This window comes from Benincasa hispida, chromosome 1 (genome assembly GCF_027475165.1).
Source record: "Benincasa hispida cultivar pf3 chromosome 1, pf3_genome.v1.1, whole genome shotgun sequence".
NCBI classification, from domain to species: domain Eukaryota; kingdom Viridiplantae; phylum Streptophyta; class Magnoliopsida; order Cucurbitales; family Cucurbitaceae; genus Benincasa; species Benincasa hispida.
In genome coordinates, this window is record NC_143478.1 from 91041523 (window position 1) to 91113611 (window position 72089).

The window sequence follows — 72089 nt, forward strand, 5'->3', positions numbered from 1 at the left end:
TCCGCACATAAACACTATGAACATAATTATATTCATATTGAAATTCTAAATCCTATAAATTCTTTGATCCAAAGATTTCTCTATTCACAACATAACAATTCTGTCAATTACAATATGGACTCTGTTAAAAAAAAAAAAAAGATTTGGAAGAGAATAATGATAATTCATAGTAATAAGTTCTATTCAGAACATTCAGATATAACCCACATACCTAATCCACAATGAGAAGTACAGGTTCCCGCCTTCCCTCCAACTGTGTCTTCGAAAACTTATATAGAACACTAGTATTATCTCAGGCATCTTATATAGACAAGATGTTGTCAAGATATAAAATGTTAAATTCCAAAAAAGGAATGTTATATTTCAGGCATGGAATTCATTTGTCTAAAGAACAATGTCCTTAGACACCTCAAAAGGTTGAGGTTATGAAATGAATTCCCTATGCATCAACAGTTGGACGTTTGATGTATGCTATGTTCTGTACATGTCCCGATATATGCTATGCAGTTGGAATTGTCAGCAGGTTTCAGTCCAATCCTGGATATGATCATTGGACTGCTGTTAAAAACATCCTCAAGTATCTTCGGAGAACAAAGGACTATATGCTCAGATATGGTGCTAAGAATCTGATCTTTATTGGATACCCTGATTCTGACTTCCAGACCGATGTGAATTCGAGGAAATCAACTTTGGGGTCAATATTCACTCTAAATGGAAGAGTTATAGTATGGAGAAGTATAAAGCAAAGTTGTATTGTTGACTCCACCATGGAAGCAAAGTATGTAGCTGCATGCGAGACAACCAAGGAGACAATATGACTTAGAAAGTTCTTGACTGATTTGGAAGTGGTTCCAAATATGCACTTGTCAATCACCCTCTATTATGATAATAGTGGAGCAGTTGAAAATTCCAGAGAACCTAGAAGCCATAAGCGTGGAAAACATATCAAGCGCAAGTACCATCTCATCAAGAAGATAGTACACCGAGGAGATGTGACCATCACGCAGATAGCCTCATAAGACAACTTAGCTGATCCATTTACAAAGGCTCTCCCGACTAAAGTGTTCAAGGGTCACCTAGTGGGACTAAGATTATGAGATAGATAAATTTAGAGCAAGTGGGAGAAATATTGGGTATCTAATTGATGCCCTAGTTTATTGTATTTATTCTTTCATTACTCAATATTGTATATAATTGTATATATGTATATCCACAGAGTTTTTAGTCTAAGTGGGAGTTTGTTAGGTTATATGTCCTAAAACTCGCAATTTGTAATATTAAACATATTATATTTGAAATAAAGATGTTTCTGAGGTTTATTCAATAAATATGTTATTAAACATGTAAATTGCACTTGTAAAATCCTAAATCCAATAAAACTAAGATTCATGGCTATTACATGAGTACTTGAACTTTATGTGGAGACATAAAGATAGATCAAGTTCGAGTAAATAGCCAAAACGGTCTATAGTATACGAATAAGATTGAGTACTTTATTCTGGTAACACTATTGGTGCGGTCCACTTTGTATCTAGTACAAATGATGTGATCCTAAATCATTCATGCAGAGACATGTGACTGGTGGCATCCTATGCAAAGAGTTTGTATAAGACTGGACCAAGAAACAAGTCACCCTTACTTTATAAACGTTGTTTACTGTTCAAGACTGACTATTTCAAAGCGATGACCTAGGTAACTTGACCTTAATCCTGAGTTAACTATGAACTCCTATTTATTGGAGATTATCCTTAGATTTACATAGGTAAGAGTTGGCTCAACAACACCGACTCAATAAGCCTCTCATTTCAAGGATAAGACTGGGTAGATAGCTGAGGACATAGGGTGCAAGATGGAATTCACTTCTACCCATTTAAGGGATAGTAGAGAGGTTGTTCTCTTAAGTACTGATTCCAGATCTTGAACAATGAACCCTACCCTCTCATTGGCCCGAGAAGGATTTAGTTTGGTAATTGGATAACAAATTGTTCATTAGAGGATCAGTGGAACTTACGAACTTAAGGAGCATGATGTAATATCAGGGATAAAACAACTTTTTGACCTAAGCATTATTACGAACAACCTGTGAAGGGTCGACTTACTGATTATGGTTAAATCAATTGGACAGAAATATATCTACAGTGAGCGGAGTGCAACTACTACGTTTTAGTAGAGTGACCCGGTAGTTAACAAATGTTGATTAATTTGGTTTAAAGAGTTTAGCTGATTAATCTTGGATTTTTGGTGCTTGTGATCTGTAGGTCTATTAGGTCCCCCTACTGGCTTTCAAACGGATTAAACCTTAGAATAGAATGATGAGTAAATTTGAAGTGTTCAAATTCAAATTAAGGGAATTAGTGATTATATATGATATAATTTAATTAAACGAAATTGGAGAATTAGACAATATTTAAATTTGATTTAAATATTAATTACATGAATAAAGATTTATGTTAGGAATTGATGTTTAGTTAATTTAATATTTGATATTAAAATTAATTTATTTGAAAATTAATTGTTGCATTAATTTTGTAAAATTAATGTTTTTTTTCTATTAATATTAATTATAGAATTAATATTATGAATTTTCTGAATTAATTTTGAAAATTAAATTTAAAAATTCAAAAGTTAAATTGAATTTAATTTGGAATTCTTTTCTAATAATAAAATTCAACTAAGTGGAGATTTCCCACTTACAAACTCATCATTCCACCCAATTTCTCAAGGAGGTGGTGTCAACTCTTGTGAAAAGTAATGGCATGCTGAAGGAGAATAAAACTCAGCTCATTAAGATGAGATTAAGTGCATGCAAGAATTAGATTTTTCTGAAAAACTGAAACAAAAATTCTTCAAACTTTGAACAAAAGAACTAAACTTTTCCTCTCCAATTTTCCTTGAATCCAAGCTCATTTTGGATTCCACAATCCAATCTAAAGTCCTAGAGAATAGTAAGGAAGATCAAGTAGTGGTCTACAACAAATTGCAGAGGAAAATCAAGCTTAATTTGAAGATCAAAAAGTTCTTCAAAGGTTTGTTTCAAAACTCTCTTTTTCTTTGATGCACATGCTTACTTTGATGCTGAAATTGATGAATTAGGGTGCTTAATGATCTTGATTTCTTCAACTGATTGCATGCTAATTCCATCACATTATGTCGTAACGGCCCTTGTCAGAGTACTCAAAAGATCGGATCGTTACAGTTGGTATCAGATCCTAAGTTTTAGGTTCTATAGATTGACTTATGATGTAAGTCTTGGTTGTATCCCGTATGGCCCATTCACAGATCGTTCGTCCTCTCCAGATATGTTCTATCAATGAATGTTTTATGGAAGATGTGTTTAAAAGCATTCATGTTTAAGGTTTATGTACTGATTGACTTTTATTGCTAGTTTAATGACCTGAAAAAAGTTAGTGTGAGATGACTATTTTGTTTTGATATTATGGAAGGAAAGAAAAACTATTATGAGGCCATTTGACACTAGTTTATTTTATGGAAGGACCATTAAAAATGAACATATATTTCTATTCAAAGGCATTGAAACTTGATAAAACTATGAAGTATTATGAACTTATCACGGGAAAGAAAGAAATGGATGTATTTGATTAAGCCATAGAATAAAGTAGGCGAATTGAGAATTCACTGAGGAATAGTATTAAGTTTTGCATGAGAGAATAAAAGTGGTGGTGTTGTAAGAAACTTTATCACAAGGTGCATGTTCTTGTGTACGAGATCAAAGTTGCTTTATAAGATAAGAAAGAGGTGAAGAAAAGACTTTAGTTATGTTAAAGATGACTAGAATTTAGAGTCAAAATGTTTCAAGAGAAATTTGAATGGATTAATAGGTCATGATCACTTTCATGGAATCGAAGTTGGTGGATTGAGTAGGCTATGGTGTTTTAGTTGTTCATGTAACGTGCCTGAAAGGAAGAAGAATTACTAGATGGAGCATAAAACGATAATATGAGGAACTCGTTACAAGACCTAAATAAGATGAATTGGTCAAGGAAGGTCAAGATGGTTGAAGTTATAATTGGCTTTAAATGGGAGAAAACAAGTAGTTGGATTGAATTATTCTTAAGGTACTTGAATGTGAACCATGTTTTGTTACAATGAATAGGCCCAAGATTAATTAATGGACCCAAGATGAAGAAAAGGTATTTAGAGTTAAAAGCAATACAACTTGTGAAGGATACCTTGCTAAAGGTTGAATTTAAGAATTGGATTGTAAATAATGAAAGGGTTATAAATAGCCATATATTTGATACAGATAGATTTCACTAGGAAAGTGGAAAATGGCATATTGGATTTATTAGTCTTAAAAAAGATAAGACTAAGGTAAAATGAAAGTATTTGAGAAATATTTTGTTGTTTTTAGGAGGTAAGGGGAATTAATGTTTTGGGATTAAGGACATAGGTTTGGTTTAGTGTTCTAAGATAGGGTATTTTTGTTTACGAACCTCTGGAAATTGGTGTGAATAATCCTGTTACTATTTGGAACTTTGGATCTTAGTATTTGTTGGTTGAATGGATATATTACATAAGCTATTAGTCCTGAAACTCAGTTTTAGCATGATAATTTGATTAATCTAGACAATCACGCATTGGAAGAGTGCTTAGCAAGCTTCTTCATATTATAGTGGAGACGGAGAAAATAATGTTTTATGTGAAGATGTTTAGTAGCAATAGTTGCTAAAAGCTATGAAAATGAAAGAGTTAAGACTTTGTTAAAGAAAGGGTAAGTCGCTGAAAGGTATTAGCAAGGTTTAGAGGGTTTTTTTTTTTTTTTTTTTATTATTATTGTGGACACGAATACTTAGAACAAGGAATCAATGAAGCCATCAATTTGATTTTAAGGTGAAAAGTAGTCTAGCTTCAAGTAAGGAACGAGTTATACGAATGTTAATTAAGGTTGAGTAAATTAGATCTCCCAGAATGACCCCTAGCACTAAAGATGAAGTTGAGTTGAGAACAACTTCTATCTTTAAGTCTCCTCATAGAAGGACTCTAGCAGAGTTGAAATAGTCTAAGCCACTTGTATAGGAACCATTTAGCAAAGTGTTCTAATGTTTTTCTTAAGAGCACTTCGATTTTGTTCATTAAGAAAGAAAAATAGATTCAAGCGACTGTGTATCAACTGTTATGGATTGAATATGATAGTGTATCTCAGATGGTTAGGGGAAGTGCGGAACTGATTAGCCCCAAGTTGAAGAAGAAGATGGTCGTTTTAACTTTGTGATTTTGGAGGCATTGCTTATATAAAGGGAAAATATGCATGGGCCATGAAAATGGAGAAGCTTCTCTATCATGATCGATGAAGGTAGTTGGGACAAAAGATCAAGGTAAAAATTTAGTATGTAGAGATTAGTTTTTATTTAAAACTTTCGAGGAAGAAAATTTTTTAAGGAGGGAAGAATGTAATATCCCGATTTTTTAGATAATTTTCATTAATTATCTTGAAATATTTAAGCATTATTTTGATAAATTGGGATTAAAAATCTAATTTGGGAGGCAAGATAATTTATTTGAAAAGTATTTGTAAAGAATTGGAATTTTAATTTAATTTAAGAGAAAATTGAATTAATTTACCTAGGGAAAGTGTGATTTTAGATTCATTAATAATTTGAAATGATGTAATTTATCTCAACTATTGGATTGTATATTCCCTTTAATTTTGATAAGTTAATTGGAGAAGTTAATTGGTTTGAGATTAATTTGATAAGAGATTTGAAAATTTTGGATTATTCTGAAATTTCAATTCGAGGTAAGTGACTTTCTACAAGTTCGCTTTCGAACCAGTCGCCCGTCCTTATCACTTGGACTGTTTACTTTAGATTGCTTGGACTGCTTTCTTGAGACTGATTGGACTGATTATTCTAGACTGTTTTGACTGTTAATTTTTCTGACTTATTAAACGATATGATTTAATGATATTGACTGAATGAACTGTTTCGACCATGATGATATGTACAGTTGACCGATGATATACTAATAATTTTACTCCTGAGATAAATGACTGTAAATATAACACAAGAGTTATATGAAAACTGATGCATGCTAAGTTATAAGGTTTTTGTTAGTTTTTCTTATATGGGTAGGTATATATATATGACTGTATACATGGACATTTATGACTAATCGTGTACTTTCGGGTACACATTATAACTGATGCGGGTTCCTTCGGGTTCACGTTACGACTGATTCGTGTATCTTCGAGATACACATTATGACTGATGCGTGTTCCTTTGGGTTCATGTTACGACTGATTCGTGTACCTTCGATATACACACAATGACTGATGCCTGTTCCTTTGGGTTCATGTTACTATTGATTCGTGTACCTTCGAGATATATACACTATGGTTGATGTGTGTTCCCTCGAGTTCACGTTATGACTAATTTGTGTTTTTTCAGGATACACACTATGACTGATGTGTGTTCCTTCAAGATCACATTTATGATTGATATGTGACCCTTCAAGATCACCACGACTGATATGATAGGTGTACACCGATGCCTAGATAGACTAGTCAACAAGTTACCTAGAGGGCCCAGTAGCGAGTTACTTACTGAGTATTGTTATGCTCATCCTTTCTCCGTTATGTTATTTGGGAAATGACAGGAATCGATTGACGAGTGATAGACGGACCTGTGACAGAGCCATATGGGAACAAGAGAAACTACTTCCGTTCAGTCTATGTTTTTTTTTAGTCATTTGAATGTTTTGAAACTAGAATTTAATGTCAGACAGAAAATTTAATGTTTTTAATGTTTTTTTTTTTTTTTTTTGTAAATGGATTTAGTAGTCCCAATTAAATGTTTTTATTTATTTAATAAAATGATTTGAAATAGTCATCCCTGTTTTAATAATTTTTTGCTATTGCGGTCAAAATGCTTTGAATGTAAATGTGCATTATGTCGTAACGGACCTTATTAGAGTACTCGAAAAGTTGGATCGTTACACATAGAAAACGCATTTGAAATTTTGAGGTATGATATTTGAAAAATGAATCAAAACCTTCACACATTAGTTATTAATTTACATGAATAATGAGGTTATGAAGAATGACAGTTTATGCATACCTTGTGGATTTCTATCACAAACTCTTCAATGGTTTTTAATTTTTTTGTCAGAATGAATCTCAAAGCTTAAAGATTCAAATAGAATTTTGTAAAATCTAAAAGTAATAACTAAAGCTCGTTCAAAATTAGGACATATGTAGTATAATTTAACCTAGCATGAATTATAGGTTAAATTATATATTTTAGTTTCTAAATTTTGAGGTTTGTCTTATTTGGTCAGCAAACCTTCAAAATTATAAATTTAGTACTTAAATTTTTTAAGATTTTAAAATTCATTGATTTAATAGACACAAAATTGAAAGTTTATGGTTTTCTTAGATATAAAATTTAAACTTAAAGCCAAATTTAAAATTATATCTAATAAAGTAATTAATTTTTAAAATTTTTAAATTTGTTAAGTACCTATAAGACAAATCAAACTTAAAATTTTAGAGATTTATGAAAGTTTAGGAACCAAAAGATACAAACTTCAAAATCTCGAGACTATAAATTTGTAATTTAACTTGTTGAGGGTTGTCCAAGGGAAGACCGAAAACCCACAGGCGGGACTAAGCCCAAAAGACATCAGAAAAGAGCATAGGGGAGTGTACATCCCAAAAAAGAAATGTTAGCATCCCGGGGTTTGAGCCAAGCAATCGAGTCAATGTATACCAATCGAAAAATAAACGAGCTGAGGTTGAGTTGGCACTCTACAACCTCCAACATCGTAAACATTCCTGACATCCTTGTTGTCACACACAATTATAAGCATGCGTCAAAGGTTTGGCTTATAAATAGCCCCATTATTGAACCACCCTAAAGGAGAGGGTAAGTAATCTCCAAGAGAGACATGATCTTATTTTTTTTTATGCTTAACTAAATTAGCCATCTTAATACTAACTTAAATATCGAAGTGCCAAACTAATGAAAGCAGATCGGAGGTCAAGGCTACCAAACACATGAAACATAACGTAACCCTAACATATATACCACCCTCAAACTAATTATTAATCTTATATGATAAGAAAATAATAAATGGAAATTATTATATTTTTAAGCTTTTGAGTTTTAGAGGTGGTTGCAACTTGCAAGTCAACTAGATCCGCAGGGAAGACGTAATTTTACCGTTGTCTGTAGTCCACGTGCGGGCCAGCCAGTCAATTCTCCCAATGCTCTTTTACTTTTTTTTTTTTTTTTAATCTTTATAATAATTATTTATTTTCTTTTGTCAGAGTCTCTGTCTATCTTTTTTCCTTTTTGGGGAATATAATTTTGGTACTACCTGGCCACGTATATACCAACAGAATTTTTTTGCTTAATTATTTGAATTCTTGTTAAAAATAAGCCACATCGCTAATTCATCAATAATTAGTCAACCTTGTAGTACAGATCATAAATAAAATGCATTAACTTGTACTAAATCATCGTGAGTTAGAACTGTTTTAACTTTTAAATACAATTAGGAACTTAATACATTATTGAAACATTCCTTTTTGTCCATAAAAAGTAAACCCCCTCAAAGTAATTTACCTTTTTATAGTCTAACATCCAAAAATAAAAAGATAAACATAAGATTTTGAGTTTACAAATTTTGATATTTCTAATAAAAAAAAATACGGTTAATTTCTTGAGTTTACTATGGTTTATTTTCACTTTTTTTAAAAAAATAATTTTGAGTTTATTTCATTGTCATCACTTGTTATTAATTATATTTTTTTTCAAGATAATAATGTATGATCACACCTTATTTCATCAACTCAATATGATTAACCCACTAAAACTTTATCATATGTGGTTGATCTCATTGAGTTTTGTTTAAGTTTATCAGATGAGACATTTAAAACTCGTCGTATGACCTAGCCAAATAGTCAATACTACCTTTACCAACTTAACATACAATATAAAATCATCAATTAGCTTATATGCAAAATTAGGGTTGAGATCATTAAGACCATGAAATTGATCAATTCTTATTAATTAAGCATGTGACATTCAAATTAGATGCTATAGCTAAATGTGACATTCGAGTAAAATGGTAAGCTCAAGAGATCATTTAATAGGCCATGAAGTCTGGTGTGGTCCATTAATTATCTTGTTACATGATCGAGTTAGACTTGAAAATAGTCATACATATTTTAATGATGTGTAAATTGAAAAGACTATACATTCCATCATTGATATGAAACGATTGTTAGTATATCACTATATATATATATATAGATATAACACCGTCTCCCATTGTTAAGTTGATGTAACATATATAAGATAAGAAGTGAGTAGAAGTGAATGGGTTGTTTTTGTGAGAGATCAAGGGTGATTAGTGTAATGAAAGAACAAAATTAAGGTGGGATTAAGTTTAGATAAAGAAAAGTATGGGAATGAAAGGATGGGTCAATGGCGGTTACTTTTTGGTCAGAAGAAGAGAGAGAATAGGAAGTGAGGTGGATTTTTGGGTTAGGGTTGAACAGATCGTTGAGTTTGTCTTGATATTCGGCGACTCTGTTGTGGGCCCCATTCCCATCTGCCCACACCGCCATCCCTTCCCCATATTTCATTTTCTAAATTATACCAACTTTTAAATACTATTTTTCGCTTAATCCATCTTTCATTTATTTTACTTTTTTTACTTTTAAAAAATGACCATTATGATCTTTTTTTATTTAATTTTTATGAAACAAAATAATATAATTTATTACTAATTCTATTGAGTGTGTAGGTATATACATATATATTTGTAGGATCTCAAAGTTCATATTGATTTTAATTTGAGTGCATTTCAAGCAATCTACCATGTTCTTCTACTATACCTGACAAGTTATTTTTTTACTAAATTTCCAACCAACCATCCTTGAATATATATATATATATATTTAAAAAAACTGGTCTTTTAATACTTCTTAAAAATGACAAAATTTATTTGGTGGGCATGCATGATATATATTTGAGATTTAAATGTCTCAGAATCTTTTGTAAAAAGCAAAAAGAAATCTTACATATTTATACAAATTTACTTAACAATGAAAATTATGTATTTATTTCGTAGAATTAAAATTAATTGTTCATATGAATAGTAAATGCCACACTTTATTACTTGGGTTTAAGAGGTTGTCAATTTGGTTCCTCACACTCAAAATAATAATAATAATTAACATTATTGCTAGTTAGAAGGTTTAAACCATTCAATAACTAATAAACGGGGGATTTTCAAAAACAGAAAAATAATTAAAATTATTTAAACAAAATAATAAAATTTAATCTTATTTGATAGAGATTGATAGAAGTTTATCAATATCTATTAGTAATAGAAATCGAAGGAAGTCAATCTTTGATACTATATGATAGACGCTAATAAAAGCATATCAATATTTTTTCTTTTTTGCTATTTTTTAAAAATAGATTAATATTTTTCTATTTGTGAAATTTTTTCTACACTCTATATGTTTAATAATTAACCAAAAAAAGAAGAAAACAACAAAAATAAAAAAGCTCTTTCAGTTGGTTTTGGTGGGACAATAGAAACCCACACCCCTATGAGATATTTCTAATTCAATAATACTTACTTCTGTCGTGGTATTAAAAATCCATTTCACTCCTCAGATCCTAATAAATTTACAATTCTATATCACAAACATAACTCAATTATTTAAGACATTATTTTTTTAAGAATTGAAGGTTCGAATCATCAGCATTTGTGTTTTTACTTTAGTAATAATCATTATTACTTAAATGTAAATTAAAAAACAAAAAATTTATGTTATAAACATAAATATCATATAATAACTATCTTATAAAATTAGTCGAGATGTTTTCAAAAGATATTATTAAAAGATATTATTAAAGGAGCATTCAAATGTCCACAAAAAAGAAAAAAAGCATCATAAATATGATATTTAAAAAACATGGACATGGGAATTCCATCAAAATAGGGGAAGGAAAGGGTATTTTAGGCATAGAAGAAAAAGAAGGGGGGGTTGGTTGTCAAAAATCTCCATGTGTATGGATGTGGAAAACCCCTCTCATCACTGTCTTTCTTGCCCTTACTCCCTACAGTGGAAGAGGGTTTACCAGAGAGACTCACTATTATGATCACTCATCACTTTTACCCAAAAACAAATGGCTCTGTTTATAGTTTTTTCACTTCTTCCTTCTTCTGTCCTTCAATCCACCTTGGCCCTCCTCTGTTTACAGCTCATTTTCTTCTTCTTCCTTCCCCCATTATTCTTTTCCCAATTTTAATAGCACACTCTTTCTTCCTTCAACTCTCCTCATTTTCCTTAGTTTTGAGCTCCAAATCTTCACTTTATTCATTCATTCATCTTCTGGGTCTTTCTCTTTTTTCATATACTACTTCCCCATCTCTCTAGTTTTTAGTCTGCTTGTATACAGATTATGATCTTCTTGCTTGCTTTTTATTGGGTTTCATTTTATGACTTACCCACATAGAGTTCTACTTTTTTTTCCTTTTTTTTTTTTTTTTTTTTTTTTTTTTTTTGATTTGTGTATGTTGAATTTTGATCGAGCTTTGTCTGCCACTAGTTTCTGTTATTGACTGTTGGAATTCACTCTCTTTTTCCGCTAAGTTTGGAGCTACAATTCAATGAATCCTGTACGAATTTGTAGTTTGTTCTTCCTTCTATACTTCGTTGTTCTTCTTCAAGATCATTCTCTCTGTTCTTCTTATTCCACGCCCTTGAATTGTACGGACACAACCCGTTTATGCACCTCGTTTCTGGCCTTTAAGCCTCAGCCAAATCAGACTCTTTCTGTGATCCAGAGTATGTTCGACGTATTGCCTGAAGATGTAACCGTCGAAGGGAATGGTCAGGACTATGTGTTCATCAGGAAGAACTGCTCCTGTGCTTCTGGGCTGAAGAAATATATAACCAACACCACTTTTACCATCAAATCCAATCGCGGCCGTGTATATGATATAGTCATGGAAGCGTATGATGGGCTTGCGCTGCTGCCCAACACAACCCGAATGGCGAGGAACGGCGCTGTTGTGTCTTTGAGACTGTTCTGTGCCTGTTCAAGTGGGTTGTGGAACTATTTGATGAGCTATGTGATGAGAGATGGTGACACCATAGAGTCTTTGGCTAGCCGATTTGGGGTTAGTATGGATAGCATTGAGTCGGTGAATGGAATTGACAATCCTAGCAATGTTACTGTGGGTGCTTTGTATTATATTCCCTTGAATTCGGGTTAGTGGTTCTTTTCTGATTGCAATTTTATTGTGTCATGATTCTACGGATGATCGCCATTGTTCTTTTAATCATTTAACTGGTAAATTTTGTAGTGCCTGGCGATCCTTATCCGTTGAAGACAGACATTTCTCCTGCTCCTACTCCAGCTCCTTCTTATACTCTGAACAATTTCTCAGGTGGGTATGAACAACTTTGACACTTAACATTCAGACAATATATACTCTCTTGTTGCATACTTTTATGAAAATGTTCATAAAGTCAACGAGTAGTTGATGTAGTTGTGTCTGATAACAATATTGAGATAGATGGTTGTTTGTTTTTGAGTCAAGTCAAATCTACACATGTAAGGCAACCCAGTTTGAAACTGACGATTGTATCTAGTGATCCTTCAGAAATGAAATTTTAGTTAGGAGGTCGAAACTCGGTTTAAACTTCACACTATTTGGGAGGAAGAGTTGTAATTCTTCTAGATCCTTTAGGTTGTCTGTTTCCAGATTTACATTGTTTGCTGCTGCTTAGTTTTTAAATTTCATCACTACTATGGAAGCCTTCCCCTCAAGGATTAACCTTATAGTCCTTGCCTTCTGAGTTCTAATTACTGCTTACTTTTGTTATGATCTTAAGAAAAATTGTAACTTTATTGCGTTATGAATTGCAGATAATAATGCTCAGAACCCCAAGCGTCATCCTCCATATATATGGATTGTTGGAAGTTTGGGAATTATTCTTGTTCTTATTTTGGTCGGCATAGTAGGTTATGCTTGCTTCAGGTGGCTGAAATGCTTTTCTAGATCAAGGACTAGCCGGTCCAAAGATCCCGGTGGCAAGGTTTCCCACAAGTTCCATATTCTTGGGAAGTCAAGTTTCTGCTGTGCTTCAGGAAGATATATTTGCTGCAGTTCAGCAGATTGGAAGCAAGCCAACGGGGAATCTACCGACAACCAGAGAGCAATTCCAAAAGGTACAACTGTTCAGTACTTGGCCTTATTTTTCCCGCTCAGTTGCCCATAAATGATGAGCATTCTTGGCTTAGTTTGTCCACTTGGGTTCATTGGAGGAGCCCACTAACATCTACTGGGACAGTAATATTTTGCTTAGTTTTAAAATGAAATTGCCTATTGACCAGTGTGGTGAAAACCCGGTCAACTAACATCATGATAGTTGCCAATTTCTTCCTCTGGCTCTTCCATTTTCATTATGTGGTTTTGCATGCCAGTTACCCCTCCAATATTCACGTTGTACCATAGCTTGCAGAAGTTTCTGTTGAATCATAGCTCCCAGATTCATGTTGTACTAATTGTTCTCTACACACTTTGACGTTAGAGCTGATGAATTATGAACCATAGCCTATGGTACAAATGGGACTAACTAAGATCCAAACTCAATAATTGCATTCATTCTTTTTGTTAGTTTTGAGCTTGCAACTCTTAGTCTAGACTCGGTCATATACTTTTGGGTGTTATGTTTTGCCAGGCTAGTTCTTTTGAAGATTGAAATTCACCAATATCTAGAAGCACGGTTAATAGCATAAGCAGCAATTCATTATACTTCAGATGCCTTCAACCTCAGTTTGCTAAATTATTCAAGAAATGTCTAACTATTACTTGAATTTTCTTTCATGTAGCTATCGAGAGTAATGTATTTGATGTAGACAAACCTATGGTTTTTTCATGCGAAGAAATTTTTTCCTCGACTGATAGTTTCTCTGATTCAAGTCTACTTGGCCATGGAACTTATGGTTCAGTGTACTATGGCATCCTGCGTGACCAGGTTTGTGGTCATCTACCTTGACATGTTCAAGAGATTTTATTGGATTAAGGATATCAGTTTTGTTGACTGCCCTAACTCAATGAATCTGATGTTTTAGGAAGTTGCTATAAAAAGAATGACTGCTACAAAAACTAAAGAGTTTATGGCAGAGATGAAAGTCCTCTGCAAGGTTCATCATGCTAACCTGGTAATCATCTATTTTCATAAATACTGATGTATTTATTTGCCCAAGCAAAAGCATACAATTTGAAACCATGACTTCTGTTTGGTTTAACTTTTTCAAGGTAGAATTGATTGGTTATGCAGCCAGTGAGGAGGAGCTGTTTCTTATTTATGAATATGCTCAAAAAGGTCCACTTAAAAGCCATTTACATGATCCTCTGAACAAGGGTAAGACTACATTTTTACTCCATTAATCAAATCATTTGCCAAAACTTGTATTTTTTTGGTCAACTTCGCTAATTCTTAAGATATTGCAAGACAATCTGTTTACTTTAAATGAAAAAGTTCGGAAGCTTGTTTTGTCTATGCTACCTGGCTACATAGAATTATAGATTAACATTGTAAGCTTAGGAAGTCAGATGTTTACGAGGTAAATTGAGCCCTGGATAGAAAAATGTTGCTTGTTGTCTGAACGACTGTATTCAGAGCAATGCCTCATGTATATTGAACAATGTTGCTTTCTATTCATGTTGGTTTTCTAATTACAGGTCATACACCACTATCTTGGATTATGAGACTCCAAATTGCTTTGGATGCTGCGAGAGGTCTCGAATACATTCATGAGCATACTAAAACTCATTATGTCCATAGAGATATCAAGACGAGCAACATCTTACTTGATGGTTCTTTTAGAGCAAAGGTGATGTTTAAAGCATCCTACTAGTTCTGCCTGTTTAATTAGGCAAAGTACCTTCCACTGAAATCCTCCTCCCCTTCCATGCTTAGATTTCTGACTTTGGGTTGGCCAAACTTGTTGGCAAAACAAATGAGGGTGAAGCTACAGTTACCAAAGTTGTTGGTACATACGGTTATTTGGCTCCTGAGTAAGTAATGAGAGTTCGATGGCTGAATATTTTTCAACAATTTCTTTTGAACTGTTTTTCTCTAACCCTCACTCATTCTAGATATTTGAGTAACGGTCTTGCGACAACCAAAAGTGATGTGTATGCTTATGGTGTCGTTCTTTTTGAGCTTATATCTGGAAAGGAGGCAATTATACGAACTGAGGGAACAACTATGAAAAATCCTGAAAGACGTTCACTAGCATCCATTGTAAGTTCTATCATGCTGAAAATGTGCAACTTTGGAGAATTTATGTTATTTCTCAAACAAAAATACACATTTCTTGCCTTATGTTGGGCTTTTTGAGCTAATTATCCTTATAGTTCTTGTATATTTCAGTTTTCTTAAGAAATATGGCCATTTGGTGCTAACTTTTTGATACTTACCGTGTGTCTGACATAATGCAGATGTTAGCCGTTCTTCGGAATGCACCTGATTCTATGAATATGGCAAGTCTGAAAGATCAAGTTGATCCGAGTATGATGGATTTGTATCCTCATGACTGTCTATTTAAGGTACATAATTTACCTTTTCCATCCTATTCTAGGTTTAGGACGGCTTCTGGAAAAGCTTATCAGAAAGTGTGTTTTGACACTTCAGGTAGGATTTTGAGTTTTTAAAACTCCTGATTGAATATTAGAAATGACAAACAAAAAGAACCATAAGTCTACATTCAAGGGAACATAGCATACGATGGTTACTGAGTGCTTCTGTTAGTGGAAATCAACGAAAATTGAACATTCGGACATGTTTCTCAACATTTGTCCTAGGAAATGTTTTTGAAAATGGTCTACAACAATACATACATATTTAAAAGTATAACAAACATGTCCAGTCTCTTTTCTTGTAGTAATATCAAAAAGCTCTTTCATGCTGTTATTGATTTGAAATTTTGTGATTTTGTTACTTGTTTTCTGATAGGTGGCCATGTTGGCAAAGCAGTGTGTGGATGAGGATTCAATCTTACGACCTGACATGAAGCAAGTCGTAATATCCTTATCACAGATCCTACTCTCTTCGATCGAGTGGGAAGCGACTCTAGCCGGTAACAGTCAAGTTTTTAGTGGTCTTGTCCAAGGAAGATAGTTGTGAAACTACATGGGCTCAACCATCATTCTGCCATATGCCATCTACTATTTTGTCCATTGAACCTCTCCTGATTCGTCTTCTCTAATTGTCTAGCAGCAGCAGCAGTAGCAGCCGCCACCCCTCGAATGCATTCAGTAAAGTCAATGTCTTTAAGCGGTAATTGTTCCATATTGTTGCACTGTCAATTTTTGCCTACGATCTTCGCATCCTCCGTTGCCTATTTCCCGGGATAGGGCTAAGTTGGAGCTTTTTTGAGCTTTCCTAGTACAAGTAAAGAACACTTATGTTGAATAATCTCCCTCTGGCTTTCTGAAGAGCCACAAATGCATCCAATGCACATAATTGCATTTATTATCATTGAGATGATTTATTTGAATGTTTGTCATAACTCATCAGGAGTCAATGCAATGCAGAAAGGCTGCTATATAATGTGAAGTGTGGTAGAGAAAATATTCAATGTACATTACTTCTCTTATTTTGGATGTGCACTAAATAAAAAAGAAAAGCCAGGTTGGAAGGTAATGAAAGAATAATGTATAAACATGGTTTCCAACTCAGAGAAAGACAAAGGAATTATGCTTCTCTTTAGAAACATCATATCCCCATGCCCCACATTCAACATGTCTTTTTCTCCCCAGGTTGGTCTTTTATGAGAAAGAGTGAAGTGATAGAAAAATGTTAAAAGAATATATTAAGGTGTTAGTTATGAAAAATGGTCAGAAATATAAAATTTTCATCTTTCAAAACTAACACCATTTTTAAAAATTCGTTGAAATAGTTTTTCTCAGTGCATCTTGACTGAGATTGACCACCAAAATTTGTATAAAAAGTTAACATTTTCAACTTATATTCAAACTAACGATTCTTTTGGACTCACTACAACAAATTGATTATTTAGTGACAAACTTTTAGCAGCGTGTGCAATTTTTGTCACTAAGAGTCGATTTTTAGTGACGCCTTATAAAAACATTACAAAAAGTTCTATTAGTGATGCATCATAAATCAACACAACTAAAAGAATTAGTAACGTATCTATCCGCACCACTAAATATTGAATACTTTTAGTATGATGTCACTATATATATATATAATTTCATACAAAAGTTAAAATGTTAGGTTTTTTTCTCCTCCTTTCTTCCTCCCCAATTATTTTCCTCTTCCATTTTCCACCCCCACTCTTTTCACTCCTCATTCTCTCGCTCTTTCCCTCTCTCTTCACTCAACCTCACTACCGGTGAAGAGAAGAAGCTTCACTGTGAACAAACGGACGCGAAAGGACTTTGGCGGCTATTGCACTGTGAACGGACGGACGTGAATGGACCCCAATGACCCTCTCTCCACAGAACTCCAACAGCTCGAATGGGCGAATGGAAATGAACAGAATCTCACTGCTGCACACGTTTTGGACAGAATGCTGACAAATATGAACAGAACGCCACCAAACAGAATGGAACTCTCGTTAACGCGAACAGAACAAGAGAACCCATTTATCTTTTTAGGTGTTTTTGTGTGAAATTTCTATCCATCAGTACATATTTAACCTCGAATTCTAAACTCACACAACTTTTCAACAATTTCCACCTTTGACAAACCATAAGCCACTTATTTTCAGAGAACCCACTCATTTTTAGGTGATTTTTTGTGTGAAATTTTCATCCATTAGTATATATTTTCTTATTATCGATAGCCAATAAATTTCTCATCAATTTCTAAACGACTTAACAGGTTAACTTCTAAATTCAAGAACATATGAATTTACTTTTTTAGATTAAGACTTTTTAATTTCTTTATGATAAATGCTTCTTGTATGTAGAAGAAAAATGATGAAGATTTGAGAATCTTTGTACAAAATTCCTAAAATTGAAATTAAGTTTAAGAATTTATGGATATTTTTCAATCATTCTTTATTCTTCCATGGAAAATAGAAAAATTGGTAAAGTTAAGTTTAAGCATTAGGAGTTATTAAATCTACTTTCGTTTTCCAACCCTTTTTCTTTTTAAAATGTATTTATTAGTTCTCCTTTTTCTTTTTTGTTTTTTGGTGTTAAATGCACAAGAAGCCATAATTGAAGAAATCTTAAGAAGGTTGATAAGTCAAGAAGTTACATCAACACAGAAAGAAGTTCAGAACAATCTAATGACAACGAACAGGTAATTTTTACAAGTCAAGTAGGTGTTTTGCTTGAAATTCTAGTTTGATAAGAAGTGTTGGATTAGATTAGTTTATGCAAACTTAGTATAATTGAATTGCTATGACTATTTTGTAGTTATAGTAGTCGTAGATTAATTTTTAGTACATTATTGCTCAAGGTTTTTCTATCGTTTGAGCTCTTGATATAAATGTTTGATAGTATTGAATTTTCAATGTCTAGTTACTTCCATAATTTTTTTTCTTGATAACATGTTCATGGAAAGGTATAGGAGCAGTTTGGTGTTTGTTTTAGAACATGGTTGTGCTTTTGACCATCTCCCCCAAATCATATTTGAATACTCATTTTGATTAGTCCCTTTAGTATGATTTAAGAAGTCATTACTTAAGTTTTTGGTTTGTTTGAGTTACTTTGACGGTAATTATTCCTATACCCTTTTGAAAGGAGCTTCCATAATTTGTTTTCTTGGCAATGTGTTCATGGCCATGTGTTGAATATGTGTTTTGCTTCTATATTATCGAAATTTCTTAAATTTTAAAGGTATATGAATAGTTTGGTGTTTGTTTTAAGACATAGTTGTATTTTTTTATTTCCTCCCCCCAAATTGTATTTAGGATGCTCACTTTGATTGGTAATGACTTGGGGAAGGTCCTAGATTTAGAGAAGTGGTGGAAGGTCCTACATTCTAGAAGGAACAGATATAAGGTAATGATTTGGGAAGAGTTTAGGAAAGCATTCGAAGATAAATACTATCTTAGCTCGTTTAGAGAAGCAAAGAGGAATGAGTTTTTGAAGCTGGTTCAGGCTGGATGACAGTAGCTGAATATGAGATGAAGTATACCAAGTTATCTCAGTATGCGTCCATTATTATTGCTGAAGAGAAAGACAGGTGTAAGAGATTTGAGAATGGCCTGAGGAAAGAGATTTGTACCCTAGTAACCTCCACAACTAACTGGATGGACTTTTTCTAGTTAGTTGAGACGGAGATAAGAGTTGAAAAGAGTTCAACAAAAGAAGAACAGGTATAGGAAGATAGAAAAGAACGACAAAAGTTTACTCCCGAGGTATTAGGGAGGCAGAATTTCAAGCCCCGTTTTAGTGGGCAATCGACCACTAGAGGTAGTGGAGTTGGGAGCCAGCAGAGATTGAGCATGAGGAAGTCTAGTGGGCCAGCTCGTTCAGCTGGAGGATCGAAGACAAGACGCGCTGGTGAGTCTATTGCTAGTTCTGCCAGGAAACCCTCGTGTCCGAGTTGTGGTAAGAACCACTTAGGGCCATGCTATAGTGGAAACAATGTGTGTTACCATAGTAGTCAGATTGATCATTTTTAGAGGGAATGCCCTCAGTTAGTTCATGAGACATATGCCGAGCAAAGAGCGACCTCTTAGAAAGTTAATTAACCTAGAGCAGTCGAGGTTGGTGGATAGGGTACTAATGGAGCCAAACAAAAGGGAGTAGTTGATTGACCACGACAACAAGGTAGAGTTTATACTGTGATTGACCAGGAGTCTGAAAAGGCTCCAGATGTTGTAACTGGTGTGGCTATGTGACCACCCTACATATGTATTGTTAGATCCCAACGATACTCATGCATTTGTTTCTATCATGTTTGCATTACATGTTAATAGGATGCTAGAGGTCATGCCTGATGAGTTATTTATTTCTACTCCTGGTGGTGAGATATTAGTAGTAAATGAATTTATGAAGTAGTGATTGAGGGACAAAACATGTTGATTGATTTACTTCCTTTAGAATTGCTTGAGCTTGATGTTATACTAGGCATGGATTTTCTAAGTAAATATCATACTTCTGTTAACTACTATAAAAAGGAGGTAGTGTTCAGGAGACCTGGGGAAATTGAGATGGTATTTACAGGGAACTGAAGAGTTATTCCTAGTAACCTAATTTTAGCAGTTAAGGCTAGGAAGATATTGAGTAAAGGATGTATGGCCTACCCGACCCATGTAACTGTTTCACAAGACAAGAAGTTGGGACCAAAGGATGTTTTAGTGGTGCATGAGTTTATTGATGTATTCCCTGAGGAACTGACAAGCTTACCACTTGACAGAAGTGGAGTTTAAGATTGATTTACTTCTAGATACAACCCCTATTTCATAAGCCTTTTATAGGATGATTGTCACACCCCCCTCCCAGACTACTCTCTTAGCCTAGGCAAGGACATGACTGCAATAGTTATCAACCCTTTTATGACACTTACTGTCTATTAAAACTTTTAAATAATATGATAATAACATGCAATCTCAAACACAACGGCTGCCACTAAGGTCAAATAAACATTAACCATTAAACAAAAAACATTTACAGAGATTACAAGTTTCATATGTCCCAACTCCCAAACTTAGTTCCTACATGAAACAACTACAACATGTGTACAAGTATTTACAGTAACCACCTAGCTGACGGGTTACTAGAACTTCTGACTTTAAATGGCAGAGCAGATGCAGAGCTATCTTCGGAGGATTTGACTACTACCTGGGGAAAGAAAACATTTGAAAAATGGAGTGAGCTACTAGCCCAGTGAGTGACTTAAGAAAGAAAATATGTTCTCATGCATTAGTCTCAATAAAGAGATCATACTGAAACATAAGTCTTTATAGTAACTTTGTACTGAAATATAAACTTTCCAAGCATTAAACATGTAAAGTTGTTTTCATCATAAAACATTAAATTGATCCTTAGTGGAGAGTAACCTTGCTATGGTTAAATCCCAATGTCATTTCCTTAGTCAAGAGAGAACCCTTTTGCTCAGTTCTTCGACGTCGAACTACCTACGTGCACGTGGTTATAACTAAGTATCGTCATGCCTTAGGTACTATTACTCAGATACCTTCTCAGTGTCCTTCAGTATCGAGCTGCTTGGATACCTTCTTTGTGTCCTTCAATATCGAGCTTGAAGTAATATTAGTCATACTGAGGCTTATTCTTTAAAGCATGTAAAGCTAAACACATAGAAACATGTTTTTAAAGGCTCTAACGCATGCTTTGTGCATATGAATACACATAAATAGTTTTACAGCATACTTTCTTACATGGCATGCTTTTGGAAAACATAAACTCATAGTTTGCTTGGAAAAACTACTTTGTAAACTAGCTGGCATGAGATAATCTTTCTTAAAATCATGGATTCTTAAAACATTATAAATACTTAGTCACTTACAACTTTAGGGCTACTCCTTAAAGGTTGATATACTTCTAGCAATAGTGTCAATCCTATGGATACAACAACATATATTTAGCTACTAGTTATGGTCTCCTTTTTTAGACTAACTCTTAATTAAACTTGCATTTAGCCTTCCTCTAGAAGACCTTCACTCAAACACATACCTGGCTATTGGTCAAGTACTTAGAAATTTCCTTGAGATTTTGGCTCTTGCTATGCGGGCAACACACCTCACAACGCATTCCCACTATGCAACCAACACTTGCTCAAAGTGTTCCTTCAGCCGCACATGGTTATTAACAAAGGCATCTATGTGTCCAAGACTTCAATGCAAGCCTCTTAAGCCCAAACAGAAGGTTAAACACATAGGGGTGTTCCACACTTAGTCTGTCAGAGCACCTACTGTGAGCTGCCAACTTACTCGATCCAAGTAGCTGCCTGCTTCTTCATAAAATTCCAGATTCGAGTTACTACGAACTACTTCATTAATAACTCAAATTCTAGAGCTCATCTCAAGAAATTTCCTTCTACACACTTGTTTAGAATTGTCTTATAAAGCTTATCTTAAAATTTCAGCTTCAAACTCTTCGTGGTTCGTCCTAGAGCCTAAATTCTTCATCAACGGTTCGAATTCACCGGTGAACTGAACCTCTTGTCACTTTCTTCCTTCTCCGGCCTTATTCCGGTGAGATCTTCTTCTGGAAATACTGCCTTTGAAACTAGACTCACAAAGCTTTTCAATCACACCAAGAGTTTTCAATTTTCACAGAGGAAGTGTTCAAACTAACCTTTTGAAGTTCATCCTCCCTTTTATACTGCCTCCCACCATTTATCATAAATACTTAGCATGACACCTCCAGCTCAAGTGGAATTAATTTCGGAGCTTAGGACAGCTCGTGACCCTAATCAGTCATTTAAGATTGATTACTTCACAATTATCAATGCATGCTTCTGAAGAAAATCATATATGAGATTTTCATGAGCAGCGGAACAAGATTATTCCAAATCACAATCATAAATGAACAATACATTTATAGTTGACTTCAAACAAGCAGTTATACAATTCATACAAAAATTATAGCATGAAAAACTACAAATGCTCAAAGGGAAAACTATACGAACATTTGCAGATGCGTCTCCACACTCTGTTGCACATGACCGCTCAAAAAACAGCAACCTCAAACGCTCGATCTACACGATTGCAACACAGCAGCATGAACACCGTGCTCGTCCTCAACGATTTCCTCGGCCACGAACTCCTCAGCAACACGAACAGCCTCCACAGCACTACAAACGGCCTCCAGAAAACCTCGACGGGTCGAGTTGAGTCTGACACCACCAACAAGGCTACATTGGTATTCTCGGTGTGAGAATACAGAGGGTGGGCTTTGTTCGGACTTGGTATGAGGCAGACACCGATCGTGTACACGACTAGGCAAGTGGAAGATTGCGGAGATCTATCGTATAGGTCGATGCCCAATCGTTTAGATAAAGCTATGCGATCGTCTAGCAAAAGCTATGTGATCGCTTAGCTCGGTCTGTCGCCTACAGACTCTACACGATCGTTTACTTAGGGCAAGCGATCGTCTAACAAAACTATGCGATCGTTTAGTAAATACTGGATGATTGTTTAGCTCGCCACTACACAATCATTTAGCTCGCCTAGTCTTCGTTTAGTAAATCCGTATTTACTTGACGACTACAGTGAGTTTCTTTTGCGCGAGAGAGAAAACTCAAAAAACTTTTTAGCGTTTGTAAAACTTCTTTTTCAAAATAGGAAAACCACTTTCCTTTTAAAACTCACGATTACCATGAATCCAATAACCACCCACTCATATGGTTATTTAAAAGAAAAAGAATTAATTATCCAATAATTAATATTATTATAAATATAAATGATAACCAACTTTATACTATATTTATAACCTATAGTTTTAATATTTCATCTCATGAAACATATAAACCATAGTTCTTTTTCTTTTCCATGATACTTAATGTAAATCTCATTTACATAAATCCTCCACTAGATGTATCTCATACATCACGATTATATCATATATAATCAAAATACCTCTTGTCAATTTGAATATTTCTTATCAACACCAAGAACTGATCCTCAACTAAATCCATTAAGCTACCAAGGGGACCTTATGGACCTGTAACTCGAAGCTCCAACGGTATGTGAATAACTGACTAAACTCTTTAGTCATAGGATCAACCATCTATTAACTGCCAGGCACTCCACTAAAGACTAACAGCTGAACTCTCCTTACCATAGATATATTATGTGTCCATCTTAACCAATCAGCAGTATGACAACCCTTTATAGATCGCTCGTAAGTACAGCTAGGCCAATAACCGTTATGCTCCTATAGTTACATCTGTCTCCTTAAGTACCACTGATCTCTCTAATGAACATAAGTCATAGTTCTACTATGACTGAGTCTTCTCTTCCAAAGAGAAGTTGTGGCCACTATGTTCAAGCCCCGGAATCAGCCCTTAAGGGAGCAATCTCTCTACTTATCCCTACTTCGGGAAAGGATTGAATTCCATCTTGTGGATTGAGTTTTTAGCTCCCAGATTAGACAAGTCCCCAAAAAGGTAGGCATGTTGAGTTGGAAATCTGGCCACTCTCACCCATACTAATCAAATGACCGCTCTCAAAGGCATGAGTTCCCAAAACACTCAGGATTGAGGTCGTGTCACCTATAGTCGTTTAAGTGAGATGCAAGTCTCTAGTATCAACGGCGTTATATACAGAGTCTAGTCATCTCGTGGTCCAGGTCTTATATAAACTCTTTGTATAGAACACCCCCGCTCACACATCTCTATATGAATGGTCAGGATCAACCATCTGTAGTAGTTTACAACACTTGCAAACCTCTATAAAGCGGGTCGTATCCGTAGTGTCACCAGGATCAGGTATCTCACCTTAATCCTTATACTACAAACCTATTTAGGTTATCACTTAAGGCATGATCCACTTGTATCTTACATATACATGCTTAAGTTCATATAAGATAACTAAGGAGCTTTGTTTATTGGATATGAGTAAATGCCAAAATTAAATAACAATTATTTTATTCATTAAACAATGTGTATCTTTATAAAACAACGAGACTCCGGAAGAATTAGGACACCAAACCCAACAATCTCCCACTTGTTCTAATGACTCGGGAGACTAATGTACAATACAATATAAAAATATACAATATACAATAAACTAGGACATACCCCAGTATCATCCCACTTGCCCTAGACAAGATGCCACATGTCCCATAGACCCAAACTCTCCAGGTGACCCTCGAATACTTTAGCCGTGAGGGTCTTTGTAAAAGGATAAGCAACGTTATGCTCCGATGCGATCTTCGTGACTATTACATCACCTCGATGCATAATCTCCCTGATCAGGTGATATTTCCGTTTGATGTGCTTACCCCAACGTTGAATCTGAGGTTCCTTCGAATTTGCCACAGCCCCACTATTATCACAATAAAGAGTGATAGGCAAATCCATATTTAGAACAACTTCTAAATCTGAAAGGAATTTCCTCAGCCAAACAGCCTATTTAGTTGTTTCACAAACCGCTATGTATTTGGCTTCCATAGTGGAGTCCATGATGCATCTTTGTTTGATGCTTCGCCAGACTACAGCCCCTCCATTCAGGGTAAACACTGACCCCAATGTCGGTTTACGAGAATCTTTATCGATCTGAAAGTCAGAGTCTGTGTATCCTGTAAAGATCAGATCCTTATCTCCATACACAAGCATGTAGTCCCTCGTTCTCTGAAGATACTTGAGGATCGTCTTGATCGCCATCCAGTGATCAAATCCTGGATTGGACTGATACCGACTGACAATCCGTACTGCATAGCAAATGTCGGGTCGAGTACACAAGAACTCGCAGTTCATGTTAAACATAACAAATGTCGGGTCGAGTACAAAAGATTCCTACAGCAGAAGCATAGGGAATTCGTCTCATATCCTCAACTTCTTGAGGTGTCTTAATGTTGAGAATGTCCTAGAACTCGCAGTTCGTGTTAAACATTCTATTTAATCCATAATAATGACTTGTTGATTTTGCATCTTATTATGAAAATCCAATAAATGCATCCTTGGCTATAGTCTGAATGCTGTAACTTTATGTAGTGACATAAACAGGACCAAGTTGATAGTATATAGTCCAAATGGTCTAATAAGTATATGGATGAAATTGGGTATCTCATCCTGGTAACACTATTGGATGCGACCCACTCTGTAGTTGTTACAAGAAGTTGTAAGGTGCTACAAACGATGTGACCCACAAATCGTTCATGTTGAAACATGAGAGTGAGGGCATCCTATGCAATGAGTTTGCATATAGACTGGACCACGAAAATAGTCACTTTTCTTTATAATGACCATTTACTGTTAAAATTAATTATTTCATTTATTATACAACCTAGGTTAACTCGATCTTAATCCTGAGCTAGCTATGAACTCTTGTTTGTTTGGGATTATCCTTTGATCTGCAAATGGTGAGAATAGTCCAACAACACTACTCAATAAGCTTACCATTTTGGGGATAAGACCCGATGAATAGCTGGGGACATAGCCTTGCAAGATGGAATTCACTTCTATCCTATTTAGGGTTAGCAGATAGGTTGTTCTCTTAAGTACTGACTTCAGGTCTTGAACAATCGGGGCCCCACCTTCTCATGATAGAGAAAGGATTTGATTCATAGAGATTATGAATCAGAATTGTTCATTAGAGGATCAGTAGGAACTTAAGGAACAAGATGTAGTCACAGGGATAAAATGGTATTTTTGACCTGGCTGTGATTACGAACAACCTGTGAAGGATCGACTTACTGATTATGGTCATTAAGTGGACATAATATATCTACAGTGAAGGGAGTTTAAGTATGGGCTATAGTGGAGTGTCCTATTAGTTAATGAATGGGGGTTAGATCGGACTAATGAGTTTTGTCGATTAATCTCGAATCGTTGGAGCCCATGATCTGTAGGTCCGCGAGGTCCCCCTACTAGCTCGAAAATGGATAAGCTTTAGGGTAGCTTGAGAGATTAATTTGAAACGTTCAAATTAAATGGAACAAGAGAATAAATATTTAAATATGATTTAAATATATAAAGATGATTATTGTGCAAAAATTACTTTAATATTTGATATTAAATTAATTTAACAAAATCAAATTTTTAATTAAAATGATTTAATATCATTTTTTAAAAAAAAAAGAAAATGGAAAATCAAAATGGAAAATGTGTATTTTCCATTACCATCATCTTTATGCTCACACAAGATGCATTATCTTCTTGATTTTGATTCTCCAAGTATGAGCTGCAAGCCATGCACTCCATCTCTTTGTATGTTCATCAATTATATATTAATAAGAGTGGAGTTATTGGAGAGAAGGATAATCAAAGAATTTCGAGAGAATTTTTTCTGAAGAAGAAGTTGTCTTCTTCAGTTGTGCTACTGTGAGTTTCTCTGGTTTCTTCACATCTTCAAGCTGTTCTTGAGTCTCACAACTCTTCCTAAATCTCCAAGAGCATAGTAGGGAAGGCTTTGGGGTGGTTCACGTTGATAACAAGAGAAGACAACAGCTAAACATGCGTTTTTTGGAGAGTTCATCAAAGGTATGTTCAGAAAACCCACTTTTTGAGAAGAGCATATTTTAGTTTTTGCTAAAATTAGTGATTAGAAAGCTTATGGATCTTTGATACTTCCGCTATATGTTATTTTACTCTTTCAATTGGTATTAGAGTATCTTTTAAGCTTTCAATTCTATCTAATTTTGGCAAGGTGCGTGTTTTTTCATGAGATATATGAAATTCATGCACTGCTATAGTTTTCTCTGTTTTGGCATTTTAATTCTCTTTAATTTCTCAATTAAATTTTTAATTGGCTCTTGTTTGATGAGAATTTATGTATTAGCAAGAGTCTGTAATTTATTTGGAGTCATTAGAGTTGAAATTAAGATGTAATTGAAGAAACAAGCAAAGAAGGTCGAGCTACTGTTCGAGTTTTTTCAACTTTTGTGTAAATCCGTTGATGAGGTCCAGTTGCTAAATGATCGTTTAGCTTCAGACATTACATGATGAGAAGAAAAGCTAAATGATCGTTTAGTAATATGCATTGGTCGTTGTGATGTTGAACGCTAAACAATCGTGTACCTGCGGGAGCTAAGCGATGCGTTCATTTGCTATATGATAGCATTACGCGATCATTTAGTTTTTGTCGTGGGAATTAGACGATTCGTTGATTTTGCTAAACGATGGCACTGTACGATCGTTCAGCAACGATGTGTGCTAAACGACGCAATAAAATGCTACGCGATAGCACTGAACGTTCGTTTGGTCGCGGAGCTAAGTGATCGTGTAGATAAATGCTATGCGACGCGATGATGTTCTATACAATGGAGCTATGCGATCGTTTAGCTATGGGCGGATACTAAACTACGACTTGAATGCGTTGGGCAATGGTGTTATGCTATCGTTTAGTGCTATGCGATAGAGCTAAGTGATTGCACTGCGATGGAACTAAATGATCGTCTAGTTCTATGCAGTAGAGCTAAACGATTGTTCAGGTTTTAGGAAACACTATACGATCGTGTACTTCCTCACAACCCCAAGTGATGACACTAGACGATTACATCTAGGCGTTACACGATCGGATTTAGCAGCATATCGAGGTTGGACCGAGAGCAACCGATTCGACTGGTTTACTCAAGGTTCAATCCGGTTCAGGCTTTATTGGTCTAGTTCAGACTCGTCCAGCCCAGTTCAAGTTGTTTTGGATTCGGTTTGGAGCGGTTCGAGCGGTTCAAAGACGGTTTTGAAGTTGTTTGTAATAGTTAGTTGTCTGTTTGCTTGTTTATGCCAAAACGAAAACCATAACAGTTAGTATGTAATTGTTTATGTATGAGATGTATGTGATAATTAAATAAATTCATGTATATGCATACAGTATACCATGTAGATTTAAAACCCCACCGTAGGAAGCATGTTACATGCATTGACAGTATGTTATAATCGTTATAATATATAGTATGCATGTTAGGGTTATGTTTAATATAATAGTTATATTAGATATCTTTGTTGAATGTTGTGGATATTTAAGCATGTCTAAATTTTGTAAATTGTTATAAAATTGGTTAGACATTTAAAATCCATAAAAAAGAACAGTTGCATGCTCACTTAGGTTAACAACTAATTTTAATCGTTAAAATAGATTGTTGCCTTATAAAATACGGTTACAAACTCATATTGGTTCATAAACCTGTCTAAGGTTGGGGGTACTTAAGTTGACGATTTATAGAACACCTCCAACCTGGGGATTATGACCGAAAAATTAAGAGTTGTTAGCTAATTTTATGAGCTTGCGTGAGTGATGTGAGGTAATAAAATGGTTTAACACCTAGACATTATAGGTTAAAACCAATTATAGGAATTATATTTGGATAAACCACTTAGACTTAGGTTGTATGAAATTAGTCGTCATGCCTAAGTAAATTACTCAAACATTTAGAACACTTCAGTGGGAGATTAACAATATATTTGATATATAGTTATTAGCTCTCACATCCTCAAGAGTTCACACCGTGAGATCCATGCTCGGCTTCTTGTCGATTTTACCTCGACTGCTCTAACGAAAAGTATTTGCATGGGTCAATAACAAAGTGAATGAGCGAAGTGGTTCATAGTAAGTGGGTGAAGGAAATATGTCAACATTGTCCTATGGTCTCTTCCATTAGTTTGAACCGTGAGATTTCTATGTTGCGCCTACTGTCGTTTTTATGCGGCACTAGCTAGTCGTTAACCGCGGCTATCCCTATGGAGGGTTGTAACATAGGATTCGAAACAACCTAAGCTTCAGTAAAATGAATAGGGTCTTATAGTTCTATCTTGATATTGTCTTCTCTCTCGGAGGCATATTCATATCGTCTTAAAGATCTGAAAATGGCGGGTCACACTTACAAGAATTACTAAGTGTTAGTAAAGATCTTGACTGAAAACGATAACCAAAAGAACTATTGGGATATGAATTATTCTAGATAATAGTATTTGGTCAAGAACAGTCTTGCTTCTGTGAAGGAATTTTTGACTGCCCTACGGTAGCACTTGTTCTAAATCACTTAAGTATCGTTGCAAATAAATAAAGATTTATTGGGTACTTTATTAGTTTTTCTAAAATGGATTTAGATGCATATTTAATAGAATTTGTTTAAAATGTTTCAGCAATGTTGAACTCGATCATACAACTACTTTCTTCTGACAAATTTAACGGAGAGGGTTACTCCAATTGGAAATCAAATATCAATACAATATTAGTAATAGATGACTTGAGGTTTGTGTTGACGGAGGAGTGTCCTCCAGTTCCCAGTTCAACGGCGACCCGAAATGTTCGAGATGTTTATGATAGGTGGGTAAGGGCGAACGAAAAAGTCTGGGCCTATATCTTGGCGAGTATATCTGATGTACTTAATAAGAAAAATGAGGTCATGCCCACAGCTCGTGAGATCATGGCATCATTAAAGGAGATGTTCGGGCAACCGTCATTATCTGTTAGACATGAAGCCATTAAATATGTGTATGTGACACGTATGAAGGATGAGACCAACGTGAGAGAACATGTTCTTGACATGATGGTCCATTTTAACATCGCAGAGGCTCACAGGACTATGATAGACGAAACAAGTCAAGTGAGTATGATACTGGAATCTCTTCCTGAGAGCTATCTGCCATTCAGAACAAATGTTGTCATGAACAAAATCACTTATAACTTAACAACATTGTTAAATGAATTGCAAACTTATCAATCGATGATGAAACTCAAGGAAAAGGAAATAAATGTTATTTCTAAACCGAAAAAGTAATACAAAGGGTCTACGTCTGGTACGAAACCCATTGATGATAAGAAAGCTGGTCCTTCTTCTTCTTCTGAAGATAAAACCGTATAGATGAAAAATAAAGGAAAAGGGAAAAAGAAAACCGCTACGAAGTAAAACAAAAACAAAACTCCCATGGAAAAATGTTTCCATTGTGGAGAGGTTGGGCATTGGAAGCATAATTGCCCAAAATATCTGGCGAAAAAGAAAGCAGAAAAGAATAAATAAGGTAAATGTGATTTACTAATTGTTGAAACATGTATAATGGAAAATTCTCACCTTACTTGAATATTAGATTCAGGCACCACTAATCATGTTTGTAATTTTCTACAAGAAACTAGTTCTTAGAGAAAACTTTCTGAATATGAGATGACTTTCAAGGTGGGCACATGTGAAGTCATTTCAGCCGAAGCAGTGGGAGATGTGAAGTTGTTTTTTGGAGATTCTTTTATCTTACTCAAGAATGTGTTCTTTGTACCTAAGATGAAAAAGAATCTAATCTCCATTTCTTGTCTTTTAGAAAATATGTACAGTGTATCTTTTGAATATAATGAAGTGTTTGTTTATTCAAGAGGTGTTCATATTTTTTCTACTAGACTTGCCAATAATTTATACATATTACAACCAACGGAAGCAAAATCTATTTTAAATATAGAGATGTTTAAAACGGCTAAAACTCATAATAAAAATCGAAAAATTTCTCCTAACGCTTATCTTTGGCACCTCAGGCTTGGTCACATTAATCTCAACAGGATTGACAGATTGGTAAAAAATAGTCATCTAATCAGTTAGAAGATAGTTCCCTACCTCCATGTGAATCATGTCTTGAGAGAAAAATGATGACAAGATCTTTTTCTGACAAAGGTCTTAAGAACCTTTTGAAATTATACATTCAAACCTTTGTGGTCTGATGAATGTTAAAGCTCAGAAGGATATCAGTACTTCTGAGTCTTATTGACGATTACTCTCGATATGGCTATATTTACTTAATAAGTCACAAGTCTGAAACTCTTAAAAAGTTCAAAGAATTTAAGACTGAGATTGAAAATCAGTTAAGTAAAAGAATTAAAACACTTCGATCTGATCGAGGTGGTGAGTATATGGATTTACAATTCCAGAACTATCTTGTAGATCATGGAATTCAATCCCAACTCACAGCACCGGAACACCACAACAAAACGGTGTTGCAAAAAGGAGAAATCGAACCTTGTTGGTTCGGTCTATGATGAGTTATGCTCAATTACCTCAATCCTTTTGGGGATATGCAGTATAGACTGTAGTTTATATTCTGAATGTTGTTCCATCCAAAAGTGTTTCAGAAACACCATATCAATTGTGGAAAGGACGCAAAGCAAGTTTACATCATTTTCGCATCTGGGGTTATCCAGCACACGTGTTGGTATAGAATCCTAAGAAATTAGAAACACGTTCGAAATTATGCCTATTTGTAGGATATCCCATGGAAACAAAAGAAGGATACTTTTATTATCCCCAAGAAGATAAAGTATTTGTATCGACAAATACAACTTTCTTGGAAGAGGATCATATTAAGAATCATCTACCTTGCAGTAAACTAATATTGCAAGAACTGTCTAAAGATACTACAGATAAATCAATAAGAGTTGTTGATCAAGCTAGTCCATCAACAACTGTTGTTGTCTCTTCACGTCCATCCCAAGAGTTGGGAATGCCTCGTCGTAGTGGGAGGGTTATTCAACAATTTGAACGCTACATGGGTTTAACAGAAACTCAAAACATCATACAAGATGATGGTTTAAAGGATCCATTAACCTTTAAGAAGGCAATGGAAGATGTTGACAGGGAACAATGGATAAAAGCCATGGACGATGAAATGGAGTCTATGTACTTCAACTCATTCTGGAAACTTGTAGATCAACCACAAGGTGTTACAGCTAAAGGTTGTAAATGGATCTACAAGAGAAAACGAGACTAAACTGGCAAGGTACAGACCTATAAAGCCAGGCTCGTGGCAAAGGGTTTTACCCAAAGAGAAGGAGTTAATTATGAAGAAACTTTTTCTCTTGTTACCATGATTAAATCAATAAGAATAATTCTTGCCATTTCTACATATTATGACTATGAAATATGACAAATGGATGTCAAGACAGCTTTTTTGAATGACTATCTTGATGAAAGTATTTTTATGTCTCAATTAGAGGGGTTCGTCGAAACAGGATAGGAACAGAAAGTCTGTAAGCTTAATCGATCCATTTATGGATTGAAACAAGCGTCCAAATCCTGGAATATAAGATTTGACATTGCGATCAAATCTTATGGCTTTGAACAGAACATTGACAAACCTTGTGTATACAAAAAGATAGTAAAAAAAAACTGTAGCATTTTTAGTTCTGTATGTTGATGATATCTTGCTCATTGGGAATGAGACAAGCTTTCTTGCTGACATAAAGAGATGGTTAGCATCACTGTTCCAAATGAAAGATTTGGGTGATGGTCAGTATGTTCTAGGAAAACAGAGCTTTCAAGACCGAAAGAATAGAACATTAGCACTGTCTCAGGTATCTTATATTGACAAGATGTTGTCAAGGTATAATAAGTAAAATTCCAAGAAAGGTTTATTACCTTTCAGGCATGGAATTCATTTGTCGAAGGAACAATGTCCTAAGACACCTCAAAAGGTTGAGGAGATGAACAAAATTCCATATGCTTTTACAGTTGGGAGTTTGATGTACGCTATGTTGTGTACACGTACCGACATATATTTTGCAGTTGGAATCGTCAGCAGGTTCCAATCTGATCCTGGACACGGTCATTGGACCACTGTAAAAAATATCCTCAAGTATCTTAGGAGAACGAGGGACTATATGCTTGTGTATGGATCTAAAGATTTTGTCCTTAGGGGATACACTGATTCAGATTTTCAGACTGACATAGATTCCAGAAAATCTACTTCAAGATCAGTTTTCACTCTTAACGAAGGAGCTATAGTTTGAAGAAGCATCGAGCAAAGTTGTTTGCTGACTCCACCATGGAAGCGGAATACATGCTACATGCAAAGCTGCTAAGGAAGCAGTATGGCTACGTAAATTCTTAACTGATTTGGAAGTCGTTCCAAATATGCACTTACCTATCACAATGTATTGTGACAACAGTGGTGCTGTTGCTAACTCAAAGGAACCCAGGAGTCACAAGCGTGGAAAACACATTGAACGAAAATACCATCTCATCCGAGAGATTTTACACAGAGGAGATGTGCTCGTCACAAAGATAGCCTCTGAAGACAACCTTGTTGATCCATTCACCAAGGCCCTCTCGGCTAAAGTTTTCGAAGGCCACCTAGTGGGACTAGGACTCCGAGTAGTGTAATCTAGGGCAAGTGGGAAAATGTCTATGGTATTGTAGATTCCCTAGTTTATTGTATTTTTTCCATTATATATCTCAACATTATATTGTATATATTTGTTCTCACTAGAGTTTTAGTCCAAGTGGGAGATTGTTGGTAATGTTCTAGAACTTGCAGCTTATGTTAAACATTATATTTAATCAATAACAATAACTTATTGATTTTGCATCTTATTATGAAAATCCAATAAACGCATCTTTGACTATAGTTTGAATGCTGTAACTTTATGTAGTAACATAAACAGGATCAAGTTGACAGTATATAGTCTAAATGTCTAATAAGTATATGGATGAAATTGGGTATCTCATCATGGTAACACTATTGGATGCGGCCCACTCTGTAGTTGTTACAAGAAGTTGTAAGGTGCTACAAACAATGTGATCCACAAATCATTCATGTTGAGATATGAGAGTAGGGGCATCCTATGCAATGAGTTTGCATATAGACTAGACCACGAAAATAGTCACTTTTCTTTATAATGACCGTTTACTGTTAAAACTGACTATTTCATTTATTATATAACCTAGGTTAACTCGATCTTAATCCTAAGCTAGCTATGAACTCTTGTTTGTTCGGGATTATCCTTTGATCTGCAAACGGTGAGAGTAGTTCAACAAAACTGCCTAATAAGCTTACCATTTTAGGGTTAAGACCGGATGAATAGCTGGGGACATAGTCTTGCAAGATGGAATTCACTTCTATCCTATTTAGGGTTAGCAGATAGGTTGTTCTCTTAAGTACTGACTCTAGGTCTTGAACAATCGAGGCTTCGCCTTCTCATGATAGAAAAAGGACTTGATTCATAGAGATTATGAATCAGAATTGTTCATTAGAGGATCAGTAGAAACTTAAGGAACAAAATGTAGTCACAGGGGTAAAATAGTATTTTTGACCTAGTTGTGATTACGAACAACCTGTGAAGGATCGATTTACTAATTATGGTTATTAAGTGGACATAATATATCTACAGTGAGGGGAGTTCAACTATGGGCTATAGTAGAGTGTCTTATTAGTTAACGAATGGGATTAAATCGAACTAATGAATTTAGCCGATTAATCTCGAATCATTGGAGCCCATGATCTGTAGGTCCGTGAGGTCCCCCTACTAGCTCATAAATGGATAAGCTTTAGGGTAGCTTGAGAGATTAATTTGAAATGTTCAAATTAAACGGAACAAGAGAATAAATATTTAAATATGATTATTGTGCAAAAATTAATTTAACAAAATCAAATTTTGAATTAAAATGATTTAATACCATTTTTATTTAAAAAAGAAAATGAAAAATCGTTTGCATGTTGCACAAAAATGGAAAATGGTATTTTCCATTACCATCATCTTTATGTTCACACAAAATGCATTATCTTCTTGACTTTGATTCTCCAAGCATGAACTGCAAGCCATGCACTTCATCTCTTTGCATGTTCATCAATTATATATTCAGAAGAATGGAGTTATTGGAGAGAAGGATAATCAAAGAATTTTGAGAGATTTTTCTAAAGAAGAAGTTGTCTTCTTCAGTTGTGCTACTGTGAGTTTCTCTAGTTTCTTCACATCTTCAAGCTCTTCTTGAGTCCCACAACTTTGCCTAAATCTCCAAGAGCATAGTAGAAAATGCTTTGAGGTGGTTCACGTTGATAACAAGAGAAGACAACAGCTGAACATGTGTTTTCTTGGAGAGTTCATCAAAGGTATGTTCAGAAAACCCACTTTTTTAGAAGAGCATGCTTTAGTTTTTGCTAAAATTAGTGAATTAGAAAGTTTATGGATCCTTGATATTTCTGCTGCATGTTATTTTACTCTTTCACTTAGGACATTGATCCTTAGACAAAATGATTCCATGCATGAAGTGTAATAAATCCCTCTTGGAATTTTGCATCCTGTACCTGATCAACATTTGATCAATATATGATGCCTGAGACAGGGCTAACCGTTTGTTCTTGCGATCTTGAATGATCTGGATCCCTAAAACATACTGTGCTTCACCTAAATCTTTCATTTGATACTGGGCAGCTAGCCAACTCTTAATGTCAGTCAGATACCCTACATCATTCCCAATTGGTAGGATATCATCCACATACAGTACCAGGAAAACTACTGAGTTGTTGATGATCTTCTTGTAAACATAAGGCTCATCAACGTTCTGGTCAAAGCCAAACAACTTAAAAACATTGTCAAATCTGATGTTCCAAGATCTAAATGTTTGTTTCAGCTCATAAATGGACCTATTGAGCTTGCAAACTCTTTGCTCTTAATCTGGAACTATGAACCCTTCTGGTTGAGTCATATAGATGGTCTCCTCAAAATTACCATTAAGAAAGGCAGTCTTGATGTCCATTTTTCATATTTCGTAATCATAAAATGTGGCTATGGACAAGAGAATCTTGATAGACTTCAGCATGACAACAGGAGAAAGTTTCCTCATAGTCAACTTTCTCAACCTGAGTATAACCCTTTGCCACAAGTCTAGCCTTAAAGGTTTGGACCTTTCCATCTATACCTCTCTTTCGCTTAAAAATCCACTTACACCCAATAGGTCTTACCCCATCAGGTGGATCAACAAGCTCCCAGACATTATTAAAGTACATAGACTCCATTTCCTAGTTCATGGCCTTAACCCATTCATCTTTGTTAACATCCTTCATTTCTTTCTTAAAAGATAACGGATCCTCGACCCCATCATTCGTAATGACGTTTTGGGCTTCAGTCAAACCCATGTAGCGATCTGATGGGTTCATAACCCTCCCACTACGTCGAGGCAGTCTCAACTCTTGAGCTAGTTGACTAGACATTCCGACCTCAACAACTCTTGTTGATCTGTCGGCCTGTTCAACAACTCTTGTTGAACCCTCAGCAGTCTCAGTCTCACTAGAGATCTCACGTAAAACGAGCTTACTTCGTGGCATATGATCCCTCATGTGATCTTTTTCTAAGAAGATAGCAGTAGTGGAAACAAATACTTTGTTCTCACTTGGATCATAAAGTATCCTCCTCTCGTTTTCTTGGGATAGCCTACAAAGAGGCAAACCTTCGAACGCAATTCCAACTTCTTTGGGTTAGTCGCTAGTGCATGTGTCGGACAGTCCCAAATCTTAAAGTGGCATAAACTACCTTTACGGCCTTTCAATAACTCAAAAGTTGTTTCAGAAACACTTTTCAAGGGAACATTGTTTAGGATATAACGTGCAGTCTGCACTACATAACCCTAAAATGAGTCTGGAAGATGAGTATAACTCATCGTAGATCGAACCATATCTAACAAGGTTCTGTTTCTCCTTTCTAATACATCATTCTGCTGAGGTATACCAGGGGCCAAGAGTTGGGACGTAATCCCATGTTCTATCATTTAGTCCTGGATTTGGAGGTTCATATAATCTCCACCACAATCAGGTCGTAGTGTTTTTATCTTCTTACCTAACAAGTTTTCAACTTCAGCCTTATACTCTTTGAACTTGTCAAGGGCTTCAGACTTACGTTGCATTAGGAAGAGATACCCAAATCTTGAATAATCATCTATGAAAGAGATGAAATATTCATACGCACCTCGAGCTCGAACATTCATTGGACCACAGAGATCTGAATATATAAGTTCCAAGGCTTTCTTGGCTCTATAACCTTTTCCAGTAAAAGGTTATTTGGTCATCTTGCCTTCGAGGCATGATTCACATATTGGTAAGGAGTTTTCTTCTAAACTCTTTAGAAGTCTACTTTGCACCAACTTCTCAATCCTATTGAGGTTGATGTGACCTAACCGAAGATGCCAAAGATGGGCATTTTCTTTTAGAGAAACCTTTGGTCTTTTAGCTATTGTTGTCGTACTGAACATTTCAATATTAAATAAGGCTTTTATGACTAACGACCTTAGTACATATAAGTTATTTTCTATTGAACCATAACCAATATCCATTCCATTCTTGAAAATAAACACTTTATTCTAAAAAAAAAAAGATGGTGTAGCCTTGTTCAATGAGACAATAAACCGAGATTAAGTTCCTCTTAATATGAGGAACAACAAAAACATTATCCAGTAACAGATAACATTTCTTGTCAACAAATAACTTCAACATACCTACAGCAATATCTGAAACAACCTAATAAGTTCCGACTCGAAGAATCATCTCTCTCTATGGCAACATTTGCTAGGAACTAAATCCTTGGTAAGAGGAACTGACGTGATTGATAGCACCTGAATCAAGGATCCAGGCAGAATCATCATTCTCTACCAAACATGTCTTCAAGACCAATAAATCATATTTACTGTATTGTCTCCTCTTTTGGAGAGTAGTGGGATAGAGGTTATTTGCCACGAAATTCGTTTCACACAATTCTTTCCATTGTAAGTAATCAGTCATTTTTAAAAACTTTAAACGAAAATACTAATGAGTTGCTGAAAAGAAAAACACATTAACCTACGTTAGGTTTTAAGCAAATACTCGTTATAAAACAAAATGATATCCAATAAGGTTTTAACAAAACTAACATGAACCCCGTGTGATATCTAGTTTCGTAACGACGCTTCAAAGGTTTGGGAAAAAAGCCGCTGAAGGTAGGTCAGTTATCCCTATCTGAATTGAGAATTTCTCAACCAGTCATTAATATCAAAACAACTCTTGCTCCTATAACGAATAACCATCAATGATTTGGCCAAGAGATCATTAACTTACTTAACAATCTCCTGTAAGTATGACCCGCCATTTTAAGCCCTAGAGGTCCATCCCAAAAGGCCAATTCGAAGGGAAAAAATCCAATTGGGGCAAAACCTAAAGCGACCTGTTCACCTTGATATTGACCAACTACACAAAACTCATTTGAAGAGGGACGCTCCGAAGACAAAATGAGGGCGTACAGAATGATCTCATGGCGTGAACCAATGAAAGAGGCCATAGGCCATGTTGACACACACCCTTCACCCACATACTATAAACACTCTCTCCGTTCACCTTGATATTGACTCATGCAAACACCATCTGGAGGGGGATGCATCTTGGGCACCCGAGACCAAGCATGAATCTCACGGTGTGAACATACGGGAAGAAGCATGAGTGGAATCATAGACATATCTAATATGCCTCTTCCTCCCATTGAGTATTTTGTAACCTAGGGTTTAGCTTACTTAGAAAAAACACGGCTAACGATTTTAACTAAGTGACTTTTAGGTTTTCCCAAGAGTAACTTTTACCTTGGATAGTTAAACAACTTTTGATCATCATCCATGAAACTCTTTAACGGAGTCTTTGACCAAATCGTCGCATGCTTGTTGAAAATATATCTAATTCACCTTTCCAGGTAGGTTCCCAGGTAGGGGTGTTACATTTCTGTCAGCTTAAGAACCCTAACCTAGACAGAACCCGCCTTAGACAAAAGGTCCCTTATAGATAGGTTTACAACAAATTTAATCTTTTAGTCAACCAATTTAATCCTATTAAATTGATTTTAAAAGATTAATCTAGGTTACTAAACTCTTTAGAACCATTTGAACTTAGGTCTATCTCAATCCAATTTTATAACCCTTTTAAAAAAATGAGTTCACCTAAGTCCGCATGCAACTTTATATTATTGATTTTAGGTCTAATTTCCTTTATAACACTTATAAATGGAAACAACCACAATGCTAAGCTAACACATGCAAGGCATTCATGATGATTATAAACAGCCTATGTGTCATGCTCAATGCATTATCCATTCATTGCTACTTCTTTTATATAACACTTATACAAAACAGCAATAAAACAAGCAAAACATGCTTCCATTCACCCTTAAACTATAACATTTATAAGAAAAGAATGATGCATGATAATGCTCACTGCATGCAAAATATAACTCTTATATTTCATGATGCATGCACATGGTTTCAAGTAATTTCTTCATGCTCGATTATAACATTTATAATACATGATGTATGATAATTGCACAACCTAAGGTGAGTTTTTAACTATATGACAAACACTTTGACATATAAGCACCATACTTCACATGTATAAAGCAATAAAAGTTGATGAACCGGGTGAAATTGCCTTAAAAACACAGAAGGAAAGCTAACTATTACAAAGACAAGGAGTCTCCGGTTCAAACAGGCGAACCGGGTCTTGAACCGCTCGGGCAAAGCATCACTTCTTCAACCATCGATCGTGTACTAAGTACTCCGCGATTGTCTACACGATAAAATAAACTCTTTGCTCTATTGCTTACCAGCGCTCCCAGAGCTAAACGATCGTTTAGCATTTACTAAATATATGCATGCATGAAACTTAAAACGACACTCTCTTATGGTAAAATAAATGCTAAATAAATAAGGTAAGTTCAAAAGTTCTTTATTAAATTCAAATATTAAAAACAACAATAGGGTACCCATAAATCATAATTGTTAATAAATAATTCTGAAAACAATTCTTAATAGTAGGTTTCAAATATCAAAATTGAATGTTAAGCAAAACATGAAAGGAAATCTAAGTCTCATGAGCGGAAGCATAAAACTGGTCCCAGTGGCTCGATCACAGATTCCACCTGTCATTCGTCGGCACATCCCTACTCTTACCTGAAACATAAACATGAGAAAGGGTGAGTATAAAATATTCAGTAAGTAACCTCACTACTGGGGTCGGGCTAGGCATCTATGTCCTCTAGATGCCTCACTACTAGGGTCGGGCTAGGCATCTATGTCCTCTAGATACCTACCTCTAGTGAAACATAAAAACTGCTCTAGTCCTCACGAGACACATACATACATGAAAAATTGGTTTCTATCCTACTGTAGTTAAGAATGCCCACAACTCTTGGTGAATCTCGAAGGAAACACAATCTTGTGAATCTTGAAGGAAACACAACATCTGGTGAATCCCGAAGGAAACACAATCTAGTGAATCCCGAAGGAAACACAAAACCTAGTGGGCTTCTAACTAATTAGTAAAGACACTATCACAGCCTCAATATCACAATTATCACAATATGGTTTCATAACATACATATACACCTCAACATCATGGCTATACAACATGCATATATGCCTCTATATCCTCATATCAAATACACCCTCAATGATTCAAGTATCACCTCTTACTAGCATGCAAATCTCTACATGCACAAATAAATCTTTTAGATTCTCATACAAGAATATATATCAGTCATACTATATTATCCATCTATCATGTTATCGTTCTGTCATAATATTCAACTATCATGCTGGCATATATCTAGTGTCTGGCCTGTGGGTAGTTTCAGTAGTAAGATTACTTACTTTGATATTAGGTTGAACCAAAAAGCAACCGAATCTTTGTGAAATTCTTGAATCCTTAATCGAGCCAAATATTTGAGCAACTAACCCCTTCTAATCTCCACAATCTTTGAATTAAATCCTAGTACGTAAACCAAAATAAAATTTAATCTGTAAGTTCACACCTAAGCGTTTAATCACGCCAAAATCAGCAACAAAACTTAATAACTTAATTCGTATAAATTATATTCGAACTGAACAAGTCACAAAGCCCCAAATTCATACCAAAATTCTTGTCAAAATCACCTTAAATCTGCTTGACAGCATGCTAACGACCTTTTAAACTCCTTCAAACTTTCAAATTCAACCTCCAAAATCACGATTGAAATGATAATTAAAAATGTTATTTATTGGGTATCAAGATCCTCAACAAAACCATGAAAATCATTTAGATCTTATCCCAAAACTACGAACCTCACGACGGTGTTCGACAGAGGACAACAACTGGAAGAGAGAAGGAACAACGGCGAGCAGATCCAGCGACGTGAAGGTCGGAGCGACGCGGTTGCAACTTGACGAAGGAAAGGATGTAGACGTCTGCGGTGCGGCAGCCGAAGTTCATCTAAACCAGAGAGAAAGTGAGAAAGTGGGGGTTTGAAAATTCCATATTTCTTTTCTTTTTAATTCTCCACCACATAAATACATAGATAATATATATATATATATATAATTTCCTTAATAAATATATCACATCAAACTCAAATCTTTCACCTCTTCTCCAATTAATTAAATAAACTTAAAAATAAATTCACCAACTTTAAATCACTTTCCAAAAATTCTAAATCCCAAAATTAAATTCTAACTTTCCAAATTAACTTGAATCCAAATTTACAAATCTTTTTAAGTACTTGATTTAATTACTTCCAAATAAACTAATTATCTTTTCCTAATTCTTTACTTAAATTTTGGATCCAAGTTCCAAAATTGAAGAGAGTAAAATCTTAAAACCACAATTTCCCCTTTTTCCCTTTCAAATTTCACAAAAACTCAAAATTTCTTATACAAATAATTCAATTATCCCTTCCAATTAATTTAAAACTCATATTCAAAGAATCCACATTAACCAATAAAACTTCTTCAACTGTAACAATTTGTTTCCAAATTCCAAAGATTAGGAAACTAAAACTCAACAATTTGAGATAATTAACTTAAATTTTCCTTAAAAAATCGGGATGTTACAATCTGGATCCCCTGATATCTAAGGGATGATGGTATCCAGGGCATATAAGAAGCCTGTAAGGCTTGACTACGTGGTCGTAGGTTCTATATTATCGACACTAATTGTATTGAAATTACTCTATATCAACTAAGAAAATCGACATTGAGCGATAGAGCAAAATAGCTCTCCATCAACTAAGGCTAAAGGATGATGTTTTTCAAATGATATGATTGATATTCGAGATTTTCAAGGTTCCTATAGCATTTTCAAAGATGTTATGTTATAGTGCTTTTTATTGTTTACTGAGCCTTGAGTTTATTAAGTTTCTACCCTGAGTACGTGTATGATTTATACCATGTTTACTAAAAACAAGTTTTAAGAAATCACTCACTGGGCGTTTAGCTCACCCTTTCCAATGTTTTCTTTTTCCCAGGTAGTGGTCATCTCCCAAAGCCTTGTTGATCTGCCGGTTTGCCACTGAAAGAGTTAATACCATGTTTACTAAAAGCAAGTTTTAAGAAGTCACTCACTGGGCATTTGGCTCACCCTTTCCAATGTTTTCTCTCTTTTCCAGGTAGTGGTCAACTCCCAGAACCTTGTTGATCTACCGGTCTACCACTGAAAGAGCAAGTCTTGAAGAGAAGAAGTAGAATAAAACTTTAGATAGTTAAATATCATGTACATATTAGGGACTAAGAGTGGAACTGAGCGTAGGACCCACTATGATATATCTGTGTAGATATTCTGTTATATATATATATATATATATATATATAAAGTTTGGGCACCTGTTTTAGTTGTTTCTGGGTGTAAAATGTCTAAGGGAATGTATGTATATATATATATATATATATATATATATATATATATAAAGTTTGGGCACCTGTTTTAGTTGTTTCTGGGTGTAAAATGTCTAAGGGAATGTATGCTTATAAATTGCTTATTAGGTGTTAAAGACTATTGAGAACAAGTTGTGAAAGTTAAGATGGGTAGTAGATGTCATAAAAGGGTTGGCATCTGTTGTCTTCACGTTTTCTCCTAAGTTAGGAAGGGAATATGGGAGGGGTATGACATCAACCTTTTCGTTTTATTAAAATTATTGTGATTGTTTCTTTCTTTCTTTCCAATTTTAAACCTTTCCGATAAACATAGTAAACCTTATATTGTTTTTATTCAAGATTAATAAATTTAATTGTTAACTCGTGCACAATTTTTTAATCAATTTTATAAATTATATTCTCTTTTTTCTATCTTTTGAAATCACTCTATTTCGAAATATGTGCAATACTTTATGATGTGGCGATGAGTATATTCTGTGAGGACAAAGTTATATAAAAATCTCTGTAGTGAAGAAGCTTTGCAAAACTAGCATTACATTTACCGGGCTTTAAAGTAAAATTGGAATGCACACAACATGAAGTTGTATTTTATTACTAATCCTAATTTTCTTCTAAATGTGCTCACATACTTCACACACCATTCAATTTATATATGCACTTATAAGTCACATTTTTACATTATAAAATAAAAAAATAGAAATAAAGAACATAGAAACAAATGTGACTAATGTAAACAAATAAGATCATATAATAAGTTATCTTATTTTGTTTATTTTTATCAATTTTATTTTATAAATTTCATTCCAATTACATCACATGTATTTCAATTTTATTCATCTCATCTACTTCATAATCTTTTTCTTTATTTTTATTTATGTCAAATATTTAAACTCAGTTATAAGTGTACTCATTCAAAAATCTTATTACATAACAATTATGTCTCAAATTTTCTACCACAATTTTATTATTTATATTTTGATTTGAATGAAGAAGAAATATATATATATATAATTTTTACAATTTTAATATTTATTTTAAAATATAGAATCATGATCAAATTAGGTGGTTATACAAATTAGATTGTTTTGATTGTTTTAACCTTTCAACTCTATTAAACCAATAATTCAAAATTATTTCCATTTTAAATTAAAATAAAATCCTTGAAAAATCCTAATTACATGATATAATCTTTAATAAATATATTGCAAAATAAAATGTAAATATATAGTTTTACATTCACACTAAATAAATAGTTTTAAGTATTTTCCTTTTTACTTTATTTGATGATAATTATTTATTTATTGAACTCAAAAGGAAAATAAGATTCCCAATCTAATTTTAAATTTTATCATAAGAAATATATAAAAACATTATAAATGTTTTATGTCATAAAAGATTATAAACATACTTAGCCACGGAATTACACGTGTCTCTAACTAGTTTAAATTAAAAATGGAAAAAAAGTATTTGTTTTCTCTCACTTCCCATCCTCTCTCCTCCGTTCTTTTCATCTTCATCGTTACCTCTCTGCAATTTGCAGTCACTCCCTTCACCAGAAGTTTCCGCAACCTCTCTTTTGATCTTTGATTTCGAGGGTTTCATTTTGGGATTTGATAGTTGTTTCCTTTTCTAGTTTGAGGAACTAGAAAGTTTTTCATTGGTTATGGCTATGAAACAAGGGACTGCGGTTTGGGGGTTTCTTTCTTCCTGGATTTCAATTTTTGGAGATGCGATTTTCTCTCGAAATTTTCTCAATAACCAAACAAACAGGGGATTTGGGTGGGTTCCACATAAATGATATTCAATAGGGACCAAATTTTCTTTTAATTATTCTAGTTGGAGGATTTTCTGCTAAATTGACATTGGTATCCAATTTTTCACCGTTTACAAGGGAGAGTGGAGAGTACTACAAGCAAGGGAGAAATATATTTTTCATTTTAAATTAAACCTATTTTTTTAAAATGTGAGGGATTGAAATAGCTAAATTAAAACCTTAGGTACTACGTGGAGGGACTAAAAATGTAGTTTTTCATTCATTTTCTTTTACCTATATTTGATTATTATTATTTGTTATTAAATTTATCTTAGAATATATCATATCAATGATACAATTTCTCGATATATATATATATATATATATATATTTGGGCTAGTTCAATAAATAGAATTCAAGCTCAAAATAATAGAATATGTAGTACAAAGATAAAATAAATACATATATAGATCAAAAAATGGTAAAAGACTAAAAGATCCATGCTTAGCCACCACTTTGCTCGCTTCTTCCCAGTTTTCTCAAATTAAAAGCTATTATTGATAGCAACTATAAGTTATAGTCATTGTTAGCTGCTATCAGCTGCTATCGTTGATAGCTTCTATCAATTGCTATCGAGGACAGTTGCTATCAGTGACACTTTTTAATTTGAGAAAAATTAATTCAATCTTGAAATATTAGCTTTTAATTTGCTATCAATTATCAATCGCTATCATTGATACACTTTCATCAATTGGAATCAACCTTGAAATATTAAAGGCTATCAATGGCTACCAATGATAGATTTATAAATAGTGATCAATTTTGATAGAAAACCAACAACTTTGATTACCACAGTAGCTATCACTAATAATATATTTTATCATGACAATCACTAATAGCAACTACCCGTCATTATAACTGATAGACTTTCATCAATTAGAATTAACCTTGAAATATTAACACTCAAGGTTATCAATGATAGACTTCTATAACTGGTTATCACATTTGAAAGAAACTCAATATATAGATATCATCTAAGTTCTCTCACTAATATCACTAATTTCACTCATATTGTGGTTATTAGTGATAGCTTTTTTCACTGATAATATCACTGGTAAGATGTTATCAATGATCTCATTAATATCATGCTATCAATGATAGTTTCTATTACCAATAACGTGCTATCAGTGGTAGCTTCTATCATCGATAACGTGCTATCATGTAGCTTTATCACTGTTAACATGCTATCGAGTAGCTTCTATCATCGATAACATGTTATTAATATTAGCTTCTATCATTGGTAACATGTTATCAGTAGTAACTTCTATCAATCATAACCACTGAACAACTTTTTGTCCATTCTTGTCCTTCCCAAACATTTATAAGTTTTTTTTTCTTTTCGATGATAGTTTCTATCACTGATAAACATGCTATTAGTTTTAACTTATAGACATTCCACTTATATTTTAGTTTGAGATTCAACTTTATTAATTAAATTCACTAAGTTGACTATCAATGATAGATTTCTATACGTTGCTACTAACTATGAAAATATAATCAAAGATTAAGCTATCAATGATAGAAAATATTAGTGGTTATCATTGATAGACTTTCATTTGCTATTTATATTTATTATTTGTTATAATAATCAAACTTGATGATTGACTTGTTGGTGTTAAATCACTTATGAATGTAGTACTTTTAAGTCTTGGGGTATGAAACTCGGCTTCATAAAAAAAATTAAATAGAAAAAAGGAAGCAAAAATCAGAGAAGTGAAAGAAAAACTAAAAAAAATGGAAGAAGTAGAAAATGGGTGAAAGAAAAGAAAAGAAAAGAATAAAAAAAGAAAAGGGAAAAAGTAAAAAAATCGGAAAAAAAAAGGAAAGAGAATAAGCAAAAATCAAAGGAAGAAAAACAAATTAAAAAAAGCAAAAAAAGAAGGAAATAAAAGAAAATAAAAAATAAGTAAAAATTGGATAAAGGAAAGAATAAAAAAAAAAAAAAAGGAAGAAGTAAAAGTGAGAGAGAAAAAAAATAAAAAATAAAAGAAAAGAAAGAAGCAAAATCTGAAGAAAGAAAAGAAAATGAAAAAAAGAGAGGGAAGAAGCAAAAATAGAAGAAGATAAAGAAAATAAAAAGACCTGAAAAAAAGGTGTGCAACAAGATAATACAATAGAATTGACTAGTCAACTCATACATATTTACAAATATTTTAAAAATATAATTTTTTCTTTTATTCTACCGTTTATTACAAATATCCTTTTATTTTTTTTTGGAAGGCCCAATAGAGTGTGTTGGCCCATTCCATTTTGCACCAATGAAGCCTCCCTGATCGATTCTAGAACATTGCACAACAAATCACTCAAAAGCCCGCCTTCGGACACAAATTCAAAAAGTAATTACATCAACATCTCCAGGTTGAAGAAGGCGATGCTACCGGCGGCGATCAAGATGCCGGTCAGGGGAAAATCTGGGAAGATGCCACTTGGGGACGTATCCAACCACAAATACGCCCGAACTTCCTCCAAATCTGTCACTATAGCCAACAGAAAGGAAAATGTTATCAAGTCTAAGGTTGAAGAGCAAGAGAATTCTCTCGATCGCCTCCTTCTAGTTCAATCCGATCTCTCCACCCTCACTCACCAGGTTCATCTCTCCATTTCCCCTCCACTGGAATTAGTATTCGCTTTAATACAATCATCTGCGACAAATTTTGTTCTGCTTGTCTTGATGTTCATGTGCGGATTGGGTGTTTCCTTTGAGTTTATTTCATTTTCAAAATTGGAGAGAACGGAGGGGAATTACAAGGACAGTTCATAGTAAACCCTGTAATGTCAATTACTTGCGTTGTAGAAATGATTGCTTGGTAGTGTTATAACCACTTTCTCCAAAACAGAAAAACACCTAATCTGGTAAACAAAGAAGTTGTTTCTTTAATACATTTGTTCACTCCAAGATATTAACATACAAATTTCCATTAAGAAGGGTAGATTATGTAGATATGGATTCTAATTATGTGTTCTTAAACCAGATGATACACATCTGCACCAATTTTAAGATTCTCTGTAATTTGTATAGTAGTTGGCTGGTTGGTTTTTGTTTTGTTATGTTGCATAGCTTCACTTTACCGTACTGAATTGGCAGATCGATGAACTCGTTGTGAAAGCATTTGAATTGAAGGAAATGGACAAACAAGGGAAGCAAGAGATCGAATCTTTCACTCATGTCTTATCTGATATGCTGTCTTCTTTGAAGGTAAATTTTCAGTAATTGATTGTAAATTGCAACTCCATTCACTCTGATAACCCGTGTGGGATAATTTTCATAAATGCAGCCCTGGGTTCCCAGGTTGCAGAAGGTGTTCTCTCAACCATCAAAAGAGTCTGATGATGGTATAAGACAATCATTGGCTAGTGAAAGCAATACGTTGGTTAATGATATGGAAAACAACGTTATTGATAGCCCAGACCATGCTGAAGCTCAAGATCTGATCTCTCCTTCACCCCTTGTATCATGGCGTGCTGGATGCAATATTGAGAGAGGAAGACAATTGTTTTTACTCACACCTCTCCCTATTTCTAAATCACTCTCATCTAAATATGTGGCACATTCTAAATCTGTTCTTAATGGAATGACTTCGGGTATACTCAAGGATGCACAACCATGTTTTATTGCTTGTGGAGATTTAAACGAGGATACACTTGAAGGCGATGGAATTGAGCCTAGTGTTGGTAAGCCTTCTGGGTCTGATTTAACAACACTGGAGCAGAATCTGCTTGAATGCAATGGGATTGAGGTTGGTGTTGGTAAGCCATCTGGGTCTGATTTAACTAAACTGGGGGACAATTTGGTAGAAGGTAACGGACTTGAGCCTAGTGGTGCTGAGGCTTCTGGTGGGTCTGATTTAACTCAGGCAGGGATAACTCATCAGCGTGGATTTGCTTCCCCAACATTGTTATCAAAGAAGAATTGCTCTATGTTAGTTATGACACCATGCTTTAAAATGTCACCTCCAAAATCTTGTGTGCTGCTTGAACCCATTTCAGAGTCATCACATAAAGATAAAAAAAGGTTTTACAAGGCCACGCCTTTTCCTGTTGGAGTTCATGATTACTCTTCTGGCAGTGATGCTTCTGATGGGTTGGCTTTAAAGTATCCAGAACTCTTAGGAATTCAACAGGCTCACAAATCAGGAATTAGAAAGAAGGTTGAAGCCTCACCAGACTGGTATATGTCACCTCCAAAAACATGTGTTTTACTTGAGCCGTCTGATTCTCATTCAGTGGAAATTGCTACTTGTGATGGATGTCACGAAGCCAATAAATCTTGCAGCCATCAAGGTATTTATTGTTTTCAAATTCCCACGTCCCTGACCCTGTTCATGAATTAGTTTAGATTCTGTTTTCTATGGATAATTTTGATATGATTATAGTGTTTGGCCTTATGATTTCTGAGGCGCTTCTGACTATGAAAATTTTACATAAAGATCCAGTTGGGGTCAGCTTGCCGCACATAGATAACACTCCCATGTTGAAGGAATGTGAAAGTGTGTTCCGGGTTGGCAAACGTGCTGGGGAGGAGACTCTTAAGAAAGAATTGTGGCTGAAATTCGAAGCAGCCTCAGCCAATCTATTTCGCTGTGAACAAGCTGTTCAAAAGACATCAAAGAAAGGCTTCCTGGACTTGTTGGATGAGGTTTCATGTGATTAGAGTTGGAGCTGATACACCTTTGAAATGCATACCGTGAAGGGGATTACAGCAGATGTTGTGGTGTGCCTAACTCGGCCAGGAGAAAGAATCTATAAAAAGCCGTACTCCTCAGTGCGTAGGAAGCTAAAACTTGTGCCGATGCTGGAAGCAAATATGTTCTAGAGAATGGCTCTGTCTAGTACTAGTAGGCTACATTTTGTCCTGTAAGCATAAGCAAAAGTTGTATATTCTCATGTATACGACTTTCCACAGATATTGTGTGCCTTTAATGATAAATTGGTTGTCCAATTTAACTAAATTTTCTTTGAAGGACATTCAGCAGTCAACTTCAGCAAGCCAATGATGTGCACCAAGTGTACAAGTCAAGTTTTAATATAGTGGTTAAGAGAGTTTTCGCTATGAAGTTGTAGAACTTATGATACAAGGTGTTAATAAAACATAAAATGATATTTTTTTAGTTGTGGAATCCACAAGTGTTTGGACCAAACAAGCAACTCTTTCGACCAAATATCATTGAATGTGAGAGTGTTGTTTTGTTCGAAACCACACTTGCACACAGGATTTCCTAACAAGACTCCCAAGACATTCCCATGCTCAATACTGAAAAACCCTTCTTAAACCCCCTCCCACTCCACTGGTCCCCACTCATATATTAATCCTTCTTTTCTTCCCTAATTCCTTTCCTAACCCTCCATTTATACGTATTTATAATTGGGGTTTTCACAATATCCCTGGATTTTCGGTTACCTTATCCTCAAGTGGAAATGAGGGTATTGCTGTTTCATGCCAACCACTCCTTTCCATGTGGCTTCACTTTCTAGACTAGCTATAAAACACGTGTAAAATTTTGTCGGTGAAATTTTAATAACAAATTAATAGAAATTATATTAAGTTTAAATAATATATATCTAACAATTTTTTTTTTAAAAAAATAATAGAATAGCTAATGACCAAAATTATATATATATATATATATATATATATATTGTATTTTATGTTAATTCACAACAAATATAAAAATGAGTTACACGTGTTTGAGGATCTTTGAAACATTTGAAACATAAATTTTGAATCAATATATTTTTAGTGAGAGTAGTACAAATTGTAATTTTTTTTACATGAAATTAAAAGGTGATGTACTAACAATATAAATCATCAACTAACTCAAGAATAATATCTTTGATGAATACTGGTTTTATTGACATGTTTGTGTAATTCAAGGTTAGAGATATATATGAATACTAAAACATTTATTTTAGATCTTTTAAATCTATCAAATTTGATCTTGTTGCTCATTGTGATAATTTTCATGGGTAGTTCTCCTAACACAATAAATAAACATGTTAAATTCAACACACGAAAAATTGATAAAAATTTTGATTCAAACAAATAAATAAAATATCTGAGTTTTTGATAAAATTGAAACTATAGGAATCTAATCAAAGTTCTAATTGAAACTAATAAAATAATAATAATATAAATTTTCAAGTACTAACAAAAACTACATGCTCAACATTTAAATTCTAAAATAACACAAATATGTAAATTTTTGTTATCGTTGAAAAGGAGTACACTTTATATAATTTTCTACAAATAAGAAGTATTGCCACTCTTTGATTGAATTCAACTGTTATATTTCTGAATTCAAAATAATTGTCATTGTTAATAATACTCCCTCTTGAACTTTATCCTTTACTTTCACATCCGTTATTCTCCTCTTTTCCTCGTTTAAATCTACTTCCATTTCTTATCTATAGACCCTATTTTTATTTTATTTTTGCTTCTTGTAATCTATCTCACTCTTCTCCTTGAAAAATGAATTTTTTAAAAAAATAAAGGAAATGAAACTAAATTTCCTACCTAATAAGAATTTAAATTTGAGAATAACGTGCATATTTATTAGTGTTGGAAATAAAACTAATAATCAATATTATATCAAAATTTAAACTCCAAATATTATGCATATATGATTTTTTCCCCACAAATATAACAGTTAATGGATAATAATAAATCAAATTTTAATATAAAGATAACAATCATACCTTTTCATTGAAGAAAATAAGTTTATAAATTATCTAGGTTTCACTTTGGCATGATCTAGTATTCTTTATGAATGACGAAAACTTCAATTATCATTCTACAATTCTTTCTATCATGACATTTTTAGAATGGAGATACACCCAAAGAAAATAGGAAAACTTGTATTTATTCTTTTAAAGAATATTTAGTTATTATGTGAAGGTTTGTATAGTATTTATAAGGGATTTGTCTATTTGAATATTAGTTTTTATGTGAATGGGTATCGAGAGGATTCCATAGCAGATGAAAATGTATGATTATTATTTATTTAAAAAAAATATATAGTTAGTATGTGAAGTTCAAATTAAATTACTTATTCACAACATAGAGTAATATTTTTTAAAGTTATTGTATTTGTTCAAAAAGTATAAAATTGGAAAAGAAAAGTTAAAAATATCAACAAGAACTCTAAAAAGTACAAATAAAATTGTTTTTTTTCATAAAGGGGTGTGAATATCATTTATATTTAAGTTACTTTTTCACTCTCTCCTCTATCCACTCTTCATATTATTTTCTTCTCTCATCCAATCATGTGATGCCTATTCGTAGGAGACTAATTTGTTGAAAACAAAAATCCAAAAAAAAAAAAAATAAATAAAAAGACACACATACTTAATAGGAAGGGTATTATGAGCATTTAACAAAAAATGAAGGGCAAAATAGGGAGAGAGATTCTCCTGATATAGCCCCTTTTAATATAGTAGAGATAATTCTTCCATTTCACCAACCATTCTTCCCTCAGTAATTTAGTGTTCCAGCGAACTCCTAAGATCGCCTCTGGAGTCATCTGTAGTTCGGAGTCGTCTGACAGATCTGGTGACTAGTTCTACACTTGTGCTGGCTTTGCGAGGTATTAGTTGGAAGCTTTAGTTTATAGGCTACTGCTTCAATCTTGTCCAACACTTCATAGAGTCCATAAAATCGAGGAGTTAGTTTCTCACATCTTCGTTGTGCCAATGTACGCTGCCTGTAAGGATGAAGCTTAAGGAATACTAAGTCTCCGATCTTAAAATGAATTTCTCCTCAGTGCTGATCAACATATCTCTTCATTCGTTCTTGTGCTACTGTAAAATGTTCTTTCAAAAGAACCAAGGCTCTGTCATGTTCCAACAGTTGTTGTTTAAGGGTGTCGTTTGATGTTTTCTGATCACCATAAGAGATCAGGGTGGGACAAGTCGCCCAAAAACCACTGTGTAAGGAGTAGTATTAATGGTGGCATGGAAGTAGTATTGTACTAGTATTCAACCCATGGATTAGAGTTGTACCATTGTTTCGACTACTTGTTACAAAAACAACGAAAGTACGTTTCCATATAATGGTTGACTCTTTCAGTTTGTCTATCCGTTTGGGGATGGAAGGCAGTGCTTTACTTAAGAGCCACTCCATGAATTGCACAAAGTTCTATCTAGAAGTTACTCACAAAAATCTTATCAGGATCCGATACAATGGAGCGAGGGAATCCATGATGGCGTACTATTTCCTAGTTGAAAACCTCACTTTTTTTTTTTTTGTTGTTGTATAAGGATGAATATGTGGGATAAAATGGGTGTACTTACTTAGTCTTTCCACTACCACCATCAGCGAGTCCTTCCAATGGGATTTTGGTAGTCCCTCTATGAAGTCCATGGAGATATCCTCCCATACACGGTCTGGTATCGGTAGTGGTTAATCCAACAGGGGCTACCGATTCACTCTTATTTCTCTGACAAATCACACATTCTGCCACATGCTTTTTAATGTCTTCTTCCATTCATTTCCAGATCTTCCTCACCTTCCGTTTATAGGTGTGCAAATACCCTAAATGTCTGCCTAGAATGGAGTCATAGAATGTGGTTAGGAGGGTGGGAATGTAAGTTGACTTCTTGGACAATATTAGTCTCCCTTTATGTTGGGATTGATGTCCTAATTCTCCCAGAGTCTCGTTGTTTTTTAAAGATACACATTGTTTAATGAATAAAATAAGTGTTATTTAATTCTGGCATTTACTCATATCCAATATACAAAGCTCCTTGGTTATCTTATGTGAACTTAAGCATGTATATGTGATATATAAGTGGATCATGCCTTAAGTGATAACCTAAATAGGTTTGTAGTATAAGGATTAAGGTGGGATACCTGATCCTGGTGACACTACGATACGACCCGCTTTGTAGAGGTTTGCAAGTGTTGTAAACTACTACAGATGGTAGATCCTAACCATTCATGTGGAGACGTATGAGCAGGGGTGTCCTATACAAAGAGTTTGTATAAGACCTGAACCATGAGATGACCAGACTCTATATATAATGCTGTTGATACTAGAGACTTTTTTCTCACCTAAACGACCATAGGTGACACGATCTCAATCCTGATTTTTTTTCGAACTCCTGCCTTTGAGGGCGGTTCTTTGATCAGTATGGGTGATAGTGGCCAGAATGCCAACTCAACATACCTACCTTTTTGGGGACTTGTTTGATTTGAAAGCTGGGAACTCAATCCACAAGATGGAATTCACTCTTTTCCTGAAGCAGGGATAAGTAGAGAGATTGCTCCCTTAAGAGCTGATTCCGGGGCTTAAACATAGTGGCCACAGCTTCTCTTTGGAAGAGAAGACTCAATCATAGTAGGACTATGACTTATGTTCATTAGAGGGATCAGTGGTACTTAAGGAGACAGATGTAACTACAGGGGCATAACGGTTATTGGCCCAACTGTACTTACGAGCGATCTGTGAAGGGTTGTCACACTTCTGATTGGTTAAGATGGACACATAATATATCTGTGGTAAGGAGAGTTCAACTGTCGGTCTTTAGTGGAGTGCCTGGTAGTTAACGAATTGTGGATCCTGTGACAAAAGAGTTTAGTCAGTTATTCACGTACCATTAGAGCTTCGAGTTATAGGTCCATGAAGTCCCTTTGGTAGCTCAATGGATTCAATTGAGGAACAGTTCTTAGTGTTGATTTGAAATGTTCAAATTGATAAAAGGTATTTTGATTATATATGATATAATCGTTATAATATGTGAGTATCTAGTAGAGGATTGGTGTAAATGAGATTTACATTAAATACCATCGAATAGAAAAGGAACTATGGTTTATATGTTTCATGAGATGAAATATTAAAACTATAGGTTATAAATATAGTATGATAAGTTGGTTATCATTTATATTTATAATAATATTAATTATTGGATAATTAATTCTTTTTCTTTAATAACCAATTGAGTGGGTGGTTATTGGTGATTCATGGTAACTGTGAGATAAAAGGAAAAGGGTTTTCCTAATTTTAGTAAGTTTTCATAATTTTTTTTTGAGATTTCTCTCTCGCAAAAAGGATCTCACAGTAGTCGTCAAGTAAATATAGATTTACTAAGCAATATCTTGGACGAGCTAAATGATCGTGCAGTAGTGAGCTAAACGATCGTACAGTATTTACTAAACGATCGCATAGCTTTTGCTAGACGATCGCTTGCCCAAAGTAAACGATCGTGTAGTGTTTGTAGGCGACAGACACTGAGCTAAACGATCACATAGCTTTTGCTATACGATCACATTGCTTTAGTTAAACGATTGGGCATTGACCTATACGATAGATCTCCGCCATTTTCCACTTGCCCATTGTGTACACGATCAGTGTTTCCTTCTTCTTTTGCCTCATACCAAGTTCGAATAGAGCCCACCCTTTGGATTCTCACACTGAGAATACCAAGGTAGCCTTCTTGGTGGTGTCATACTCAACTCGACACCATCGAGGTTTTGTGGAGGTCGTTCGTATTGCTGAGGAGGTCGTGACCAGGTGATCATTGAGGGCGAGCGCGAAGTGTTCGTGCTGTGTTACAGTCGTGTAGATCGAGCGTTCGAGGTTGCTGTTGTTCAAGCGGTCGTACGCAAAGGAGTGTGGAGACGCATCTTCAAATGTTCGTAGAGTTTTCTCTTTGTTCATTTGAGTTTTCATGCTGTAATTTCTATATTAATTGTATAACTGCATGTTTCTATACGATTGGAATTTGTATTGTTCATTCATGATTGTAATTTGGAATGATCTTATTCCCATTGCTCATGGAAATCTCGAGTCTGGTTTCCTTCACTTTATACAACAAAGTCTCTCGTTCTATAGAGAATTTTGCAACACTCAGAGGATCCTCCTCCAACTTTGTCTTAATCCACTATAGCACCTCATCATCCAAGACTTCTTATTGTACCACTTGGACATCTATCAGAGAGAGAGCTACTATAGTCGTCAATTCTTCCATCTGTGGTCTCTAAGAGAGAGAGTATCCACGGCCTTGTTATTGAGTCTTGGTTTGTATAGAATCTCAAAGTCATATCTGAGCAACTTGTCAGCCATCTCTGAAAGTAAGGTTGGATCTCTCTTTGTTCCAACAAGAACTTAAGTATCTTTTAATAAGAAGTTACTGCAAATTTATGCCCCAACAAAAATGGTCTTCATTTTTGGATGGATTTAATCACTACTATAAGCTTCTGCTTGTGTATGGACTTACCCTGAGCTCATGCTGAAAGAGCTTGGCTAAAATAGGCTATTGGATGTCGCTCTTGCATAAGGATAGCTCCCAATCTGGCCCCTAATGCATCTGTCTCTATGATAAAAGGTAATTCAAAATTAGGAAGAGTTAGAACAGGGAGAGTTACCATGGCCTGCTTAAAAGCATTGAAGGCTGCTGTGGCTTCCTCAGACCATTAGAAAGTATCTTTTTGCAGTAGTTTAGTCAACGGGGTCACCATACTACCAAAATCCTTCATAAAAGGCCGGTAGTAACCCGTGAGTCCTAAGAATCGTCTCAGTTTTGTCAAATTTTTTAGTATTGGCCATTGCACCATAGCTTGGATTTTATTTCCATCTGTTTCCACTTCTTCTGCTAACATTCAGTGCCTCAAATATTGAATTCTTTGCTGGTTGAATATACATTTCTTCTGGTTGGCAAACAGTTGATAATCTTGCAAAACATTCATAACCATTCCTAAATGCTTAGCATGAGTATCCTCATCAGGGCTATAAACTAAAATATCATAAAAAAAATACCAACACCCCTCCTTCGCAAAAATAGTTCGACAATTTGGTTCATCAAGGATTGAAACGTGGTAGGGGCATTGGTCAGGCTAAAAGGCATAACCAAGAATTCATAGTACCCTTCATGGATCCAAAAGGGCTATTTTTTCCATATTTGGTATGTGCATCCTGGTTTGGTGGTACCCCTACTTGACATCCAATTTAGAAAATATCACTAATTCGTGTAACTCATCGATTGATTCCTCAATTACTAGGATAGGGAACTTATCCACCACTGTCGCCTAATTAAGCCTTTGATAGTTAACGCAAAAATGTCAACCTCTATCTTGGCTTTGACTTGGCCGTATGATCCCATCACTCAACATCTATGTGACTAGATTCTCTATTTTTTTTCCTTTTGGGCATGACTATACCTATAAGGCCAAACATTCACCGGTGGTTTCCCTTCCTTGGTCAAAATTCTATGATCCACTGCCCAAAGAAGAAGGGGTCTCGAACAAATCTTGGAACTCTTCCAACAAATCCCGAACACCAAGGGATATCTCCGTCTCCCCTTCCCTAACTATCTCTCTGTGTGGTTCCCACAACGGCTCCAATTCCAAGTGTTGGAACTCCACCAAGAATTCCAAATCATTTTCTTCCCAAGAATTCATAAGTGATTTAAACGATATCTTTGAGGCGCTTAAAGTCGAATCTCCCTTCAATTCAATCTTCTATTGCCCAGATGTGAATGTCATTGTCAGGCTCGACCAATCAACCTCCATATAGCACATATTGCATAGCCAAGTCATTCCCAGGATCACATCTACTCGACCTAGTTCTAAGGGCTAGAAGTATTCAGTGATGGTCAATTCTGGGAGCAACACTACTACTGACTTGTAAATTCCTTTTTCTCTGATTGCATCCCCGATCCCCACAACGACCTCGTAGTTCGAGGTAATTGTCAACAGTAAACTCAAATCTTCCACCAACTTTTGATGTATAAAATTGTGGATAGCTTTGCAATTGATCATTACAATTACCTTTCTTCCGATGAGCATTCCTTTTAACTTCATAGTTCCTTTAGTGGACAACCCCGGAATGGATCATAACGAAATTTCCACGTTGTCTGCGACTTCCAACATTTTTATTTTCGGTTCAAATGCTTCAATCTCCATTGGATCTTCTTCTAACTCTTATTCTTGATAAATCAGTAGATTGAGCTTTCGCTTTTCCTTCAATTGACAGCAACGACTACGAGAATACTTCTCGTCATAGTGGAAATACAAACATTTATCTCTTTTTTTCTTCACTTGAATCCGTCAGCCTTTGATATGTCCTCTCCTTCTTTTGTATACTTCCTTTATCAGGCAATAGCATACTTTTTAGGGTTGTTTCATTTGTGGCTTTTCCTTGTGTTTTGGGCCCATTATTTGTAGTCTATTTAAGTAAGTCTTTTTGGGTCGCTAATTGGGTTGAGTCCACTTTCTCCTTTGCTAGCTATAGAGCCAAATTTCATCACTCATGGCTTAGGCCTCTTTCATTCAAACGTCTAGGCCCACTAGGTGTCGGCTAACCACCTTGACTTTAAGCTCCAATGCTAACCCATTCAAGAATGTCTCCTTCAGCACTCCATCTGCCATAGTCGGAATTAAGGCAGTATAGGTCTTAAATTTCTTCCAACAATCCTCATATGATCCTTCTTGTTTAATTCATAACAGATGAGAGAGGAGAGTACCTTCTTGCATGAGACGAAATCGATCGAACATCCATTGTTTTAGGTCTTTCTATGTCTAAATTGGTCTTCGATTATGAGCCCATCAAAACTAATCGACTGCATCTGGTGAAAATACAATGACTAACACCTTGATTCTCTCTTTATCTAATAATTCGTGAATCTCAAAGAAGTGTTCTGTTCGATAAACCCGGGAATCAGGATGTTCTCCAATAAATGTTGACATCTCCTGTCTTTTATACTTGTTGTGATCCGTCGTACCTTCATTCGTTCACCCTCGAGAACGCTCACCTTCTTCTCCCGCCTTATCTCCCTTGGATTTCTGAGACCCCATCGTGATGTTCGAAACCTCCTTTTCTTGCACCTTAGCTAGGTATTGCACCGTTATGGCAATTCACTTCAAGTTCTTTCTCATTTCATTCATACTCTTCTGCAGTTCTGCAATACACTTCATATTACTGTCGATCTTCTCCTCCATCTTTTGTTTCTTTTGCCTCACATTTTTATCTGCATATAGAATTTTCCAACAAGACTCCCAAGAATAGAAAAATGTTTTGGTAAATATTATTAATGAACTTCAAAGGAAAATTACAAGTTGATGAAAAATAGTAACAAGCAATAAGAAGACAAAGAAATAGGAAATTAGAAACCCTAGCTACTAGCACTTTCAAGAGGGCTGGAAATCCTTTCCCGCAAACCTAGCTTGATCATTAAAATATTCCACCTACACAATACCGAAAAACCCTTCTTAAACCCCCTCTCACTCTATTGGTCCCCACGCCTAACTAACATTAGAGTTCTCACATATTAATCCTTCTTTTCCTCCCTAATCCTTTTCCTACCCTTTTATTTATAAGTATTTATAATTAGTATTTTAGTTGGAATCACAAATAATAAGGTTTAATTTTATTTAGAGATGGATATGTGATGAGTAACTTAATTAAAACTAATGAAGTTGATGTGGTGAGAATCAATGGAAAGTATGTCCTAGGAAATTGATTTCCTTTCATCATTTGGATGTATGTTTAACTAAGGCTACATTTATCCCAACTGAAACATAATCCATCAATGGTAAAGTAAAAAGTGGATCTTAGTTGATTACGTTTGTTGTTGTTTACTTGTATTCCATGATTGTGCGGGATCCGCCTCCAAATCTGTAATAAAATATGCCATCTAATTGAGGAACGAAGGATGCTCAATCTAATTGTGCTTGAAAATTGTGTGGGACCCACTACCGTTACCATTATCGTCATAGATATTGTTAATATACCAATATAAGAATTATGAATATGTCACATTTACTGTTACTTTTACCTTAATCGTTAGGGTTAAACAATAACAATAATGATAACAGTAATGTAAGAGATTTATAATTTTAAGTCAACATGATAAAAAACAATTCAATTATATTTACGAGTCAGACTCATCACAGTTGATCCATTAATGAAATTTCATTACAACTACACATCACTTTTTATTATAGTTTGATAAATATGGCCTAAATTCAATGTAGGAAGAAACATGCCATTATTTCTTAAGTCAATAAATCTAAGGTGTTTCTTTAAATTGCTTCCATTTGTCAGCATGAAATCGATGATGTCATCTATTAATATTCTGATTTTTTTGATATGGTAACATGGACTAAACACCTTTTAGAGAATACAAGTTTAGACGTATGCTTGTTTAATCGATTTATTTTAAAGTAGCTTTATTGTTTAATTTTGATGTCTATCATGCCAATATGTATTGAAACCTTTTCTGAGTTTAGAAAAGATAAGAAAATGCTGGTTGCTTCTAAAACACGTTAGCTTCTTTTTTAAGTTAGCAATTGTGAAGAGATTAGATATAATCACTCACCTAACGTACAAAATGCAACAATATTAACTCATACATAATTAATAGAAATCAATCTAAGAAATCTGGGAAATAATTTATTTTGTTTCGTCATTTACTTTGAGTCAACATTTAGTTTAGAAAATCACAACAAATATTTCATGATAAAATGTCTCTGAGTAGGTAGAAATCTAATTTTAATCCATGTGCATGGAGAATATATAAATACTTATCACTTGATTTGTTGTTTGATTGTGTATATTTGCATATTTTCACTATACTTTGCAAGGAAGCATGCATGAAAACGACGAATTAATCGTCGAAACTAGCAACAAAACCTAAAAATAACCCACAAAATGTTCTACAAAGCTTAGCAATGAAATGACAAATATCATAGAAGAATCAAATCTTAACTTTTAGGCAATTCATCTACACTTTCTCCTTTAACTTTACTCTTGTGGCAAAATGAGCTCCTTATAAACCACAAGAGCTTTAGCAATCATAGCACTTTGGTATCAAAAGATCCTCCCTTTCTTTGTTGTAAACCACTTGCTCCCATTGATTTTAGTGGATATTTGGGAGTAATTTTGATCTTAACCCAAAAAAAAAAAAAACCACTTTTGTCATTTTCAGAATCATTCTGAAACAGGTCTTTAATCATTCGATATATATTTAATATTTAACTTTACACTTTTAAAAGCATGTTTCAAAAGTGTTTTTAACCATCGCAAAGTCACTCCAACAAGGACTTGAATTCCCCATCTTGCACTTCTGGTTCTGCTCGAGTAGGTTCAAGTTTCAACTTGAAGGAATTGAATTCCCACAAAAGCGTGTGAATGTCTTGCATTTAGATATTTGATTTTTGTGGAAACAAGAACAATCAAATAAAATATGTATTTATAGGATAAACATTCAAACAAATCTATAAGCATGCTAGAAAAGAGGAAGAAGAGAAGAAATAAAAAATCATCTTTGTTGATTCTTCTAGCTTTCTTCTTCCACCGTTATCAATGATCTTGAACTTCTCCAATGAAGAATGACACCACCAACAAAGTTACCTTGCTATTCTCTAGGAATCCAAAAAACTTGGAAGAGTGGTCTCCAAGAACTTTTGAGGAAAAAAATGGTAAAGAATTTTTAGAGAAAAGTTAGAGAGAACGTGGAGGCCTGGTGGCTAGGTTTTTGTGTAATAAAAAAAAAACTCTTTTATTTAAATGAGCTATAAGGATATATTTATATAGAGAAGGATTAACCCATTCTCCAAGTTTTCCCTTTATACCCTTAGTGCTAATTAATTAAATAACTATTATTTAATTAATTGATACATTAATTAAATGATTATATATTAAATCCTATTTAATATACATTTAATTAATTATCATGATATTGTATATTTATACTAACCTCCATTTTTCATTGTTTCTTAATCAATTAATTAACCATTAATTAATCAATTAAATCATATTAAATATAGAGTTAATTAACATATAAATATCACATATTTATATGTATGCATTTATTTATGAATCCAATTCATATAAATCTAATATTTGAATTTTATTCAAATATATCTCTCTTACATAATTTGGATTATAGATCATATCTATAATTAATCATTATATATTAATCTCATTAATATAAAATTCTCTCATTTGATTTGAATAGTTTAAATCTTTTCTTATTACTATTCTTTATTAAGCTAACAAGGGGACCTTATAGATCTACAGATTAAAAACTCCAATGATATGAGATTAATTGATTAAACTCCTTTAATCCAATTAAATATTCATTAACTACCGATCACTCCACTAAAAACCGATAGCTGCACTATTCACACTGTAGATATATTTATGTGTCCATGAATACAACCAATCAATAGAGCGAAGACCCTTCACAAATGCTCATAACTATAGTTGGGTCAAAATATTGTTGTACCCTTGTAGTTACATCTAACTCCTTAAGTACCACTAATTCCTCTAATGAACAAACCGTTTATAGTCCAACTATAAACTAACACCTCTTAGGCCAGTGCGAGGTTGAGGTCTCATTGTTCAAGACTTGGAACCAACTATTAAGGGAGTAATTTATCTACTTTCCCAAGGAATGAGAATGAGTGAATTTCATCTTGTGTAGCTGTGTTCCTAGCTCCCTGATCAGACAAATCCTAAAAATGGTAGCCTTATTGAGACGACTATCATAGCCACTCTCACCCATACAAATCAAAAGATTATCGTCATAAACAGAAGTTCACAATTCACTAAGGATTAAGATCAAGTTTCATATGGTCATTCAAGTGAAATGTTAGTTTTTTTTTTTCAAGTAACGGTGTTATAAAGATAAACTAATTAGTTCGTGGTCCCGTCTATGTATAAACTCCTTTATACAAGATACCCCCACTAACGTGTCTCTAAATGAACAATATGGTTCATATTGTTTATTACACTTACATCTCATGTAACAATTATAAAGTGAGTCGTATCCGTAGTGTTATCAGGATAAGACATCCAACATTCATCCATTTGCTGTAGACGTTTTAGGTTATTACTTGAACATAAACCACTTGTATGTCAACCACATACTGTTCAAGTGACATCATATAACCTTGGATCTTAGTTTATTATGGATTGAATTAATGCTATTTAAATATCAAATAAAATACCTTTGCTTTTATTAGATAAATAATTTATATTAACAAAACTACAAACCACGAGATACACTAGATTTAAGACATCAATCTCAATACAACTAGCATCAATATGGGAGGAGAATTATAGCTTTGAAAATAGTTATTAAAGGAGATGATGTATGGCTGCCTTTGGCTTCAATAAGCAAACAACTTTTAGAAGGACCTTTATTTCTTTTCTCCTTCTAGAGAAAAATTCTACCATGCTCTTAACTTTGTTGGTAGATAATATAGGAGGAGGGCCAAAATATATTCATCAAAGGTTAACTTGAGGCAATATTTCTCATTTAAACCCTCAACATTTTTGTGCTTTCTCTTTCCGACCCCATCACTGAGTTAGCTTCAATGTTACCTAAATGTTTAATCGTAGACAAAGTTGTATCTTCACATCAAATGATGAACCTGGTCTTTTATTTTGTTACGAAATCAACAATTAAAGAACACAAAAAGGAACGTAGAGATAGAGAAGATCGACACACAGATATACGTGGTTCACTAATGGTGTGTTAGCTACGTCCACGGATAGAGGGAGAACAGTATTATTAGAGAGAATGTTTTCAGAAAATTACATCAAACGACGCCTCTCAGGTTAGAGAGTTTATATAGCGCACTACTCTAAACCCTAGGGTCATAATCGTAAATAACTACAAATAAATAACTAAGTACTTGGTTGTTCGAAGTGCCAACAAATAAATTCAAGACATTCCAACATATTTGTATGCATTGACTTAACCTCTTTAAATATAGCAAAAGAATAGATAATGAAAACAAAATGAGAAAAGAGTTTGCTAAAAGAACTCTCACAAGTATGAGTGATTGTGAAATGGTTAAAATCACTTTTATCATTCTAAAACCCTTCATTACTTAAAATCAATGCAATATTTTATTTCACGTTTTTTTCAAGAATTTTCATACTACTAAAGTATATTTTGAATGGTTAAAAGTACTTTTCAAGTGATTTTAACTAGAATCAATCTGGAACAAGTCATAAGTTTGAGAAGTTCACTTTTTAGTTAGATATAATTTCATAGATTGTCATGTTCTTCTAGCCTATTAGCCATAAATTATTCATAACAAGCTTACTAGACACAAAAGCACTTTGATGCTATGCAATTGACCACATCAAAGGACAATTATTTTTTAGTCTATTAGCCAGCCATTTACAAGAAAACAAAGACTTGCTTACTTCCCATTTACCAAGAAAGTTAAGAGACAAATCTTGAAACTGAAATCTTTACATAACAAGGCCTCTGTACCCACCTGAAACTGCTTGATTTCCATAAACATGCTACCAAACTTAACAACTAAAGTCTCAAGTCTTAGCCTTTGATTGCCCATCATTTCTTACTTGGGACGACTTGCAATTTGACTAGGACCAGCTTGCCTTTTCATCTGCTCAGAAAATAACACAAACATCATACTACAGATCCAAACTTTTCTTCAACTCACAAGAGAAAAATGGGAATTGTAATGAGATATAAACCTGAAAATAAGCTTCAAACTTCTTTTTCAGAGCTGTATGTTCTTTCTTCAGTTGTTGGAAAGTCCTAGAGCATCTTTACATGTTTACAAAAGGCATCAGAATTAATCAGTATAAAAAAACTAGAGCATATATGCTTGTAGGTTAATTAATCTTAATAATAATCTAATGAATTCATTTAGGAAAAAGATTAATTAATTATACCCTTCTCCACTTCCAGCCTTACAGTATTCCCTAAAAAGTGCGCATTGAGCTTTCACCTTTTTTGCTCCAATGCTGCCATCCATTCATAAACAGATTATTTAAAACAAAACATGTTTTAGTAAAGCCTGACAGAGAATCTAGCTACCCTTTGTGAAACTATTTTATTATTGTTCGAATTCTTTTACCTTGAGCTACTTCCCTTGAACTGTTGCATATAGCTATCCAACTGATTAAAGTCAAGAGGGCTCTTCTGTCTGCTCTGAAATTAATTTGTTAGATTAGAACATTACATATAAGAAGGTAATGAATGAATTTGTTGTGGTTTGAATTTACTTACAATGCTTGTTCTAAGTTGAGGATTAATCTATAGGAGTCACGGTAGCATAGAGTTACAACTTCCTCAACAAAATTTGGGTTAGCTTCATCTTGCAGCTCCTCCAACTGGACAAATTGTTCATCAAGGAAGCCCTGTAGAGACCAATAATGTCTGATTTTTCAGTTGAGGAACGCAAAGAAGGGGGAGATGGAGGGCATTTGAATGCATGTTATTTTATAATTAGGGTAGACATTAGCTCAGGAAGATGAAAATCTTGTAACTTTTTTACTTTCAAGAACTCTTCTGATGAAGTTTGACTGAAGTGCATGGAATAGGAATACAAACATTTTGTATGATTGTAAATAAGTTGGAGAGTACCATGCTGGTCCAAAGAAAATTTTAGTGCTTTACATCAAAGATTTCATAAAAGATGACAAAAGGTTCAATAAAGTATTAAATTCAGTTAAAACTGGTGCCAACTTGAGCAATACTACACTCATTAAGGTATATACTTTTGACTAAGAAGTCAGAGGTTCGAATGTCCCAACCTCATTTGTTATTGTATGAAAAAACCACTTAAAGCTAGTTTTGGAAAAGTTGTTATCAGAGATGAAGCCTTTCGAAGCAAGAAACAAAAACAGGACAGGTTTTTAAGGAAAATGTATGGTTAAGTAAGACAAGTAGACCTGATCAAAAAGTGATCGTCTCATGCTGTTCATCTGCCTCAACAATTGATTCCTTTCCATCTTAAAGAAACTGTCAAAGGGAGAAACGGAAGAGGGTAGGAAGATTATGGAGTAATGATGAGTTTTACATAATGGTCAGAATTCAGAGGTTTATATAGAAGGGCAAGAAGTTAGAAGCATAGAGGGAAACAATGCATATAGACCAGATTTTGAGCTTAAGAATCTGAGGCTTGAAGACAGAGGCATCACAAGGTTTAGAGAAATTTTCATAAAAAATGGCCAGATTTCATTTCACGGTCATTTGAAGTAATATTCCATGCACATACCATACATAGGTTTGAATAAGAATATAGCTCCATTTAGAGCCTTTGGGCTCTTTATCACTAACCTTAGAATTCTCTGTGCAAACACTAATGGAGAGTGCAAGAATTTCAGTGGTAAAAGGAACCAAAAGTGCCAACTGTAGAGACAGTAAAATTGAATGGGGGGAAATAGCTAAAGAATTTATATAGCATACCACAAGGAATAGTTGTTAAAATTGTCAAAAGTTGATACAAAACCTCTCAAGACAGGAAGCATCTTCTCAAGGATGGTGAAATATGTATAGGAAAAATGCTCCTCTGGGTCATATCTCTCTCATTTGAAGCTTTGAGCATGTAACTTCGGCTCTTTGGAATGATTTTTAAGTAGTTTTTAAATACTTAAAAAGTCATTCTAAATAGGTCGTTCATCTACTAGTGGATGAGGTTATGTTAAAATTGGATGATTATGGAGTTTCCTCCAATTCTTTAGCCATTCCTATCTGAGAGAGATGTGCACAAAACAGAAGTGTTTATAGTCACTATCTGCTGCTTTTTTGGTTAAATATTTAAAGACAAAAATATGAGTTTTGTGGTTGTGTACTTCATAAAATGTGTTGCATAAGATTGAAATTCCCCTTTCACATCATTTTCTCCTGTAGTCATTAGCTTAGAATATCACTCTTGACATTGATTGACATAACCCTTAGAGAATTTGTTATTCCCTCATCCCTAAAAAAAGTTGACAATGACAAATTATTTTGATCAAAATCTCTTATCAGATTGGAGATTCAAATTCTTCTTTAGCTTATGCAGGCTAATCAATAGAAACAGGATTTCTAGAATGCATTCACAAAGTGATTCAAAATGAGAGTGCGAGTGCAATTAAATGCACAAAACCAATCAAGCCCACTCGTTCCTTATCTTCTTTACTCAACACTTAGTACTCATTTGCTTTTATTGATTTTATTGTTTATTGTTAATTTAAATTGGCCATTTAGGTTAACATATCAAGTTTAATCAAAAGGTAGATAACATACCGTTGTTATTAAAGCAGTATAGGAGAAAAGTCTAGACATAAGATTTCGTTTGACTCCTATAAATAGGATAATGCATGTAGAATCACTAGAAGTACATGCTCATTTATCTAAGTTTTAAATTAGCTATACAAATATGTATTTAGTTACTTAGTCTCTTAAAGGTGTCCGAAAAAGAAGTGAATAGGTGTTGAATTCAATTCTTGTTGCTAAGTATCGTTTAGGATAGATTGTAGGTGCAATTTGATTGCATACGACTTAATAATTCTAGACTCCTAAGAGCAAAAATGCGGACATCTGAGTCACATGTCAAGTTTAGGTTAAGGGTGTTCAAAGGTTGGGTTAAAATAGCAATTGGATTGGGTTGGGCTATATTTTTTAGGAACTGGCCAATTTGGTTCGATTCTCGGGTTCAAGAAAAAATATATCGATTCAACCCAAACCGAAATGATCTTATGTATATATATATATATAGGGTTTGAATCATTTTTACTTCTAGGTTTCTTCTTTCTAACCCTCCTCTCTCTACGACATAACACCTCACCCAACACCCACCGTCTAGCAGTCAACCTCCTCGTTCCTTTCTTCTCCTTCATTCCTTTTTTTTTTTCTATCTCTATATTTTTAGGGTTTCATCTTCCTCAATGTCGTAGTTTGCTTGTTAAAGTTTCATTAGGTTTTATCTTTCATAATTTTAGTTTAAACATTTCTTTTTAGATTCCATTATATTTGTATTAGATTTATGTTTGATTTGTATTAGATTTAAATGGATTTTTGTATAAGATCAATATTGTACATATCACTTTCTCAGCCAGATGATTGGCCCAAAACTATAATTCTTTTGTTTTGTAGGTCCGAACTATTCAGCATAAATGAGCTACTTCACTTTAAGACTCAGCCTAACCCACTGAAATCTTCAGCTCGATCCAAATCTGATGAGTTAGTAGGATTAGGAAAGATTTCCTTCGGCCTGATGATGATCCTTCTCTACCACGTACTAGCTGGGTCAGAGCATTCAGTTCAGATTGACAATCACTTTTAATGCACTATCTGAGAGAAGTCTGAAGGCTACGAGAGAGAAAATCATTTCTCTCTGTGTTCAACTTTATTCTTGAGGGTTTCAGAAGGAAAGATGATATCCTTGAGCTTCAAATCTTCAATCGTTTACCTGCATACGACCGAAATCATGTAAACGATGCTAAGAGGAACAAGAAGATAGTTGAAGAAGAAAGAACACAAGAAGTTTAAGTGATTCGACTAAGGGCCTACGTCCATTATGCAAAAGGGAGGGTATTTTATTACTTCTTCTTTGAATTTTCTACAAAATGAATGCACTCACTCATACTCTTTCATTCTTTCCCCTTTTATAAATATTCTTATTTTCAAAGAAAGAAGCTCATAGTAAGCTGGTGATTACAACAGACAAAACAGAAAGAAGAATCAAAGATAAGCTAACTATTACTCTTTTTATCTCAATTCTTTCTGTACAATCTCCACCTTTGTAATCATCCAGTGAACCTTTCCCTTTTGCTTGTAGAGCTGATTTTGAGCTAATCCTTTTCAGGTAACTTGAACTCAAGGAGGTCCAAGCAACGACCAAGTTTGCTTTGAGGAACGATCTTGGTCAACATATCAGCCACGTTGTCTGAGGTATGTATTTTAACTATTTCTATTTCTCCTTTCTCGATTTCTTATCTGATGAAGTGGTATTTAATATCTATGTGTTTAGTTCTACTGTGAAACTGTTGATTTTTAGACAAATAGATAGTGTTCTGATTATCACAGTAGATTCTCACTTTAGATTGTGTATGTTTAGCTTAGTTTATTTTCCAATGCTATTTTGTTTGATATTAAATTGGAGTTAGATCTAATTTTTTTCCACTGTGCGGGCTTTAATCCCTGCAATTTAGTATCAGAATCAAGTTCTGTTTTAATATCAATTTTAATTTTACATTGGTTATAGGTGGGATTAAATTCATTGTGAATGTTTTAATATCCCTCCATTTACATTTTTTTATGTGATTTGATCATGTAAGGGTCCTGCGTTTTGGGCATTTTAATGTAAATCAAGTCTGTAAGTCTATGTCTAGAATTAGGTTGAAGAACGATGGAAATTGAGATCAATTTTGGCCAAAAATGGAGGGATACAGTGGCTGCAATTCGAAAAAAAAAAAAAGAAAAGAAAAGAAAAAATCGGAAAACGACAGCTGTAAAATGGAAGGATTGACGACAACATCTAACGTCGACTGACGACATACTGATGTCAGCCCAACAGTTCGAGGCTTGTCCGGTTCAAGGTTTGTCCAGTTCAGTCGCTGACGTCAGCTTTAGTTTAGGCTGACGTCATTGTGTGTCAGGAGGTGTGGTTCAGTCTCGCGTGCACGATTTGGCCTGGTTCGTCTGGTTCGACTCGGTCTGGGACGCGATTCACACTGATTCAGCTAGTTCTTTGACTTTTGCACCTTGTTTAACTGGTTCTCCGCCGGTTCAAGTGGTTTTCTGGTCTGGTTTTGATCGGTTTTAAGCAATTTTGGCCTGGTTCAGTGTTTTATTAGCCCAGTTCAAGCGGTTTTGGCCCCTTTTTGACACTTTTGTTTACGGTTCGAGCTCTTCTAGTCTAGTTTGGGCACGGTTGAAGACTACTTAGGATAAAATTAGTAAAATTAATGTAATTTTTTGCTTCAATTTTATCCTAGGGGCCAATTAACCGGTTCATTAGCTATTTAAGTACTTTATGGATGTCATTTAGATATAATCTCACCTTAGGTTAAACATATTCATGCATTTTTATATTATAAATTTTTTAATATATAATTTATGCATGATAGGTTAATTTCTTTATTAATATAATTCTTATATTTTTTTAATTAACAAAGCATGAAGCATGTAATTACTTAGATAAATATAAAGAGTTAGATTTATTATAAAGTTTTGAGCATGCTTAATTGATTTTCATATTTGCATTAATATAAAATGTTATATTATTACGTGAAAATCAATATGCATTGAGCATGTAATGTAACATCCCAAATTTCAAGAAAAATTAAGTTAATTATCTAAAATTATTGAGTTTAAATTTCCCTTTCATTTGGAAAATTGGGGTTAAATTGAAAAAATTGAAAAAATTTTATTGGTTAAATTGAATTTAAGTGATTAGATATTCGAACTGATTATCTTGAAAATATTGAATTTTGTTTCCCTTTGATTTTGGATTTTAGGGTCAACTTAAAAAAAATAAAAAAAATAAAAGAGATAATTAATTTCATGTGGTTTTGAATTGATTTAAATATTTGGAAGGATTTAATTTGTATCAAATTGATGGATCTTATACCTTTTAATTTTGGTTTTTGAAGCCTAAATTGAGATTTTGGAGATATTGTGATAAAATATTTTATTTATCTTTTCAAAATTTGGAAAAAAAATGAAAGAATTGAGATTTTTTTAGTGAAAAGAGGTAAAAAATTGGGGAGAAAGCAATTCGATTTTTCAACGACAACTTCCACAAAATTGTCGATTTCCAAAATTTGAACCGTTGGATCGTGCTCAAAGTTGGTCAGCCAGTTTGAGACATATAGGGTTTCATTTTGAACGGTTGGATCGTTGTTTAAAGCTCTAGTTTGTTCTTAATCGCTGTTGAATAAAATCTATAAATTAGAAATTCTCCTTCTCTCCCATTCTCGCAAACCCTCCTCATGCAAGACCCTCACTACCAGCCGCTAGCCTTAACAATTTATGTCGTCTGACAGCAACACACGCTGCCTATCTATGGCAGCCACAAGTCAACACGCCGTCGGCCGCCATTGCCCCGATCTTTGCCAGAATTTTGAGGAAAACCTTGGGTAAGACTTATTTTTCCTTATAATTTGGGAGATGAAGTTCACCCCTTTGATTTTGGGTTAAATTAGTAACCTTGGTTTGAAAGTTAGATTCAAGGTTTGGAAGTTTTGAGGCATTGACCATCAAGCTAGATACCATTTTGTTTAGTAGAAATTTGGTGAAGATCGTTAAGTTTTATACTTTTGGATTGAGAGTAATAGTGGAAAAATTAAGTTATTGATTTTGGATTTAATTCATGATCAGATTGGCTAATTAAATCGAGTATTGAATTTTTTTTTTGGATCAAGCCACAACTTTAGGTTGATTCAAGTGTGTTAAAGAAGTTCTAAGGAGATTTTGTTTTGCGTTTTTTTTACCAAGTTAAGGTAAGTAATCTTACTACTGGAACCGTCTTTGTGCCGATAAATTTATGATTTATGTTGGGGATTGTAAGATAGGATAATGTTGACTGTTCTGAGATTTAATGGACTGTTTAGAAAAGATATATGAGCATGTGATAATATGTCTGAAGCATGTTAATGTATGAGCATGATTTAGAATTTTATGAGATATATTAAAAGGACGATTGAGCATGATCTTAAATTATGAGTTAAGCGATACTACTACGGGAATGTCTTAAAGTTAGGTAAAAGTTGGAGCATTTTATTGATGTGATTTATTATGAAGGTGTATAAGCTATATGATGTATTATGAAATTCAAATATTTGATTGTTTACATGAGTTAGTGCATGAAAGTGATGTACTAAAGTGGATCCATTAATACTAGATTAATTACGTATGTTGAGGTTAATTAACATGATCAAGACTTTGATCAGGAGATTTTAGAGAATTCGTGATTATGTGAATGTTATATGTAATATGAAGATAGATGCAATATCTTTTCCTTTCTAGACTATGTGACTGCATGAAAGTGATGCACGTCCAAGGGCGCTAATACATGAAAGAGATGTACTAGAGCTGGTGTGTATGAAAGGGATACATACCTAGAGAGTACTGGGGTGTATGAAAGAGGTACATACTCAGTGGGTTATGTGTATACAAAAGAGGTGTATACATAACCATGTGTACAAAAGAGGTACACATCCCTACATTTATAAAGAGGATCTGGGGTGTACGAAAGAGGTACATACGCAGTGGGTTATGTGTATATGAAAGAGGTGTATACATAATCATGTGTACAAAAGAGGTACGCATTCCTACATTTAAAGAGAGGATCTGGGGTGTACGAAAGAGGTACATACTCAGTGGGTTACGCATCCCTACATTTGTAGAGAGAATCTGGGGTGTACAAAAGAGGTACATACTCAGTGGGTTATGTGTATACGAAAGAGGTGTACACATTCAGTGGGTTATGTGTATACAAAAGAGGTGTATATGTAACCATGTGTACGAAAGAGGT

The 72089-nt window shown here is 34.4% G+C and overlaps 3 protein-coding genes across 6 annotated transcripts; 2 read left to right on the forward strand and 1 right to left on the reverse strand.

Moving 5' to 3' along the window:
* Nucleotides 1-11013: 11013 nt before the first annotated feature.
* On the forward strand, nucleotides 11014-16658 carry LYK3 (protein kinase family protein / peptidoglycan-binding LysM domain-containing protein). Its single transcript, XM_039043285.2, has 11 exons — nucleotides 11014-12256; nucleotides 12352-12435; nucleotides 12918-13220; nucleotides 13884-14029; nucleotides 14127-14216; nucleotides 14314-14419; nucleotides 14740-14891; nucleotides 14978-15075; nucleotides 15157-15304; nucleotides 15502-15609; nucleotides 16016-16658. The coding sequence occupies exons 1-11, from the start codon at nucleotides 11653-11655 to the stop codon at nucleotides 16178-16180; spliced, it is 2004 nt and encodes a 667-aa protein (XP_038899213.2). The 5' UTR covers nucleotides 11014-11652; the 3' UTR covers nucleotides 16181-16658.
* A 30486-nt stretch (nucleotides 16659-47144) lies between these two features.
* On the forward strand, nucleotides 47145-49812 carry LOC120073701 (uncharacterized). Its single transcript, XM_039026503.2, has 4 exons — nucleotides 47145-47450; nucleotides 47949-48059; nucleotides 48139-49144; nucleotides 49291-49812. The coding sequence occupies exons 1-4, from the start codon at nucleotides 47235-47237 to the stop codon at nucleotides 49512-49514; spliced, it is 1557 nt and encodes a 518-aa protein (XP_038882431.1). The 5' UTR covers nucleotides 47145-47234; the 3' UTR covers nucleotides 49515-49812.
* Nucleotides 49813-63808: 13996 nt separating this feature from the next.
* On the reverse strand, nucleotides 63809-66374 carry LOC120090966 (histidine-containing phosphotransfer protein 4-like). Of its 4 annotated transcripts, XM_090306482.1 has the most exons (8): nucleotides 66078-66374; nucleotides 65906-65977; nucleotides 65518-65587; nucleotides 64853-64983; nucleotides 64701-64769; nucleotides 64516-64587; nucleotides 64315-64387; nucleotides 63809-64223 (listed from the first exon to the last, which is right to left on the reverse strand). In XM_090306482.1, the coding sequence occupies exons 3-8, from the start codon at nucleotides 65575-65577 to the stop codon at nucleotides 64176-64178; spliced, it is 453 nt and encodes a 150-aa protein (XP_090162608.1). In that variant the 5' UTR covers nucleotides 65578-65587; nucleotides 65906-65977; nucleotides 66078-66374; the 3' UTR covers nucleotides 63809-64175. The 4 variants fall into 4 exon arrangements, with proteins under 4 accessions (XP_090162608.1, XP_038904649.1, XP_038904634.1 ...); XM_039048721.2 differs by lacking the exon at nucleotides 65906-65977; XM_039048706.2 differs by lacking the exon at nucleotides 65906-65977 and having other exon boundaries at nucleotides 66035-66374.
* Between the last annotated feature and the right edge of the window lie 5715 nt (nucleotides 66375-72089).

Coding starts and splice junctions, on each gene's coding strand:
- LOC120090966 (XM_039048706.2), bottom strand. CDS start 66,096: ATGCTTCCTGTCTTGAGAGGTTTTGTATCAACTTTTGACAATTTTAAC. Junction 65,588..66,034: donor TTTAACAACTATTCCTTGTG/GTATGCTATATA, acceptor TCCCTTTGACAG/TTTCTTTAAGATGGAAAGGA. Junction 64,224..64,314: donor AGTTTGAAGCTTATTTTCAG/GTTTATATCTCA, acceptor TTTTCTGAGCAG/ATGAAAAGGCAAGCTGGTCC.
- LYK3 (XM_039043285.2), top strand. CDS start 11,653: ATGAATCCTGTACGAATTTGTAGTTTGTTCTTCCTTCTATACTTCGTT. Junction 13,221..13,883: donor CCAGAGAGCAATTCCAAAAG/GTACAACTGTTC, acceptor TCTTTCATGTAG/CTATCGAGAGTAATGTATTT. Junction 14,030..14,126: donor ATGGCATCCTGCGTGACCAG/GTTTGTGGTCAT, acceptor CTGATGTTTTAG/GAAGTTGCTATAAAAAGAAT.
- LOC120073701 (XM_039026503.2), top strand. CDS start 47,235: ATGCTACCGGCGGCGATCAAGATGCCGGTCAGGGGAAAATCTGGGAAG. Junction 47,451..47,948: donor TCTCCACCCTCACTCACCAG/GTTCATCTCTCC, acceptor CTGAATTGGCAG/ATCGATGAACTCGTTGTGAA. Junction 49,145..49,290: donor TAAATCTTGCAGCCATCAAG/GTATTTATTGTT, acceptor TTTTACATAAAG/ATCCAGTTGGGGTCAGCTTG.